The sequence below is a fragment of the Trichechus manatus genome, unplaced genomic scaffold (assembly GCF_000243295.1).
Source record: "Trichechus manatus latirostris isolate Lorelei unplaced genomic scaffold, TriManLat1.0 scaffold00148, whole genome shotgun sequence".
Classification (NCBI taxonomy): Eukaryota; Metazoa; Chordata; class Mammalia; order Sirenia; family Trichechidae; genus Trichechus; species Trichechus manatus.
Window position 1 is genome coordinate 2,763,220 of NW_004444084.1, and position 72,089 is coordinate 2,835,308.

The 72,089-nt window shown below is 38.8% G+C and overlaps 1 protein-coding gene across 1 annotated transcript; it reads right to left on the reverse strand.

Annotated features, from left to right (window-relative positions):
* Positions 1 to 8,398: 8,398 nt before the first annotated feature.
* CFAP300 (cilia and flagella associated protein 300) lies at positions 8,399 to 40,902 on the reverse strand. Its single transcript, XM_004385866.1, has 7 exons — positions 40,793 to 40,902; positions 40,494 to 40,575; positions 29,478 to 29,553; positions 23,034 to 23,200; positions 18,850 to 19,022; positions 9,493 to 9,559; positions 8,399 to 8,751 (listed from the first exon to the last, which is right to left on the reverse strand). The coding sequence occupies exons 1-7, from the start codon at positions 40,900 to 40,902 to the stop codon at positions 8,623 to 8,625; spliced, it is 804 nt and encodes a 267-aa protein (XP_004385923.1). The 3' UTR covers positions 8,399 to 8,622.
* Between the last annotated feature and the right edge of the window lie 31,187 nt (positions 40,903 to 72,089).

Genomic DNA, 72,089 nt, shown 5'->3' on the forward strand with positions numbered 1-72,089 from the left:
AGGCCGGAGTAGTACACCAAAATGAGGGATTTGTTGCCTTCAAAATCCAAAGAGGACCATCAGACATTATGCCTCCTTTTTAGTTGCAGGAAGGGCCAGATACAACTTATCCTTCACTTTAGAAAGAATATTTTGACATGCTCCACACAACTGGACCCCTAGAAATTTCACTGAGGTGGAAGGTGGCTGAATTTTTGTGGGATTAATTTCCCATCCTCTAGCACTCAAATGTTTTACCAGTAAGTCTAGAGTCATTGCCACTTCTTCCTTACTGGTCCAATCAGCATAATGTCATCAATGTAATAACCAGTGTGATGTCTTGTGGAAGGGAAAGGCAATCAAGCTCCCTACGGACTAAATTATGACATAGGGCTGGAGAGATGATATACCTCTGAGGTAGGACAGTGAGTAGGACAGTGAAGGTATATTGCTGGGCTTGCCAGCAGAAGTTAAACTGCTTCTGGTGTTGCATTGAAACTGGGATCGAGAAAAAGGCACTGGCCAGATCAATAGCTGCATACCAGGTATCAGGAAATGTATTAATTTGCTCAAGCAATGAAACCATATCTTTAACATCAGCTGCAATTGAAGTCACCACCTGGTTAAGTTTACAGTAATCCACTGTCATTCTCTTATATCCATCTTTTTTTTGCATAGGCCAAATAGGCGAGTTGAATTGGGATTGGTGGCAATCACCACCCCTGCATCCTTCAAGTCCTTGATGGTGGCAGTAATCTCTGCAATCCCTCCAAGAATGCAATATTTCTTTTGGTTTACTATTTTCCTAGGTATGGACAGTTCTAATGGCTTCCACGTGGCTTTTCCTATTATAATAGCACTTACTCAACTTTTCAGGGATCAACCATGAGGGTTCTGCCACTTGCTGAGTTTATCTATTCCAATTATGCATTCTGGAACTGGGGAAATCACTGCAGGATGGGTTTGGGGACCCACTGGACCCACTGTGAGATGAACCTGAGCTAAGACTTCATTAATAACTTGACCTCTATATGCCCCTACTCTTACTTGTGGGCCACAGTGATGTTTTGGGTCTTCTGAAATTAGTGTCAGTTCAGAGCCAGTATCCAGTAATCCCCAAAAAGTCTGATTATTTCCTTTTCCCCAATGAACGGTCACTCTCATAAAAGGCTGTAGATCTTTGGAGAAGGCTGAGAGAAAAGATTAATAGTATACATTTTTGGCAGTGTAGTGAGGTCCTTCCTCAAGGGGACCTGACCTCTTTGTTCAAGGGGTTGTGGGTCTGTAAACTGGCTCAAGTCTGGGAATTGATTGAGGACTGTGACTCTCTGTTCTGGCAATACAAGTTAGACTGCTGTTCAGTTGACCTAGAATTCTTCTGCTTGTACAGATCAAGTAAATATTTAGTAGATTTCTCATCTATTTCACTCCTAAGGACACCATGACTAAGTAGCCAACTCAGTAAGTCCATATGAGTCAGACATTTCTGATTACTACTTTGAATGCACTGTCCATTACAGTAACCATGCTCACCTTGTCTTTGTGGACTGAGTGCTGTAACTTGGCCCCTACCACCATGGGGTCCAATCAGCCCCATTGTAGTTCGGTGTCTTAATTCAGTTAGGGCAGTTCCCAATGTCAAATTTGACTTACATAAAATAGCAATCACAGCAGTTTTCAAGGATGCTGATTCTCTCTTCACAAATTTGTTCCTCACCATTGTGGTAAAAGGTGTGTCCTTGGGCAGTCCATGTGTGGGTCTGTGGGTCTAACCTGACAAATCCACTCTAATATTCCATGCCCAGAGCCATTTCCTCTGCCTCACCTGCCTGTATCCCACCCATGGTCCAGTGCTGCAAGAGTCTGGGTTTGGGGTCTTTAAAACCATTAGGGGGAAATAATAAACAAAAGGAAAGCTTCTTTTCCTTTAAAAAAAAAAAAAACCCGCATGGGACCATGGACATATACCTGTTGGCGTTGCCCAAATAGATCTTAAGTGGCGTATACCTGTATATATAGAAATTTATCTCAAGGAAATGGCTCATGCAGCTGTAGAGGCTGGCAAGTCCCAAGTCCGTGGGTCAGGCACCAGGCTGGAGGCTTCTCCTGACTCAACGTCATGGATTGAATTATGTTTTCCAAAAATCGTGTGTATCAACTTCGCTGGGCCATGATTCACAGTACTGTGTGGTTGTCCTCCATTTTGTGATTGTAATTTTATGTTAAAGAGGATTAGGGTGGGATTGTTAACACCCTCGCTAAGGTCACATCCCTGATACAATGTAAAGGGAGTTTTCCTGGGGTGTAGCCTGCACCACCTTTTATCTTACAAGAGATAAAAGGAAAGCGAAGCAAGCAGAGAGCTGGGGGACCTCATACCACCAAGAAAGCAGTGCTGGGAGCAGAGCGTGTCCTTTGGACCCGAGCTCCTGCACAGAGAAGCTCCTAGATTGGAGGAAGATTGATGATAAGGACCTTCCTCCAGAGCCGACAGAGAAAGCCTTCCCCTGGAACTTATGCCCTGAATTTGGACTTCTAACCTACTAGACTGTGAGAAAATAAATTTCTCTTTGTTAAAGCCATCCACTTGTGGTATTTCTGTTAGAGCAGCACTAGATGACCAAGACACTCACATAGCTGTAGGGGCTGATGAACCCAAGATTAGCAGGTCAGACAGCAAGCTGCTTACTCATAGGCTGCGGAGGCTGACAAATCCCAAGATCAGCAGGCAACATGGCAGCTGCTGGCAAAAGTTCCAAGAACAGGAGGTCAGATGATAACCAGCTAGATGCAGCATCCAGAGCAAGCAAAAGCCAGTGAGGTTTGCCAGAACATCCATATATATTGGGTGTAGGCCACACACCGAGGAAACTCCCCTTACAACTGATTGGCTGATCACATCACATCATGGAGGTGATTACATTATATCACAAACTGGAGTATAACTATACCATTATATAACTGCCAAACAACTGAGAATCATGGCCAAGCCAAGTCGACACACAACCATAACCATCACATTGCCCTTCCTCATTCTCTGTTCCTTCATAAACTTTACCTAACTGGATTCCCAGATCTTCTTTGTAGAATTTCCTGATCACTCCTTGTAGATGTGATTTCTTCCTCTGAAATCTTTTAGCAATAATGGTCTCTTCCAGTTATATGTTGTCTTGTACTGTTAGTAACATCAACATTTATGACTGTCTTATGCCTCTATGAGTCTGAATTGACTCGATGGCAATGGGTTTATGTCTCCAAGAAGATGTTTCTTGAGAGTAACTGGGTATTTCTTTCTATCTCATATTGCACCTGACACAGTTATGGGTACCATCATATAACAATCTTACATGTAATAATAAAAATACAGAAATAATACGCACATTTTTGTCTGTTTTGTTTGTTGCTGTATATGCAGTGCCTAGAAAATGCCTGGCACACAAAAGGCAATCAATCAATAAACACCTGTGGCAAAAATGAATAGATATTAGTTCTTAATGAATACTTACTGACTGGATGAATGAGAAGCCCTCAGGATAGATAATTCTCCTAAGAATCCTTCAGTCTTCAGTGCCTTCAGACCTAGGTTTTCGCCAAGCTGTAAGGACCAAAGCTAGCTGAGAACGGGCTGGGACAGGAATGACAGGCCTGTGGATCTGAATACAAGGGGAGGGCTCAGGATGAGGGATTTCCCCTTTCTGACCACAACTTCCTACCACAGTTCCCACTTCCCAACCCACAGTACCTCAAATACTCAACACTTAATTCACTCAGTCTGCTGACCCTATTGGGGGCAATATTTGATTTTTTTTAATAAGCATTCCATTGTCACATACTTCATGATGCCCAGAGAGGTTTCCATTGCTATTAACTCAGACCAGTCCATTCTGTGCCTTGACAACTGTAATAAATCTTCGATTTATCTTTGGACTTTCTTCACCCCAATTCATCACTGGCAGACTAGATGTCACAGAATATCACTTTCATGATGTTACCACCCTGGTCACAAGTCTTAATGACTCCTACCAATTACCTACTGAAAAGATATAAATTTCCTAGCTTTGCACCCACAGCCTTCAGTGACCAGGTCCCACTAGTCTGTCTTCCCTGTGTTATTACAAAGAACTCCTGGGAGAGACTCTTCAGTTCTAACTAGTCAGGTGTACTCATGTGCACCCAAACCACCCTGTCCCTATTTTTGCTCATGTGGCCTAAGTGTTCCCACATTCTCCAGCCTTCAGCGTAAGTCCCTCTTTTTAACGCCCAAATTACAGTTCTGTGAACCCCCTCCTTAAGTAACTTTCAGAATTTCTGAAGAATGTCTCTCAATTCCCAGAAAACGTTATTTGTCACCATAGTCTGCTGTCCCAACCAAATCCTCCACCCTCCACCCTCAGTTGATCACAGCTTGCCCTTTCAAAGCTGGCTTCTACAGGCTGTTGCTGTTTTCCAAGGACAATTTTGCCTCAGGCATATTCCCAGGCCTCATATCTGATCCCACACAGTACAGCTAAATGCAGACTATAATAGTCTGCAGAATTTTTCAAAAGGTTTAGGGATAACTGGAGGGATTACTGCACAGAAAACTTCGAATGGGCATCTAGATATGAAGGTTGCTAGTCCACTGGCTGTGCCCCTGCAAAGGAGGGTTCCATACTAATACTCGCTGACCTTTGTACCCACCCTCCCACTCCCTCACTCTCCACACCTGCAGTCACATTTCAAGGACCAGCTTTTCTTTGTCAAAAGGACTCTGTCAGTCAGAGGATGGATATTTATTTAAGTCTTTTAAGTGCCAGGCACTGTGCTAGGCATTGGGAATAAAAGAGTGAACAAAATAGACCGTCTCTGATTTCATGACACAAATTATTACAAATAGTTAAGCAAATAATTCCAAGCGTGCAAAGTGCTGCCACAGAAATCCGTGGAGTCCAAATTCAGGTCCTCTACATTCTCTGAGGCCCCAGGAAGAGAGGAAAAACCAGTTTTCCCACCTCTTGTATTCTATCCAATCAAATTAGTAATAATAATCTACAGAAAAGCAACTCTACCACAAGGAAGGCAGATTTTTACATTATTTTGCAGTTTAGCTCCTCATTTTCCTTATTTCCTAACTAGAGAATGAAAATAGCTAAAATCCATGAGTACTTAAATTATGTGATTAGCTCCATTCTAAGCACAATATATGTATTAATTTCTATAACCTTCACAACAACCTATGAGGGAATCCTACTATTTTCCCTATTTCACAGATGAGGCAACTAAGGCACAGAAAGGTTTAATAATTTGCTCAAGGTCACACAGCAAGTAACAGCAAGAACCAAGAATCCAGGCAATCTGACTCTCTATCACTATGATATTATGCCTCTCCATACAGAGAATTTGCATAATCACAGAAGGGTCATTAAAAAGCTTTTTGCAAAACAATGGAGCAATCTTTCCTCAAAGATATGTTCTATCTTCACCTTTATAGCAGAGATAGCACTGGAAGCAATCAGTATCAGTTCCCCATCTCTGGACTCTATCCCAGGGCCAGGCTCTGAGCGCCCTGACATATCATGCTCCTTTCATGCCCTTGGAATGCTCTCCTCTTCGCTCTCCTCTTCGGCTGTTGAAACTACCAGTTCTTCCATAGCAGCCAGACCAAACCCTAAGCCTAATTCACAGTGATTCTTCTATTTCTGAATTCATGTAACAACCACTGTCTATAGCCACGCTCTTATAGATTACCTTCCCAATTAGGTTATGCTGTTGTTGTTGCTGTTATGTGCCAACACGGTGATTCTGACTCATAGTGACCCCATGTGACAGAGAACTGCCCTATAGGGTTTTCTAGGCTGTAATCTTTACGGGAGCAGATTAGGGAGTGCGTCCTTCCCCAAAGTAAATAGTACAGTGCCTTGAAGCCCTGGTGGCTCAGTATTAAGAGCTATATCTGCTAACCAAAAGGTCAGCAGTTCAAATCCACCAGCTGCTCCTTGGAAACCCTATGGGGCAGTTCTCTGTTCTATAGGCCTACTAGGAGTAGGAATCGACCCCACAGCAATGGGTCTGGATTTTTGGTTTTGGTGTAATTAAAGCATGCTTGCAAGCAGTCACATTCCCAAGACCTGTGTTTCTCAGGCCATTGTACTGTTTTGTTTTCAAGTTGCTTTCCATGGTTTTTGCTTTGGAATTGTGAGGGAATCAATGGTTTCTTTTTGGATAGAACTGGTACTCAAAAAGAATTGATTGACCAACTGATTGATAAAGAGGGAGGTCCCCAGGTCAAATGGACCTGTATGGTGGCAGCAAGACTGATAGCAGAGGGACATTTTTGTCCTTGATTTTATGTTTTTATATGATTTTTAAAAAATCTATGGATATTGCGATCATGTCTGGAAAGTAGTTATTCATTCAATAAACATTTAATGTACTACGGCATTGTGCTAGGTACTAGGAATACAACAGTTATCAAGATAGTAATATCTACCTCAAAGATCTTACAGGCTAAATAAATAAATACAAATGTTGATAGGATTACACTGGATACTAAGCTAGAAGATGTTAAGATTAAAAGAAATAGTCAAACAGAATTGTTGCCTCCATTGTGGGAAGGGAAAGAGACCTAACATTTAATGAGCATATACTAAAATATTATATGGTAGGTGATTTTTATATACATAAAAAATCTTATTTAATCCTTACTGTTGTTCTTTGAAAGGAGCCATGGTGGTGCAGTGGTTAAGTGCTTGGTTGCTAACTGAAAGGTTGGCAGTTCTAACCCAAAAGCTGCTCCACAGAGAAAGAGGTGGCAGTCTGCTTTCATAAAGATTTATAGCCTTGGAAACCCTATGGGGCAGTTCTACTCTGTACTAATTGCTTCAGGGAAAGGATACAATAGGAAAAAAAAAAAAAGATAGAGAAAGAATTAATCCTCAACTTTAATGTTTCAAAGGCCTGGCCCTCAGAGGAGCAGAAAAGGCTCACGGATTTTGAAGAAAATATGAATAAACCCAAAAGACCAAGACCCAACTCCACCTTCATCCCAAGTAAGGTGAGAAAAAGATCCCTTGGGCAGAGAATGGGAGGGAAAGTCAAGGCAGTATCAATATTTTTGGTGGGTCTCAGAGAGAGGGATCCTGTACTCTACTCCAAAGATCGAGCTTCCCAGGAGGCAGCAAAACTGTGCCGTTTCCTGGGTAAGATCTCAGAAAGACAGTACGACACCAGAGAAAAAACAGCTGTGTTTCATATTTTTAGGTCAGAGGATGCAGTGATCTGTGTGATCTGATGATCAAAGATAGGATGGGAGATGGACAGCTCAGCAGATGTTACTGTGGCTAGAAGATATCAAGAATATGAAACCTACTCTAACATTTTGACATCATGTAAGTCCACCCCACTACAACTTCGGGGAAATAGAGGGAGTTACAGGTCCCTAGGTGGCACAAACTATTTGTGCTCAACTATTGATTTAAGGGTTGGCAGTTTGAACCAACTCAATGGCACCATGAAACAAAGAACAGACAATCTACTTCTGTAAAGATTACAGCCAAGAAAACTTATGGAGCAGTTCTACTCTGTAACACAGGGGGTTGCCATGAGTTGGAATGGACTTGATGGCAATGCTTTTGTTTGTGTTTATAGAAGCATAGTAAAAATCACATTTCTTATATACCTGAGTTTATGTAACGAGATCTGTACTCATCTCTCAAATCTGTCTACAAATTTTCTCTCTTGAGCTCTATACCCACACTGCCAGCTGCTTTCCAGACAGATCCACAGGTTCAAATCCAAAATTATCATCCTTATCCCTACAACACAGAAACACGTATTTCAAACTTGCTGCTTCTCAGCATTTCTTGCAGGCTCAGCATTTCATTGTCTTTGGGTACATGTCAATCACTTTTTCCATAAAAAAACTAAGTCATACCTTCACTGTATTAATGCAATGAAGGGACAGTACTATGAGACACTGTTCTTCGCTCTTTTGCCAACTTAGTAATACCAGCAAGGCAGCTCTCTCAGTTTATTCATAGCTCTTGTATTAGCTGCAGGGCTAATTTTAATTTCAATTTTGATTTATCACGTGATTAAAAAGACTTTACAACTACTTTCAGAACTTTTTTTTTTAATTGAGGCTTTTCAGTGGTACAATGTATCCAACGATTACTAGTATACTTTTTCACAGCTTTAGAGATATAAATCTTTATGCAGTGAAGAAATGTAATTAAATGAAACTCAAGTTGAAAAAGTAATGCATAATAATAATCAGTAGTACAGATGTTTAGTTTTCTGCTATGCTACAGTTTCAATTCAGAATTAATTAGCTTCTAAAATAAAATACATGGAAAATTGAGGACTTACTTGAATATTAATGCAATAAATATGAACTAGATTTTTAATGCCTTTTAACTCTGTAAAAACTCTACAACTGGTATTGGTACAGATCATACAAAGGATGGAAGTTGGTTCCTGTATTAGTATTCCAGGTGAACTTAAAAAAAGGCATCTTGGTGTTTGTTTTCTTCTGCTCTAAGTAGGCTCTTTATATTTCACTCAAGTTAAGCTGCAAAGTAAATGTTTATCTGCAAATTAGAATTAAAATTAAAAAATGAGTGAATTAAAAAAAAGAGTAGATATGGATAATCTGAAACAGCATTGTTAAGACATTTCCCCCACACCATAACAGTGGTATAAAACATGAACATGACGCTTGATGGGGTCCACGATAAAGTAAGAAAATGTCTGTTCATGACCCTTTGTGGAAGGGTAGCATATACCAGCAGAATCCTGAAAAAGATAAACCTAAATTATTTAGTATTCAACTACATTGCAATGATAATCAATATACTTGATTATATATTTTCTGCCAAAACATCTTGAGACATACTTAAAACCTTTGATAATAAATTGGTGGTTAACTAATATTATTAAACATTTATTAACAGCATGGTACACCATACTAACAATACATGTCTACAATGCATATATGCATAATTCTTTTCTCTAAGGAAATTATAGTCCAAAGACAAATTCTATCATTTAAAAAAGTATGTTTAAAGTGCTAATGTTGCAAAAATGTCTATTTTGCAATTTTTGTCTATCTTTGCTTTCTTTTGGAACATGCTCCATATGCACCATGAGAGCAGGGACTATACCTCTTTTATTTATCACTGTGTCCTAGCCCAGCACAGTATGACACTAAAATTCAGGTACTGGATTCTGTGATATAAAGACATGTATGGCATTCTTATTTATTTGCCCTATAAGTTATGGTTTCAGAGACTAGAGAACTGTACTCTACTCCATCTCAGTCACAGATTTAGTTCCAAAATAGGTAGGGAATATTTTTGGATACAGACAAGAGAAAGGATGCCAGAAGTCCATACTATTCCCCAAACAAAAGCATACACTATCAACTTTTAAAGGAAAACATCTTTTCTCCTACGCATAACATTCTCCTACTTGCTGACTCCAACACTATTAATAACAAGTAATTAAATTAGTTGCACATATCCCCTCAACACTTACATATGCTGTAACTTTAAAGACAGAAGATGTAATTTGTATTTTCTTGGTTTGAGGATTCTTTCGAACACTAAAAAAGAAAAATGGGTAAAGTTTAAATGTAATGCATTTTAAATACTGATCCTTTTTAGTATTTATTCAGGTGTTCTTATTCGTACAGAATACGGAAATACATAATATCCAATTAAAGTGGCTTGCAAAGAATGGTATCTGAGGTTTCATCCAAGTATGGGGCAAGGTCAACTGAAATGAAATTGGGGGAAACTGAATTTTACAGTTAGAAGGTTTGAGGTCAATTTGAGATTCAGATGATGAACCGATTTTCTCAGGCCACAGAGACAATTAGTGGTAAAACAGGGATTGGTGAAAGTCTAATTGAGGTGTAGACAGCTGTTATGGGTAAAGGAAAGCATATTAAAGAATTAAACAATCTAATTTCTAATGTCAACTCTGATAGTGATTTGTTATTCTACTTCCAAGCCCCAAAAAGCAAATCCATTGCCTTCGAGTTGAATTATGACTCATAGTGATCCTACAGGACAGAGTAGAACTGCCCCATAGGGTTTCCAAGGCTGTAAATCTTTTTGCAAGCAGACTGCCACATCTTTCTCCCATGGAGCAGCTGGTGGGTTCGAACCACTGACCTTTTGTTAAGTAGACAAGTGCTTTAACCACTGCACCACCAGGGCTCCTTTAGGCAAGATTAACCTCACTGAATCTCAATTTTTGCATATGTAAACTGGTTATAATATGATTCCTTTTAATATAAGAATTAAGTGAGATAACGTATATGAAAATAATTTGTTAAATTATATATTGCTAAATTATACTATATTAAGAATAATTTCCCCTTAGTACTTCTCTTTTAGTTACTCTGCCTACAAAAAGAGTAACTGTGGCAATATATAGTAAGGAAGCAACTGAGGTCTGAGAAAATAAGCTACAGATATATATTTATATATTCATTATCTATATATAAATATACATACACATTACATTTATAATGCTTTAATATTTGTAAGATATCTTTACATACATTACTTCCTTTAAAAACCACACAATTCAGTGAGGAGGGCAATATTTTACCAATTTTATAGACAATAAAACTAGACAAGTTATGATTTATTTAAGACAATCCAACTAAAATTGATATTTCTGGGAACTGAATCCAGGTGACTCAGAGTTCAGTTTGCTTGCTGTTTACCCTTTTCCTATACTCTATGAGTACATATATATCATCAGTATTATTTAAATTTTTATTGTGGTGAAATACATATAAGAAAACATTTACCATTTCAACCATTTTTATGTGTACAATTCAGTGACATTAATTACATTCACAAATTACAATTTGTGCAGCAATCATCACTGTTTGCAAATTTTTTCATCACCCTTAACAAAACCTCTGTATCCCTTAAGTAATGCCCCCTATTACCCCCACCCACCTGCCCCTGGTAACCACTAATAAACTTTGGTCTTTATGCATTTGCCTATTCTGGATATTTCATATAAATAGGATCATACAATATTTGTCCTTTTGTGTCTGCTTATTTCAGAGGTATAACTCACGTATGACATATGTAGGTTAAATTTAAAGGAAGATACTTCTCTTTTTCACTTTATCAGGTAAAGTATTGCTTTCCCCCTTCTACTACACATTTAAAAGTAATGGGAAGAGAGTGAAGAAAGAAGATGAATTCTGTGGGAGGTGTGTATGTGTGGGTTTAAGCTTGTATACTTAACAGAGATGGTCAGTCCTAAGCCATTTCAGGTCTTCCAGATTCTTAGGTAGTTTTCATCCTTACTAGAGATATCATTCAGACTTAAACTCAGAAGTCATGCAATTAAACTGATTTCCAAATATTTCTATGACATGGGGAGAGGTAGTATTTTTATATTTCTCTAATGCCTAAGATCCACCACCCATCTGTCAGTTTGTTGTACTGTGGTGGCCTGCATGTTGCTATGATGCTAGAAACTATGCCACTGGTATTTCAAATACTAGCAGGGTCCCCATAATGGACAGGTATCAGTGGAAATTCCAGACTAAGACAATTAGAAGATATCTCTGGTAATCTACTTCTGACATTTAGCCAATGAAAATCCAACAGATCACAACAGAATATTGTCCAATATAGTGCTGAAAGATGAGCCCCTTAAGCTGGAAGGCACTCAAAATACACAGTGGCTGCAAAAATGGTCTTCAGCATACCAATGAGTATGAAGACGGTACACGACCTGGCAAGTTTTCGTTCTGTTGTACATGTGATCGCCATGAGTTAGAGCCAACTGAATGGCAACCAACAACAACGCCTAAGATAAGCTGCTTAAAAGTTGAAGATTACATTTAAAATATTGTGCTTATCCAAGGATGACTATACTCACTACATATAAAACATTTGTATATATCTATATTACTACTCAATCAAAATACAGAACATATCTATGGTTTTATCTTAATTCTAAATCTTGATCTGGGGATAGTTATGTGGGTATAATCACATACATAAATTAACTGAGCTATACACTTATGATTTGTGCACTATTTGTTGTCACTGAGTTGATTCTGTGTGTCAGAGTAGAACTGTGCTCTATAGAGTTTTTAATGGCTACTTTTTTGGAAGTAGGTCACCAAGCCTTTCTTCTGAGACATCTCTGGGTGGATCTGAACCTCCAACCTTTTGGTTAGCAGCTGAGTGCGTTAACTGTTTGCACTACCCAAGGACTCCATGCACTATACTACACATAAATTATCCCTCAATTTTAAAAAAATCTACAAAAAAAAAAAAAAAAACTTGTAGAAGTTTATGCTTATCAAATAAGCTTAGAGAAAAATTTAACATTTGATATTGCATTTAATAATTGTTGCCATTGTTAGGTGCTGTCGAGTCGCTTCCGACTCATAGTGACCTTCTGTGCAACAGAACGAAACACAGCCCAGTCCTGCGCCATCCTCACAACTGTTGGTATGTTTGAACTCATTATTGTACCCACTGTGTCAATTCATCTCGTTGAGGCTCTTCCTCTTTTTTTGCTGACCCTCTACTTTACCAAGCATGATGTTCTTCTCCAGGGACTGGTCCCTTCTGATAACACGTCCAAAGTACGTGAGACGAAGTCTCCCCATCCTCACTTCTAAGGAGCACTCTGGCTGTATCTCTTCCCAGACAGACCTGTTTTTTCTTCTGGCAGTCAATATTCTTCGCCAACACCACAGTTCAAAGGTAATCAGTTCTTCTTTGGTCTTGCTTATTCATTGTCCAGCTTTTGCACGCACATGAGGTGACTGAAAATATCATGACTTGCGTCAGGTGAATCTTAGTCCTCAAAGTGACAACTTTGCTTTTCAACACTTTAAACAGGTCTTTCGCAGCAGATTTGCCCAGTACAATACATCGTTTCATTTCCTGACTGCTACTTCCACGGGCGTTGATTGTGGATCCAAGCAAAATGAAATCCTTGACGTCAATCTTTTCTCTCCATTTATCATGATGTTGCTTACCGGTCCAGTTATGAGAATTTCTGTTTTCTTTATGTTGAAGTATAATCCATTCTGAAGGCTGTAGTCTTTGATCTTCATCAATAAGTGCTACAAGTCCTCTTCACTTTCAGCAAGAAAGGTTGTCATCTGTGTAATGTAGGTTGTTAATGAGTCTTCCACCAATCCTGATGCCACATTCTTCTTCAGATAGTCCAGCTTCTTGGATTATTTGCTCAGCATACAGAATGAATAAGTATGGTGAAAAGATAATACTCTGGCGCACACCTTTCTTGATTTTAAACCATGCAGTATCCCCTTGCTCTGTTTGAATGAATGCCTCATGGTCTATATATTTGTTCTGCATGAGCACAATTAAGTGTTCTGGAATTCCCATTCTTCACAATGTTATCCATAATTTGTTATGATCTACACAGTCGAGTGCCTTTGCATAGTCAATAAAGCAGATAAACATCTTTCTGGTATTCTCTGCTTTCAGCCAAGATCCATCTTACATCAGCAGTTCTACTCTGTCTTATAGGGTCACTATGAGTTGGAATCAAATCAACGGCAACGACTTTGGGTTTTTTTGTTTATATTTCTTAAGAAAAAAAAGAAAAAGTAAAGTGATATTCATTAGTGTCCTAGGCTGTTCCACTAATAACTTCATTATACTAGATCTTTGGCAGTCACTCAGTCTCCAGGTAACTAGGTTTTTAATGATGCAGGAACATAATTTCCATATAATTCTTTTAAACAGTGTGATTATATTAATGATTTAGAAATAAATAATGAATGATTTCTTATCAATACAATTTGTGCTAACTTCTGAGGATCAGTTCAATATCAACTCTAAACATCAGGATACACAGACCATGCTAGGTCACTCTGCTAATTTTGACAAGAATCCCACTGCCTAGGACCATGGTCTCGGGGAACATCCAGCTCAACTGGCGTAACAGTTTATAAAGAAAATGTTCTACTTCAGTGAGTAGTGTCTGGGGTTTTAAAAGCTTGTGAGCAGCCATCTAAGATAATCCACTGGTCTCACCCCATCTGGAGCAAGGAGAATGAAGAAAACTAAAGATACAAGGGAAAGATTGGTCCAAAGGACTAACGGACCACATCCACCACGGCCTCCACCAGACTGAGTCCAGCACAACTAGATGGTGCCCGGCTACCACCACTGACTGCTCTGACAAGGATCACAATACAGGGTCTTGGACAGAGCTGGAGAAAAATGTAGAACAAAATTCTAACTTACAGAAAAAGACCAGACTTACTGGCCTGACACAGACTGGAGAAATTAAGAGTATGGCCCCCAGACACCCTTAGAGCTTGGTGTTATCATTCCTGATGTTCACCCTTCAGCCAAAGATTAGACAGGCCCATAAAACAAAACCAGACTAAAGGGGCACAACAGCCCAGGGGTAAGGATGAGAAGGCAGGAGGGGACAGGAAAGCTGGTAATGGGGAACCCAAGGTTGAGAAGGGGAGAGTGCTGACATGTCATGGGGTTGGCAACCAATGTCACAAAACAATATGTGTATTAATTGTTTAATGAGAAACTAGTTTGCTCTGTAAACCTTCATCTAAAGTACAATAAAAAAAAAATTAAAAAACCCCCAACAATCCCACTGCTTAATTAGCATCTTGAAAGACATAATCTAAGCCTCTCAGTTGAAATCATACAATTTCACATCTGGAGTATATATGTAGTGTGGGGAACCTTTCCAAAAACTTTGCCAAGAGCATTGGTTTAATGCCTAAAGTAGAAAAGACACAGGCACCATAACTATGGAATTATTTCTGCATATATATATTTTTTTACTCACAGAGTGTAAAGCGTTTTTTAAATTTTCTTATTGTGCTTTAGGTGAAAGTTTACAGCTCAATTTCTCATTCAAAAATTTACACACATATTGTTTTGTGACATTGGTTGCAATCCCCACAATGTGACGGCACACTTCCCCTTTCCACCCCGGGTTCCCTGTGTCCCTTCCTGCCTTCTCATCTTGCTTTTGGACTGAAGCTGCCCATTTGGTCTTGTACATCTGATTGAACTAAGAAGCATGTTACTCATGTGTATGATTTTGTTTTGTAGTCCTGTCTAATCTTTGTCTGAAGAGTCGGCTTTGGGAATGGTTTCAGCTCCGGGTTAACAGTGTCCAGCAGGGACACAGTTTCGGGACTTCCTCCAATCTCTGACAGACCATTAAGTTTGGTCTTTTTATGTGAATCTGAATTCTGTTCTACATTTTTCTCCGGCTCTGACCAGGTCTCTCTGATGTGTTCCCTGTCAGGGCTGTCATGGGTGGTAGCCGGGCACCATCTAGTTCTTCTGGTCTCACACTGTTGGAGTCTCTGGTTCATTTGGTCCTTTGGTCCTTTGGGCTAGTATTTTCCTTGTGTCTTTGGTTTTCTTGACTCTCCTTTGCTCCGAGTGGGACAGAACCAATACATGTATCTTAGATGCCCACTCGCAAGCTTTTAAGACCTCAGATGCTACCCACCAAAGTGGTATGTAGAACATTTTCTTTATAAACTATGTTATGCCAATTGACCTAGATGTCCCCTGAAACTATGGTCCCAGGCCCCAGCCCCAGCTACTCTGTCCCTCAAAGTGTTTAGATGTGTCTAGAAAAGTTATTTGCTTTTGCTTTGGTCCAGTTGTGCAGACTTCCCCTGTATTGTGTGTTGTCCTTCCTTTCACCAAAGTTGACCCTTGTCTACTATCTAGTTCATGATCTCCCGTTCCCCTCCCTCCCCATCCTCATAACCATCAAAGAATGCTTTTTTCTGTGTTTAAACCTTTTCTTGAGTTCTTATAATACAGGTCTCATACAATATTTGTCCTTTTGTGACTGACTTATTTCACTCAGCATAAAGCCGTCCAGATTCATCCATGTTGTGAGATGTTTTGAAGATTCATCATTGTTCTTTACCATTTCATATGCATATACCTTTTTGAAATGTAATAATTCGTCATTTGCTCTCTAAAAAAATGGTTCTAAAGTATTGCCTACTTGATTTAAAGGAACCATAATTGAAAAGAAAGCATTTTCTAAAACATTTAAAATATGTATTTCTTAGGGCTTATTGTATTGGGTTGCTATGAGTCGGAATCGACTTGATGGCAACTTTTTTTTTTTAATTGTTCTGGGTGAGGAAGAAAATATTCGTAAGAACGTGGTTAGCCTTTTGCTTCAGCCAGAGACTACTAAAATCACACTCTGTAGTATGTTCTCAACATTTTCAAACATTAGAAATGGATGTCTTTGTTAGAATGGATTAGTCATTATGTCAGATGCTGTAAAGCAGTTACTGCAGGTATAATTAGAAAGATAGCAAATTTTTTTTAAAGCATGCAAAAACATAAAAAATTCAAGCAAAGGAACAGGAAAAAATAAACTTCTTGGGTAAGCTGGCTTGTACAAATGATTTGACTAGTTATGCGGCTCAGAATTCTGAGTAGCTTACTGAAGATACTTCAAGTTTCACCTAAGCTTACACTACTTATATATTCCATGACAACTTCTATATTGATCCACTCTCTATTTTTACCACTAAATGCTATGGTCTTAACCACGTAACACAGCATCTGACCCATATCAGCATGAGTTGACTAAAACTAGAAAAACCACACGTAGTGCATGTGGTAAGTAAATGAACATAGTTTTTGCAGTACTCTCAGGTCATTTAATTCGTTCAATTGTTTTGTGTTGGCACCTAAACCATCTTGTTGTCTTGTGCCGTTGATTTTGACCCATGGCGACCTCATATGACAGACTAGAACTGCCCCATAGGGTTTTCTAGGCTGTAATCTTTACAGGAGCAGATCACCAGGCCTTTCTCCCATAAAACATTTGAAATAAGTAAATATTTAATATAATTTTCTTCTGAAGTTGCTTTGGGAAGACAATTTCATCTTCCCCTCATTCAGCAAAGAAATTCTTAAGCTTGCTTAAGCTTAGATCATCTAGAGAAATATTTAATGTTCCTCAAGAAAAGTACTGCTACAATTGGGTCGGTCTCCTTCCCAGTCTCCCCTAGAATGACAAACTTGTGATGCACTGCCCTAAACAAGGAACAGGCTGCCCTCCTCTTTGCGAGCCTCCATGGATCCCATTCCATCAAGACTTTCCTGATTGCTAATACCCACACTGACAACTTCCTGTTTTGATCTTCTGTGTATTTATATTATAGCCTAAAGATCTGTAAACATTTGCCTATAAAAAAACTGAATATTTGATTATTTAAAAGATTTTACTTTTCAAAATTTTACTTATACAAGATCTTAAATAATTACTATTGTTTAATATGTTAGTTTGTTCTAATTTTCTTATCCGTTAGTTTGTTTCAAATTTTCTGTCTGATGCTCTTCATGTAGTCTCTTTAGAGCTTGGCAGAGTTCTGTGCGCAATATTAATACTTGCTAATTGCCTGATGGGGTAGTTCTATTTGTCCTCTAAGGTCGCTATGGGTTGGAATTGACCCAACAGCAAACAGCTTTGTTTGGTTGCCTGATTAAGTGATTCCATGGAGACAATTCCTATTCTTTCTGTATGATGGCATGCGTTTTGGCCACTCAATCTATAAGTGGTCATTACTCTTGGAATTATACTTTTTCTTAGCACCCCAAAATTGTAGAAGAGAATCACAGGTGAGAAGACAGGGAAGGAAATATTGCGAAAAACAGCAATTTCTTTAATGTCTAGGTCCTAAAGTTATTTCACATATCTCTAACAGACTCACCTACTCCATCTCTTCTTTCCCCTCCAGAATTCCACAGATTCATGTGGCTGATGGGGCCCAGCACACTGTGGTAGTGTTGGGGGTGTGTGTGTGTGTGTGTGTGTGTGTGTGTGTGTGTGTGTGTGTGTGTGTGTGTGTGTGTGTGTGTGTCAGGGGTACACTGAGGAGTGCTACAGCAGGCTAGTAAGTTTTCATGAGATCTAAATGATATTTGATGTAGGTATTTTTATGTTCTTTCTAAAATTCTGTTTCTAACATATCTCTTCCAATATTCTGTATGCATTGACACAGTAACTTTTCATTAAAATTAGAGATTATAGAAATATTCTTGATTTTGAAACCATGTCAGAAATTAACTAATAATAACTGAATCATGCAATTTGTCATGTAGATATGTGACACATGCCTGAAGCAGATATGAGAATTGAAAGACTGAGTATAAGTAAAACAACAATCAAGAGTCAGATGAGAAACTAATTCTGTTGCTTTTCTATTAAAGTAAAATAATATACCTAAACATTGGGATGCTTTGTTCTCATTTGTTTATTTTCCCTTTGTCTACAAAGATAATCAACTACCTTCATCACTGAAAAACAAAACCAATATTCACTTCAGTTAAAATAAAAGTATAAAAAAGAGATTTGCAAGTCTTTATCCCTATTTAATCTTTAAGAAGGAAAAAGAAACTCCAATAGAATATTTAAAACAAACTATGTAACTTTGGGATCATTTTTATTTTTTATTACATATATTATTATTTTTTACCATCAGTCAAGCAAATTCAAACATCCTGAGAGATTTCTTGTGTTTCCTTGAGATTTAAACGGAGGCCTGTAAGATGGCAATTATGAATAAGGATGGAGTGGGCAACAGATCTGAACGAGGAAATACGGAGAAGAGGTAGATGAAGAATAAAGGGACTGAAGACTAAGAGATGGTGAGGGAAATCTAGAAACTCCCTAGCCTGAAAGAAAAAGAGGCGGCTATGGAGAGCACCAGAGCGGTGCTATTTTTATACACTTTGGTTGCTACCATGACTGGAAACAGATAGTTTAATCTCACCATGGTTAAACAAATAATTCACTCAATTCACCAGAGATTTACATATTGTGATCTAGCAATATTACCTCACCAGATCCTTATAGATAAGTTTTGTTGTCTCCAGATATGGATTAACCACATCTTCATACTGACAAAGGGCTCCACCAAGACAAAGATGTTTGAAAAGACAAAACAGGAACTCTTCTCTGTCTCGTTGGCTGAATACCTCGTATTTTTCTGAGTCTTCCATTAGTAAAACCTATGTAGAAATGATAAACCCATCTTAATGTAACATAATTTGAGGCTCTAATTTATATGTTTTCAAAACAGTTTCAATTATATATTTAAAATAATCTTAGAGCTATTTTGAGAAACAATCCTGAGGCAATTAGAGTGATCTGGGAGATCTACATTTATTTCCACTACATTTTATCATTAGGTACTGACATTCAGTGAAAGGAATAAAGCAAAATTTAAAATACAGCTGCTAAATCAATCTTTCTTCACTTTCTCTCTGTTCTAGTTTATATTTTTCATTGTTTCGGTGCTACTGCATTTTTAGTATTAAGCCACTTCAGGTCTTACTTGGAAATTAATGGGAATATAAATAAATGGGGAAACTTCATCAGATAACATCTCCCTCCTTTGCTTCTATCCAGAGGCTAAACACAAATGGTCATTTTCTAACCCCTCTCACCTTACAGTGTTTGGATCACTCCTTTCCTTTCTCCCACAGTTACTCCATTTTGAACCATTCAGGTAATTGGAGCCTCATACCCACTTCTCTTCCTGCTCTTCTCTAATAACATCATTTTACACTGAGTGGTGCAAGTGGTTAATGAGCTTGGCTGTTAACCACCCACAGGAACCTCGGAAGAAAGTCCTGGGGATCTATTTCTGAAAAATCAGGCACTGAAAAATCCCGTGGAGCACACTTCTACTGACACACATGGAGCTGCCATGAGTCGGAGTCGACTTGATGGCAACTGGTTTTTTTTCTTTTTTTACACACCATCTATTTCAATTGATTCTTGCTCTTTTGAGACCTTGATACCTCTTTTTAGGAAACAGTGTGACTCTGTCTGATGGGGAGAATCTTCTTATAGTACTAGGCATTACAGGCAGTTGGTTAATTTGTTGATTATCGGACATGGATACATTGATTAATGTAAGTTAGTGTATTTCTTTTATTGAATTGTTTATACTCCACCAACTTCTAAAAAAAGAATGCAAAAGTTAACAATAAAAATATAGATATGATAGGACCAAAATAATTAATAAAAGACAAAACTATAACCAAGAAATGAAGTGGGAAGAGAAAATAAACACACATAAGGAACTCTAGATGGAAAAAGGCTATAGAAATTGTGAATGACACTTAGGAACCCTACCATACAGGAAAAGGAGGGAAATACGATGAGTTATACAACAATCACTGTCTAGTAGTAAGGAAGTACATGTAATTAGGAAAATTGTTAAGGCTAAACATTTTACTTCAATCTCTAAAGAAAACTTATGACAAAGTTATTGTATAAGACATTAAAAAAAAATTCTATAATGTCGTATATGGACAGTTTACTTACAAAGACTTAATGAAAGCCAGTCATAGTGAAGGTTAGGTAAGATGAAGGGAGGTGCTCTCTGGAGGTGATACATGTAGGTAACTTTTGCACATTTTTCTCCCTTTCCTCCTTCCTTCTCCCCTCTCCTATCTCTCTGTCTCTGTCTCTATTTGTAATGAAATGACTTCCCACTGAAGCCCAAGTTTGCAGCTTCCTGGAGATCTGGCTTAATACAAGGATGAATAAAGTCTCGAGAAATAGTTAACACATTCCTTACATGAGCACTATCATATATTGAATTGATTGAGCTGTGCATATTTAAAAGTAAAAATAATTTAAAAAAACCTTGTTGGAATGACTTTTAAAACAATAACATGCTATCACTGTTCTCCCTCTCTATTCACATACAGATCTGTTTTGGTTGTTTTGCCCTCAAATAGTAGGTATGTAATAGTTAACCAGTCAAATTTCTGAGCCACAGCAATCAGGAAGAAGGTTATTATCAGGACTTACATTACACAGTGTGCCAATAGCATCTGTGTTGCTGCACAATGGGGGGCCTTTTTTATTCAGGCTAAAGCTGGAAGTTTTTGTTGTTGTTGTTTCCAGCCAGAAAGCAAGTTAAAACCCTCCTTGTTGCCACAGGGCGGCAAAGAACACAAAAGCAAAACATACAGGCAACTAGCAGAAAAACAGAGTCAGAGCACTTCATGAATAGAGGTGCTATTCATAGGGAGAAATAAGACAGACAGCAAGCAGTTTTGTAGAGAATTCTGTCGGAAAGCTAATCCTCCTTTAAAAAAGTCAGTTGATGAAGATCTCTCTGTCTGCAGGAATGAGGATGAATTCTCCGAAATTAGAGGTAAAGGTCTTTAGACAAAGAGGCAGATCGGTGAGGAAAAGAGAGAACTGAGATTAGCAGGGAAATACAGACTAGATTACACACTTCCTGAATAATTTCCAATCCTAGCTAAGGAGCAGAAATTAATATCAGATCTTCACTGTGTAGTGTTTACATTGCCTTGTGTTATATATAAATATGCTTCTTTTAACTGAAGAGCAAACTATATACGGTTCTCTCATTCAATTGTGAGTTTGGTTATTCTCAATTAGTTAATCTTATTTGGTTCTTAAACTAAGTTAAAGAGTCCTTTTGGGTATTGCCCAAGTGTAGACCAATGTACAGACTGGAGAGATGTCTTCCTATCTCCTGCAGACAAGACTCCTGTGAGCAGAGTGGTGGATCAGCTCCTTCTTTAGTTCATTCCTGTCTGGATTTATAGTACATTAGAATCTCCCCTCTCTCTTAATGTAGAATTAATAATATGAGTAGTTATTAACATTATTTAAAGTTTACTAGGTGCCAGGCATTGCACTAAGCACTTTAAATGCATAATCTCATATAGTTCTTATATTATTCCTGTTTTATAGATGAAGAAACTAAGGTTAGAGAGATTATCACAGCTATTAAGAATCTGGATTTGAATCTATGTCTATTTGATGTGAAAACCCTAATTTTTAACCACTTTGTAATACTCCCTGAACAATTATAATATTTCATTTTAACAGCACTGCATACTTCTATTTTTTTATTTTTATTTTTTATTGTACTTCATTCAGGTGAAGGCTTACAGAACAAATAGTTTCTCATGAAACAACAGTACACATACTGTTTTACATTTCATACTTTTAAAATAATACATTTAAATGTTTTCTCAACTCATTTTCTCAAGGATTCCAGGAAGGAGGTAAAATAGGCATTTTATAACCAGGTTGTATAGATAAGATCCTGAGGCTCAACAGATTGAATGATTTGCCTAAGGCCATTATTATCTTGTACATAATAAATCAGGAAACAGGTAAATAATCCATGTCTTCTGATTCCTAGTTCAGTGCACTTCTCAATTAAAACATTTAACTGAGCTAATCAAATGGTTTTGTTCATCTCAGCAAAGAGATAAAAAGATTTATTTACTCTAAGGATTTTTTAATATGATATGTTAAGGGCCCTATAGTGAAGAAAATAGCCATTTATTAAGTAGAGCAGGGTTTCTCTACCTCAGCACTATCGACATTTTTTTTTAATTTTTAATGATTTGTGAATATTTCTATGAAAAGTATTACAAAGAGCAAATATTAACCCAAGCCTATGTATGCATTTAACAAGTCATTTTTTTTAAAAGGAACAAAATGACAGTCAGGCCACCATGAGCTCCTGAAGACCACTATTTTTTTTTCCCTTTAGAATTATTAAATCATAAATGTACAATAGCTTCTTAACTCTACACACGCACTTAAATTTTTTTTTTTTAATTGTGCTTTAGGTGAAAGTTTACAGCCCAAGTTCGTTTCTCATACAAAAATTTATACACACATTATTATGTGACACTAACTATAGACATTTTGGGCCAAATAACTCTTTGTTGTGGGGGGCTGTCCTATGCATTGTATAATGTTTAGCAGCATCCCTGACCTCTACATACCCCTCCCTGAGTTGTGACAACCAAAAATGTCTCCTAGGGGGCAAAATCAACCCAGTTGACAACCACTGAAATCCACAAATAGTTGAGAGTAAAAGTGTTCCCAATGGCAAAAAAGTGTTACACTGACAAGAGATATTTTGTGCATTTTAGTCAGGCAAAAGGTTTTGACATTTTGCGTTTCCTGAAATAAAACTCTACTGTGAAATACTAAAATTCTGTACTTACTTTTCTTAACTCATCAGAAATGAGAAAGGGATCACAAAAAGAATCTAAACACTTAACAATATGTCCATTGTCTCGTACAATATCTTCATTGTATAACCGATTAAAAAATGACATTGAAAGCTGTGTGCAAGGAACATTTATAGCTTCAATTTTTTTCACTTCAGTTCCTGAAAAAAAGATATTTTATAAACATAGATAGAAAAATTAATTTAGTATTCTCAATTATTTCCAAAATATCACTATGTAGAGATTCTACAAAGAAATCAAATAGGACATGCTTTGATATATTTAAAAGAAACATTAGAGATTTTATTAAATTCTTAAAGCTTGTTCATTTTTATTAATCATTAAAAGTTTATAACAAAATCTAATTCAGGACTAGATCAAGGGATATGTGAATTAGAGAATGCTTAAAAATGAAATACATTTTTTCAGTAGTAGGGGATTCTTAGAAGTTTTACTGTATATATTAAAATTATAACACAGGAATTACTTTATATGACTGAATTTGTATCATGCTTAATGCTTTATAATTCCCTATTATAAAAATTATATTAATAAATGTTAAGTAATGAGTGTTTCTATAGTTTCTGAGGGTGTCTTGAAAATATTTTCTCTCCATTCAAAAATTTCCCCGTGATCTCATTTAGGGGCTCTGGTGGCACAGTAGTTAAGCGCTCGGCTGCTAACCAAAAGGTGGGCATGTTCGAATCTACCCCTGGAAACCCTATGGGGCAGTTATACTCTGTCTTGTAAGATTGCTGAGTTGGAAATGATTCAACAGCAATGAGTTTTGTTTGTTTTATCTCATTTACAGTGTTTATTACAAAAAGGTTTTCTAAGTCAAGGTAAATCACAAACCAGGCCCTAATCAAATTATCACGAGTTCCAAATTAGAATTTCCCCTGGTGTCCCTTTTCTGGATCCCCACACCTATTTTCTAAATGTGCCTTTCAGAAATGGATTTTGTTACTAGAGGTTCTATTAAATTACAGAAAGACAAAGTTAAAAGCAAATATTTTTATCACCCCAATAGGTCACTCAATTTCTCACTTATGCATATATAACATGCATACACAATCGCATGCAAGCGCTTGTTCAGATATAAAGGGGTTGTATTCTTTTGTTCAAAGTTATAGGTAGACTGCAGAACCAGGTGTGGTGGCCCTTGGTGTGTCCTCTCCCTGGATATATCTGTTGAATCTGTGACCTGAGAAGTAGATTGTATTCAAGAAGAGTAAGTAATACTGGCAATTGTTTGTGCTTCCTCTCTCTGGCTGTCCACTTGGAGTCCTGCCTGGACCTGTTGCTCTATGTTCTAATTCTGAGCTGGGTTAGTTTGGAGGCAAGAAGGATGACTCAAGCCAGAAAACTGTGCATGCTTCAGTAATTTCAAAAACTATGCTACTTAAAGAGGCAAAATCCTCTGTTGGGCTAGATAAAATCAAAACCAAGTCATCCTAAATGAGAGAGTAGCTCTGAGCAATGTTGGAAGACCAGAGAACAAGAGCAGTAGAGGGTCTGTCAGTCTCAGAAGATGGGTTAGTGGTCCCAGGATGAGGAATTGATATTGGGCAACATGTCATTTTAATAAATCTAATCTAGCTCTGATTTGGAGCGTGGTAGGAAGGTTTAGATGATGAGAAAAGGTAATTAAATTCAAACCAATGAATCTGAGGCATTTATACAGCATTCTTCCAAGAAACAAGTCTTTTTCAAGGACAAAAATACTTTTAAATTCTATTAGTAAGTTTTCTTACCTATTATTGCTGTTAGTTAAAACATATGGTTGTTAGTCTTAACTATCAGTATGAATAAATAATACAGCCACAGGGCAGAACACGACAGCAAAGGTTTTTTTCTCTTTCCATTTTTTTGATATTTAATACTGTTTTCTCCTTTCTGAAAAGACTTGTATTAATTCAGAAATCTACTTTTCTCTACAATTGTGGTTAATTCTTATAAGATGTTAATATAAATATTCATGACTTCAGCCTGTTGGGAAATTTATTTAAAGGGCCTTACGTAAAGTTCAATTATTGTTATCTCAATTATAGTGATCAATTATCCACGAGGAAAAGGAAGTAAAAACTAAAGCATGAAGGCTCTAGATTTTATATATTTTGAATCATATTTTAAATTTGCTCTAACTGGGTTAAATTAATTAGGGCATTTCTTGATTTGACTACAGACTAGACCAATTTTTATGACAGGTTTGTAGTAATACATTTATTTCTGAATAAACCTACATTAAAAAAAAACACAGTAATAAAACAAAAAGTGAATGCATTGGTTTTAAATTATCAATATTAAATGTAATCATTATTCATTATTATTATTTGATATTATATTTGTGCTGTTCTGAGGAATGTAAAATAATAATGCTATTTTCAATTCTGCTTTTATCAGTGGGTGCTCAATTCATTAAAAAAAAACCAAAACCAAATCCGTTGCCGTCAAGCTGATTCTGACTCAGAGTGACCCTATAAAGGTTTATCTAAATGTAAAAATTACCCTGCTATTTGTAATGTTTCTAGGCTTGGGAGAACCCTAGGCATTTTAAGGGACAGACAGATTTCAAGACTGAACTTCCTCTTGTTCTCATTAAACACAGATACGGGCTCCCAGTGGGGGTTCAGAAATATTTTTCTAAAGAAGTATTTTAGACCTAGTCATGTTAAAAGTAGAAAGATGGACTAAATTATCTTTTAGGGTTTTGTCAAGTTACAATTCTAGTATTATTAAATTTTCATATGTATTTGATAGTTACTACTAATAAAAAACAATACTAACTTCTTACTCAAATTAAACTATGGATCTTTACCATAGGAATGATGAGGATAATCTTGCCCAACTCAATAAATCCAAGCTGATAGAAGTTTAATTTTAATATAAAAATAATACAAGCTATTCTGGACATTACTAAAGTATCCCACTCTCCAATGTTTAGATATCCTTAAACAGACTAGGACATAAAAGGAGATTAACCAATGAAAGGGCATAAAAAGCAGTTACTGTACCAAGTCTTATAAAATCTGTATACTTTTATTAATTACGAGGGATAATTTATCTAATTCAAGAAAAACATGTTTGAGCCTCTACTACAAGGTAAGCATTATGAAACTATTAAGTTGAATGAATTATATAATGGGAGAAGATAAGCATTCTTATAAACAACCACAGTGATTGAATGCAACAAATCCAGTAACAGTATAAAAAAGTGAAATTAGGAGACTTGAAGGGAGAAAACAATTCTGACTTAGAAATAAGAAAGGTTGGACATATGTAGTGGCACTGAATACGGGCTTGAGAAAACGGTAGGATTTCAAAAGGCAGCAGTGTAAAGAAAAGCCTTTACAGGTAGAAGGAATAGCTCTAGCAAAGGCAGAGAAGCACCTAGGCAAGGAAAGTGCCAGGAGCCCTACAGGCTTTCTGAACTTAGGCTAATACCTAAAAATGAAGACACAGGTATTTGCAAATTCATTAACTAGAGTCCTACTGATGTTTATTATGAAGGATAATCACAAAGTTACTATTGGAGGACATGTTAGATAGCTGTCAATGAATTCAATATTTCATTGCTTCTCAAAGTGTCATTCCTATGGGATTCATCAAAGGTCACTGTAAAAAATACAGTGTACCATCTTGGACTTCAACCTCATCCTGGAGTTAATGAATCAGAATTTCTAGGCAATGAACATTTTGACAAGAGATTCCTAGGCAAATTAAAAAGAAGGGGGGAAAAAAAAAAAGCAAGAACCTTTGTTTCTTGAAGCCTGAATTCTTAATATGAACCTCTACTTCAACATTTCAGTGGAAGAAAACCCACTGCTAGTTATCCATTAATGCCTGCGATTTTATGATTCTCTTCCTTTTTTTACAGCGAGTCACAAATTAATGATAATACACGCAAAAATCCTATTACAGAAATATAGGAATTTGGTTAAATTATGCCTTCAGCATTTATAATGTGTGCCATTACAATTACACACAGGAAGTTAAGAATGCATATGTCTATTTTTCGTTTGGTGTCTAAGTTGGTGCTTTTCTGGCAATCCCTGTCAACATGTAAGTGGCAGGGGCAGGATGGTGTAGTTGTCAAGGTCTTGAATTCTGAAGCCTGGATTTGAACCTTGGCTCCAGCTAGCCAGCTGCGAGAAACCATACAAATTATTTAACCTATATCTCTGACTCCTCATGTGTAAAATAGGGATATACAGAGTATAACAATACCTCTCTCAGGATTGAGAATTAAAGGATGTAATGTGCCTCTAGTTTTTTTGGTTTAATGTGTGTAATGGCCTTAGTTGAGCACACAGGAAGCACCCATTATATGTTTAACAAAAAAGAGCTTAGTGTGTCTAAAGGAAGGGAGTTATGGCAGCTGGCTAAGAGGATGAAGCAGTGCTAACAACTGGCAATCTAGGCAGTGCAGCTAGTGGTGAAAGAGGTTCATGATCATTCTCTTTAGAATTGGTTCACTTGCTAGAAGAGTGTCTTTTCTCCCACTAAAAAAAAAAATTTTATTGTGCTTTAGGTGAAAGTTTATAGCTCAAGTTAGTTTCTCAATTCAAAGATTTATACACATACTGTTTTGTGACATTGGTTACAATCCTTACAATGTGACAGCACTCTCCCCATTTCTACCCTGGGTTTCCTGTGACTATTCATCCAGTTCCTACCCTTTCCTCAATTCTCATCTTGCTTTTGGACAGGAGTTGCCCATTTGGTCTCCTATATTTAGCTGAACTAAAAGCATGTTCCTCACATGTGGTATTGTTTTGTAGGCCTGTCTAATCTTTGTCTGACAACTGGGCTTCAGGAGTGGTTTTAAAAAGCTGTTTCTTTTGCTTATAAAGGTCCCCAGTGGAAAATTAGAGATAAGGTAGCCAATGAGAAAAAGCAGAGGTAAACAGGAGATAAAAACAAGCTAAGGGAAGAGGACAAGAGATCCACCAGAAACTTCTGCTTCTGAAATGAACTACTACCTCCTCTGCCCTATTTTTCAGAGTACTTCTAATAGATCCTGTCAGGCACATGTGGAATTTTAGAACCTCTCTTTTTTCAATGCCTTCTTCAAAAACAAGAAAAAAAGTCAATTGTTATTTCGTGATGTATATACTGATATGGGAGAAGGTTGGACACTTATTTTGGTAAACCATTTTTTTTTTTTTTTAAAGAATTGACAAGTTGCTGTAAACATGTTTTATAAATACTGCAAATGTGACTCTGATTTTCTTTTTGAAATTTTTATTTGAATTGGTAAATATATTTGTTTAGATACTCAGTCTAACTTTGTAAGTAGTCTGAAGATCATGCTTTATCAGCTTTTTGCTCTATAAATTTTTCAGTCGTCTTTAACCAAAAGCAATAAAATCTTATCTACTAATTCTAAAATCACTGTTTGTAATCTTGTTTTTGACTAATATATTAAGAAAAGTTATTTTTGTGTAAGGCTGTTGAATTCCATGAAAGAACAATGTAAGAATTTACAAAAAAAAAAAATAATAACAGTAAATAAAATTTAAAAATAAAAACAAAATCCCTATCTAGTATTTAAAATCAATTTGTTTTCTTGAGTACAAACCCACATTACCAAACAGATTCTCCTTCTAAATGGAATGATGCTTTTACTTGTTCTATTGTTAAGAGGCCTCAACCTAAAGTTTAAAACATAATGTTCATGTTTTTGTTTACAAAATATTTTTCTATTAACTCTGATTTCTTACTTGATCTGAAAGTTAAGAAATTTAAATGAACTTTAAGCATTTAAATGGTTGAGTATTTTTCTTTAAAAGTTTCTAGCTGTTTCAATATATTATGAAAATATTATTTATACAAAGTTCTTCTTTTGAGAATTTAAGATTATCTCCTTCATGATTTTATAATTATTTTTAAAAACTGTTCCATGGCAACTGTTTCCTCTGTCAGAAATCCATGCCCTGTTGCAACTGAGATTTAGCTCAATTGTTGCCATTGAGTTGATTCCAACTAATAGTGACCCTACAGAACGGAGCAGAACTGCCCCACTAGGCTTCCAAGGAGTGGCTGGTGGATTTGAACTGCTGACCTTTTGGCTGGCAGCCAAGCTCTTTATTACTGTGCCACCAGGGCTCCAAGCATCCTCATATCAGTGGAATCTTTCCTGATCCCTTCCCTCTGGGTAGAACTGATTACCCACCCCCTCCTTGTTCCCACTTCTATGGTAGCACCTGTGATACATTACTGCACATATTTTTTCACATATTATGAGTTCCTTGGGTACAGGCTTTCTCTTTTTCACCTTAATGTTCCTGACATCAAGCAGAGTATACAGAAGTTGCACAGTATTTTCTAAATGAATAAAAAGAAAAGAAAAATTGCTCTTGTGTGCTAAGCCAGGATAGTTGCAGTGAATTCCCAGAAGGACAGTCACCTGAAAAAATGAAAGTAAGCTTTATTTACCTAATGTAATCCATTGTCCAGATGGATCTGGAAGTAATTTCAAACTGGGAATAACATTTGGGTCTTTGAAAAAAGCCTAAAATAAAAATTTGAGGGGAACAAGTTACTTTGTTATAAATAATAACAAAAATTAACTTCTAAAATAACTATGGTAAAATCTCATTTAATTCAAGCTAGAAAGGAAGAACAATTTTAAATGGGTATAATGTCTAAATAATAAACGTTTTACAAAGAAATGAAGTTTTATTACCTTCAAGTTGGAACAGTACGAACAACATTGTGTGCGAGTACAGACACCTTTGGGGCTTAATAGAAAAGATAATGATTTATAGTGAAACACAGGAGGTTATATAATGATTGAAAATTGTTTTCCTTCAATCCTGTTTTGCCAATTGTCTAGTAACCCCCCTTTACTAGATCTAAATCTAAAAGTAATCATCAATTTAATTCTGCCCAAGGGGCACATAGAAAAGTGACAGAATTGACTTCCTAAGGGGAGTGGGGGGATGCACCATATATGCCCAAACATAAAAAGATAGTATTTCCAAAAAATTAGTCCATAGAAGGGAAAAAAAAGGACATTGTCATATAACCTTACAAAGTCTTTCAAATTAAAGGGTGCTCATTTAACACAAACTGGAATTAACCTCAATTAATACTGGTTCTGGAGGCTATTTAAAGGCCATCTGAAACAATCACTAAAAAAGAGAGGGAAAGAAACTTAATTTATATTTACTAATTATTTACAATTATATGTTTTGGATGTCATTGTAAGTGGAAGTAGTCTAACTGGCAATGCATGGAACTGATCTAGAGCTAATGAAAATAAGTCTTTGTAAAGGCCCATCAAATAAAGCAATGCAATAAGTGGTTATATTATTGTATGTTATTTATATTACAATTATATACCTAAAGAATGAATTTTTAAAAAACTGACCTAATGAATGCAAGTGGTATTTTTGGTTTGTTACAGAATTCTTAGTGAGCCATGAGGAAGGATTTTCTGTATTTCAGGCAACTTAGATGAAAGGAAAGCTAATGTGACTTGGAAAAATATCAGATGACTCAAAAACTGGATATACTGAAAATATCAATGTCAAAAATGTACATGACTTTGAATAAACTTTTAAAAATGTTTCATAAAACGTGAAGGTGGAAAACTTCAAAATTTTTATATAGTATCTAATTTTAAATATGTCTATTATGTCATACATATGAAAAAAAGGTAGATATTTGACTATATGATCTATCTGGCAGAACGCTGGTTTCCTACCCAATATCAATTCTCTTTCTTAATTAATGAATCCTGATGTTATTTGGCAGAGCAGTGTGCTCAGCTAAGTGTGCATTTCCTAATCTTTCTGGTATGCACTACATGCCCAAGTTCTGGTCATAAGATGTAAGCAAAAGTGTTGTGCAGGACTTCAGGAAAACTCTCTAAATTAGGGACCATCCTTGCAGATTATGTGGGAGACGTCTTTCATTCCTACTCCTATGGGAGTCCTCAAGCCTCATCATTTCCAACCCCTGTAAGGATGCTGACACTCTATTGAGCCCAGGGCTATAATGATACCCAAAATTAGATCTTATCTTCAACTATCCACCTGATATTGCCACTATGACGCTCCTCAAATTCATCATTCCTAAAACTGAACTCATTTCCATTGATTACTCTTCTGCATTTTCTCTGTATTTAATGGCATTATCAGCTACTCCAGTCAACCAAGCCAGAACTTGAGAGTCATCGTACATGTTCCCCTCTCCCTTACTCTGAACATCTTATCAGTCCTTGAATACTGCCTTTCTCCTAAACATCTTTCCAGGCCATCCCAGTGCTACTGTCTTAATTCAGGAGGACATCACTGTATTTGTCTGCAGGGCAATAGTTTTCAATTTGGTCTTCTGCTTCCAGACTCAGTCTTAACAATCCACCCTCCACACTACTGCCAAGTTTCATTGTCTTAAAATCTTTTAAATTTTATTGTTTTAAAATCTTTAAGTGATTCTTTGTTAGCTAGATGAAGCTCAAGCTTCTTTGAATAGCACAAAAGGTCTTCTAGAACATCATACCACCATCATCTCCCCACTTTGTCTACCTGTTCATCTCTCAGGCCCTAGGCTCAAGTGACTCTTCTTTTGTAAACTCTCCCCTCATTGCCTCAATCAAAAATGATTACCTTCTCTTTTGTGCCACCAAGTATCTTTGCATATGGTATGTATTCTATCACTTCTCACTCTGCAGTGCAATTTCTGGTCTGTTTCCCTCTCTATAACTGGGTCATATTCACCTCTACAGACCCAGGAACTAAAGAAATACCTGCTGAGTTAATGTTCCCTTTCTTCTTTCTATCCATTTACCACTTTGCAAACTAACTTTTGAAACACAGTTTGTTTTTAAATTGAAAGGGAAAATTCAAAATCTGGAATTCTAGTTTAAGCAGTATCCTTTGTTCAGTTATAAGCGTTTGTAGTAGAAACTGCATGGAATTTAGTCAAAATGCCTGGGCTTGCACTTGGTTCTGCTATTTGCTGGGTGTTACTGGACAAATTACTTAACCTTTGGAGCTTCAGTTTCCTCAGCTATAAAACTTGCCAGATTGTTGTGAAGATTATAGTGATAAATGTATAGAAACTGCTGAAAGCTCTATCTGGCACACTGCAGTGACTACTGCTATAAAACAAGTACTTTGCAATGGAGCATACAAGTGTTAATAACAATAAACCAGTTGCCATTGAGTCAATTCTGACTCATGGTGATTGCATGTATGTCAGAAAATAATTGTGCTACATAGGATTTGTAATGGCTAAATTTGCAAAAGTAGATTGCCAGGCCTTTCTTTTGAGGTGCATCAGAGTGGACACAAATCTCCAACCTTTGGTTAGCATCCAAGTGCATTAACCATCTGCCCTATAAGGGACCCTAATAATAACAACAGCTAGCATTTATTATGACTCAGGTACTTGGCTAAATATTTAACATATACTATTTGATTTAATCTTTATGTCAATCTCATCAAGAATTCAGCATTATTTTCATATCCAAGTATACTTATTAAACAGTTCTAATGTGCCAAGCGGGACCCTGGTGGCCCAGCGGTTAAGAGCTCAGTTGCTAACCAAAGGTCGGTAATACAATAAAATTCAAAGGATGGAAAAAAATATATCAATCAAACAAAAACTGAAAAAGAGCAGGAGTGGTAATATTAATCTCTGACAAAATAGACTTTAAAGCAAAATCCATCACAAAGGATAAGGAAGGACACTATATAATGATTAAAGGGTCAATACACCAGGGGGACATAACCATAATAAATATATACACACCCAACGACAGAACTCCAAATACATAAAACAAACTCTAACAGCATTGAAAAGAGAAACAGATAGCTCCACAATAGCAGTAGGAGACATCAACACACCACTGTCAGTGAAGGTCAGAACATCTAGAAACAAGCTCAGTAAAGACGTGTAAGATCTAAATGTCATGATCAACCAACTTGATCTCATAGACATATACAAAACACTTCACCCAACAGCAGCCAAGTATACTTTCTTTTCCAACACACATGGAACATTCTCCACAATAGACCACGTATTAGGCCACAAAGCAAGCCTTAAGAGAATCCAAAACGTTAAAATATTACAAACCATCTTTTCTGACCGTGAAGCCATAAAACTAGAAATTAATAACAGAAAAAGCAAGGGAAAAAAACCAAATACGTGGAAATTGAACAATGCCTTGCTCAAAAACTAATGGGTTTTGAAGAAATCAAAGATGGAATAAAGAAATTCATAGAATCAAATGAGAATGAAAACACTTCTTACCAGAACCTTTGGGACACAGCAAAAGTAGTGCTCAGAGGTCAGCTTATAGCAATAAACGCACACATCCAAAAAGAAGGAAAGGTCAAAACCAAAACATCAGCCTACAACTCGAACAAATAGAAAGAGAGCAGCAAAAGAAGCCCTCGGGCACCAGAAGAAAGGAAACAATAAAAATCAGAGCAGAAATAAATGAAATAGAGAACAGAAAAACAATTGAAACAGTCAACAACACCAGAAGCTGGTTCTTTGAAAAGATCAACAAAATTGATAAGCCACTGGCCAAACTGACAAAAGAAAACACCCAAATAAGAACTCAGATGGGCGGTATCACAACAGACCCAACTGAAATTAAAAAGAATCATAACAGAATACTATGAAAAACTGTACTCCAACAAATTTGAAAACCTAGAGGAAACGGATAAATTTCCAGAAACATACTACCTACCTAAACTAACACAAACTGAGGTAGAAAAACTAAATAAACCTGTAACAAAAGAAGAGATTGAAGAGGTACTAAAAAAACTTCCAACAAAAAAAAAAGCCCTGGCCCTCAAGGCTTATTGGAGAATTCTACCAGACTTTCAGAGAAGAGTTAACACCACTACCACTAAAGGTATTTCAGAGCATAGAAAAGGTTGGAATACTCCCAAACTCATTCTATGAAGCCAGCATAACCATGATACCAAAACCACGTAAGGACACCACAAGAAAAGAAAATTACAGACCAATACCCCTCATGAACATAGATGTAAAAATCCTCAACAAAATTCTAGCCAATAGAATTCGACAACATATCAAAAAAATAATTCATCATGATCAAGTGGGATTTATACCAGGTATGCAGGGATGGTTCCATACTTGAAAAACAATCAATGTAATCCATGGCATAAATAAAAGAATCACAGGATCTTATCAATCAATGCAGAAAATGCATTTGATAAAATCCAACACCCATTCATGATAAAAACTCTCAGTAAAATAGGAACAAAAGAGAAATTCCTCAACATAATAAAGGGCATTTATACAAAGCCAACAGCCAACATCATCCTTAAGGCAGAGAGTCTGAAAGCATTCCCCTTGAGAACAGGAAACAGACAAGGATGCCCTTTATCACCACTCTTATTCAACATTGTGCTGGAGGTCCTAGCCAGAACAATAAGGCAAGAAAAAGAAATAAAGGACATTCAAACTGGTAAGGACAAAGTAAAAGTATCTCTATTTGCAGATGATATGATCTTATACACAGAAAACCTCAAAGAATCCACAAGAAAACTACTGGAACTAATAGAAGACTTCAGCAAAGTATAGGGATACAGGATAAACATACAAAAATCAGTTGGATTCCTCTACACCAACAAAGAGAACTTCGAAGAGGAAATCACCGAATCAATACCATTTACAACAGCCCCCAAGAAGATAAAATACTTAGGAATAAACCTAACCAGAGATGTGAAAGACCGATACAAAGAAAACTACAAGACACTGTTGCAAGAAATCAAAACAGAGCTACACAAGTGGAAAAACATACCTTGCTCATGCATAGGAAGACTCAACATTGTGAAAATGTCAATTCTACCCAAAGCGATCCACAGATATAATGCAATCTTGATCCAAATTCCAATGACATTTTTTAACAAGATGGAGAAACAAATCACCAGCTTCATATGGAAAGGGAAGAGGCCCCAGATAAGTATTACTAAAGAAGAAAAACAAAGTGCGAGGCCTCACACTACCTGATTTTAGACCTATTATACCCCCACGGTAGTCAAAACAGCCTGGTACTGGTACAAGAACAGATACATAGACCAATGGAACAGAACTGAGAATCCAGATGTAAATTCATCCACCTATGAGCAGCTGATATTTGACAAAGACCCAAAGTCCGTTAAATGGGGAAAAGACAGTCTCTTTAACAAATGATGCTTGCATAACTGGATATCCCCCTGAAAAAAAATGAAACAAGACCCATACCTCACACCATGTACAAAAACTAGCTGAAAATGGATCAAAGACCTAAATACAAAATCTAAAACAATAATGCTCATGGAAGAAAAAATAGGGACAATGCCAGGAGCACTAATACATGGCATAACAGATTACAAAACATTACTGACAATGCACAAACACCAGAAGAGAAACTAGACAACTGGGAGCTCCTAAAAATCGAACACTATGCTCATCAAAAGACTTCAGCAAAAAAGTAAAAAGATAACCTACAGACTTGGAAAAAATTTTTGGCTACAACATATCTGATAAGGGTCTACTCTCTAAAATGTATAAGATATCGCAACACCTCAACAACAAAAAGACAAATAACCCAATTAAAAAATGGTGAAGGATATGAACAGGCACTTCACCAAAGAAGACATTCAGGCAGCTAACAGATACTTGAGGAAATGCTCACGATTATGAGCCATTAGAGAAATGCAAATCAAAACTACAATGAGATACTATCTCATCCCAACAAGGCTGGCACTAATCCAAAAAACACAATAAATGTTGGAGAGATTGTGGAGAGACTGGAACACTTATGTAATGATGGTAGGAACGTAAAATGGTACAACCACTTTGGAAATCGATTTGGCGCTTCCTCAAAAAGCTAATAATAGAAGTTCCATAGGATCCAGCAACCCCACACATTGGAATATATCCTAGAGAAATACGAGCTATCATACGAATAGATATATGCACACCCATGTTCACTGCAGCACTGTTCACAACAGCAAAAAGACAGAAACAACCTAGGTGCCCATCAACAGATAAACAAATTACAGTACAGAAACACAATGGAATTCTACGCACCGATAAAGAACAATGATGAACTCGTGAAACATCTCACAACGTGGATGAATCTGGAGGGCACTATGCTGACTGAAATTAGTCAGTTGCAAAGGGACAAATATTGTATGGGACCACTATTATAAGAACTCAAGAAAAGGTTTAAACACAGAAGAAAACATTCTTTGATGGTTACGAGGGTGGGAAGGGAGGGAGGGGGGAATTCACTAACTAGATAGCAGACAAGAATCATCCTGGGTGAAGGGAAGGACAACACACACTACAGGGGAAGTCAGCACAACTGGACAAAACCAAAGCTAAGAAGTTTCCTCAATACAACCAAACACTTGGAAGGACAGAGTAGCAGGGGCGGGGGCCTGGGGACCATGCTTTCAGGGGACATCTAGGTCAACTGGCATGACAAAGTTTATTAAGAAAATGTTCTGCATCCCACTTTGGTGAGTGGCATCTGGGGTCTTAAAAGCCAGCGAGCGGCCATCTTAAGATGCATCAATTGGTCCTAACCCACCTGGAGCAAAGGATAATAAGGAATACCAAAAACACATGGAAAGTATTAGCCCAAGAGACAGAAAGGGCCACATAAACCAGAGACTTTATCAGCCTGAGACCAGAAGAACTAGATGTGCCCGGCTACCACCAATGGCTGCCCTGACAAGGAACTCAAGAGAGTTCCTGACGGACGATGAGAAAGTAGGACGCAGAACTCAAATTTTAGTAGAAAGACCAGACTTAATGGTTTGAGACTGGAGGGGCTCTGGAAGACATGGCCCTCGGGCTTTCTGTTAGCCCAAAACTAAAAACATTCCGAAGGTCAATTCTTCAAACATTAGACTGGACTATGGGACATAAAATGATACTCATGAAGAGTGTGCTTCTTAGCTCAAGTAGATACATGAGACTAAATGGGCAGCTCCTGTCTGGAGGCAAGATAAGAAGGCAGAGAGGGTCAGGAGCTGGTTGAATGGACACGGGAGATCAGGGGTGGAAAAGAGGAGTGTGCTGTCACAGTACAGGGAGAGCAACTAGGGTCACATAACAATGTATGCATAAATTTTTATATGAGCAACTAACTTGAATTGTAAACTTTCACTTAAAGCACAACAATTAAAAAAAAATTTTAAAAAAGAAAATGTTCTGCATCCCACTTTGGTGAGTGCCGTATGGGTCTTAAAAGCTTGCTAGCAGCCATCTAAGATACATTTATTGGTCCCAACCCACTTGGAGTAAAGGAGAATGATGAACACCAAAGACACAAGGAAAATATTAGCCCAAGAGACAAAATAGCCACAGACTCCATCAGCCTAAGACTAGAAGAACTAGATGGTGCCCGGCTACCACCAATGACTGCCCTGACAGGGAATACAACATAGAGTCTCTGAGCAGGATAAAAGTTTGAAGCAGAACTCAAATTCATGTAAAAAGACTAAACAGTCTGAGACTGGAGGAACCCCCGAAGCCATGGCCCCTGGACACTCTGTTAACCCAGAACTAAAACCATTTCCGAAGCCCACTCTTCAAAGATTAGACTGGACTATGAAACGTAATACTCGAGAAGAGTGTGCTTCTTAGTTCAGGCAGATACCCAAAACCAAATGGGCAGCTCCTGTCTGGAGGCAGGATGAGAAGGCAGGAAGGGACAGGAGCTGGTTAGATGGACATGGGAAACCCAGGGTGGAAAGGGGGAATGCTGTCACATTATAGGGATTGCAACTAGTGTCACATAACAATATGTGTATAAATTTTTATATGAGAAATTAACTTGAACTGTAAATTTTCACCTAAAGCACAATTAAAAAACAAACAAACAAAAGATCGGCGGTTTGAATCCACCAGTTGCTTCCTGGAAACCCTATGGGGCAGTTCTACCCTGTTCTATAGGGTGGCTATGAGTTGCAATTGACACGATGGCAACAGATTTGGTTTGGTTTTGGTTTATGTGCGAAGCACTGTGACCATCTGTCGAGAGGAAAACAGAGGATAAGGAAGGTTTAGTAACTTGTTTAATATTGTATAGCTTGTAAGCTGCAGAGTTGGAATTTGAACCCAGGACAAACCAGGGGAGGATTCAGGTTTTGCAGGGCCTTTAGCTTATACAATTTTAGGAGCCTTCTCTAAGAATACAAAAATCTTATTTTTTAAAAATTTCAAAAACGTATGACCATGTGAACATACTGCTAGGGCGGCCTCTCGGAAAGGGGCTTCCACAAGCGAGGGGCTTCCGCAAGTGAGGAGCTCACACTAGTGAGGGGCCCTGAAGTTTCATTAGCTTCAAGGTAAATCTTGTTCTGAGCTATGCTGTTAGCCACAATGCTTTATTTCCTTCCAAGTTAGTTATGTGAATAAATATAACGATTGTATGAGTACATTTCTTTGAATTAAAAAACGTGAATAAGACTATCCATTTGACAGAAAAAAAAGTTATAAACACGAAGAGCTTGAAAATTAGTTAGAAAAAAATTGCCTGGTATTATGGAAATTTGGTGTGCTTTATGGATGAGCCTTGAGTCTGTTAAAGGTGACATTCAAAATTAATTCTACACCCTCCACCATGAAGTTTTTCCTGACCATGAACTTTTCCTGACACTAACACCCCACCGTTGGGTGATCTTTTTTCCTGTACCTAGGACACCTTGTAAATCCTCATTAAAGCAATGTATTGCATAGGATTATTTACATTTTTAGTTTCCCAAACTGTACATGCCTTGCAAACTTGGTCTCTCCATTTTTTAATACCTTAGCATGGACACAGTTAAGTATTCAACAAATATTTATTGCATAAATGACAAACAACTTTACAGGATACTAAGATACAGTAAACTAAGATTCTAAACTTTAAAAATTAATTATTGAGAGCTAGCACTGGTATAAATGAAAAATAATAAAAAGTAATATTATAGCAGTATTATACAACCTTAAAAACCTAAACCAGTTGCCTTCGAGTCGACTCCAACTCATAGCAACCCTACAGAACGCAGGAGAGCTACCCCATAGGGTTTCCAAGGTTGTAAATCTCTATGGAAGCGGATTGTCACATCTTTCCCCCACAGAGCGGCTGGTGGGTTCAAATGCTGGTGGGTTCGAACTGCTGTTTCAGTTAGAAGTTGAGTGCTTAACCACTGCACCACCAAAGCTATCATACAATCTTAAAAAAAAAAAAAAACTGCTGTTGAGTCAATTCCGACTCATAGCGAACCTATAGGACAGAGGGTCACTACGAGTTGGAATCGACTCAATGGCAACAGGTTATAGGGTTTCCAAGGAGCAGCTAGTGGACTCAAACTGCCTACTTTTGGTTAGCAATGCTTAACCACTGTACCACCAGGGCTTGGGAACCCTATGGGGCAGTTCCACTCTGTCCTACAGGATCGCTGTAAGTTGGAATTGACTCGAGGGCAACAGGTTTTATATAGTCTTATGGGAAGGAAAAGAGATATTTAACCTGTATATCCTCATAGTAAATATTAATTAGGTTAAGAAAAATCTGACAATCCTATCTAATATTCTGCCTTCTATGTTCCCTCTTATTTTCTTCGCTGCACTTATATGAATTAATTAATTTTTTTATTGACAGTCTTGCCCCCAGGCTTGTAAGATCCTTGAAAGCAAGGTCCTTGTCTATATTGTTGATCCTTGTATCCCCAGCACTTGGCAGAATGCCTAGCACATGGTAGGCCCTCAGGAAGTGTTTGTGAATAAGTGAAAAAACTATGCCAACTATAATGTTTCAAGGACATGAATGGGAAAGAAGGAAGACAATTTCACAAACCATAACAATATTTTCTATTTGATTGAAGAGAAAATAAAAAAAGGAAATGAATGGTGGGACTTAAAATGTGACTGAATTTTAACACACCAAAACTTATATCTCCAAATGAACTTTTCCTCTTTCAATGTAGTCACCTCTAGTACCTATAAAGACAGTCCAACAACTCTCCTATTGCTTAAAACATATTTTTGGAATTTTCCATTTGAACTGCTGTTAGAGCCTGAGGCTCAATTCCCAAAGTGTGGACTTGACTTTGAGAAACAACCAAAACTAATTTGGAGTTAGCCTGGTAAATAAAGTCAGTGATAAAGCTGGGTAACAGTATTTTAAAAATGAGGTCTGCCTATTAAAAAAGAGGGAGACTGATTTTCGATATCAGCCCAGAATTGGAAAGTTTTCTAGGGCAGAAGAATGAAGGTAGTGAAAGAATGTGTTAATTGAAAAACAAATTTACGGTGGCGGGAAATGTAAAACTTAAAAAAAAAAAAAAAACTTGCATATTTTATTATTCCCAAACTCCAAGAAAAATCGTCCCTAAGACATAGCGTGTTCATAAGAATCTATGCAAAGTGGGGGAATGTTAAAAATCAGCAGAGACCCAAAGAACTTTGCAACCCTATACCAACCATAACGAAATCATCCTTCCGATAGGCCTGAAAGGTCTGGTCAAATCCGAACGCCTGTGCCTTGATTCTACCCAGCATGGACCTGGGGCAGAAGAGGAAAGAAAACTCAGCGGGGTCCGGCCCCCTCTCAGGGCGCACGTTCACCACGGAATCCACCCCCACCCCCCACTACAGCAGCTTCGGGATTTCAATCTCGAGGGCCGAGTGGCCGACGGGGCCGCCTCGACGCCCGGCCCGCGCCGGGCCTCGCGCCTCCACAGCAGCGAAGGCCAAGGAGCTCTTCTCTCCTCGCCCCTCACCACTGGCGGAGCCGGCTGGTGGTCTCTTGGGATGTGAGGGATTGGAAGGTTTTCTGAGGTAGAAATCTGAAGTAATAACTCCCCAAGTGCCCCGGCTCGCCGGCCGCCATCGTGGTCTTCGCTCCGCGGAAGCCCAGGCCGTTTCCAGGGAGACGCAGCTGCCGTCGGGTCAGCGTGCAGCGCCGAGGGCGGGGCGGGGGCGGGGCGGAGACGGGGCGGGGCGGGACGGCTACGTGTCTGCTAGGTCCAGAGGTACCCGCCTCTCCGCAGGGTCGCGGAGTGGGCAGTGAGGAACATTAGCTCCAGCTTTCCAGGAAGAAGTACTACAGCCTTCTATCCCCGGTTTAGCCAGATATGGAGATTCGAGGTTCTGGTCTGAGAAAAATTGCCAATCAATACTCGTTGAAATTAACTTAGTAATAATTACTCAGCATGGGTTAATTACCTAGACTTAAAGCACTGTAATCTTACTTAGATCTAAATTTGATGACTCAGACGTTTCTGAAGAAAAAAGTTATTCCGAATTAATCAGGCTTATCTATTTTGGAAGACAAATGTTTATGTGACTACTTTGGAAACTATTCTACCATATGGCTCATTAAAAAAAAATATTGTGGTAAAATATATATAGCAGAACTGCCATTTATTCATTTTTAAGTATGCAATTCAGTGACGGTAATTACATTCACCATGTTATGCAACCATTACCGCTATTTCCAAAAGGTTTCATCACTCCAAACAGAAACTCAGTACCCCTTTTAGGCATTTAACTCCCTAGCCTACCCTCCCCCCAGCTCCTGGTAACCAACCACTAACAAACTTTCGTCTCTATGTATTTCTTATTCTGTTCTGTTCTGTTCTATTCTATGGTCTTCGAGTTGCAATTTTGAAGGATTCTATGGGCAAAATATTGAACAAGGTAAGAAGCATCAAAAGAAGATGGAAGGAATACACAGAATCACTGTACCAAAAACAATTGATCAATGTTCAGCCATTTCAAGAGGTAGCATATGATCAAGAACCAATGGTATTGAAGGAAGAAGTCCAAGCTGCGCTGGCATTGGAGAAAAACAAGGCTCCAGGAATTGACGGAATACCAATTGATATGTTTCAACAAAGAGGTGCAGCAGTGCTGGAGGTGCCCACTCGTCTATGCCAAGAAATTTGGAAGAGAGCTACCTGACCAACCGACTGGAAGAGATCCATATTTGTGCCCATGGCAAAGAAAGGTGATCCTGCAGAATATAGAAATTATCAAACAATGTCATTAATACCACACACAATGAAATTTTGCTGAAGATAATTCAAAAATGATTGCAGCAGTACTTCAACAGGGAACTTCCAGAAATTCAAGCCAGATTCAGAAGAGGATGTGGAATGAGGGATATCATTGCTGGTTTCAGATGGATCTTGTCTGAAAGCAGAGAATACCAGAAAGATGTTTACCTGTGTTTTACTGACTATACAAAGGCATTTGTGTGGATCATAACAAATTATGGATAACATTGCAAAGAATGGGAATTCTAGAACACGTCATTGTGCTCACGCAGACCTGTACATACAACAGAAGGCAGTCGTTCGAACAGAACAAGGGAATACTGTGTGGTTTAAAATCAGGAAAGGTGTGTGTCAGGATTGTATCCTTTCACCATACCTATTCAACCTGTATGCTGAGCAAATAATCTGAGAAGCTGGACTGTATGAAGAAGAATGTGGCAAAAGGATTGGAGGAAGACTCATTAACAACCTGTGATATACAGATGACACAATCTTGCTTGCTGAAAGTGAAGAAGACTTGAAGCACTTAACTGATGAAGATCAAAGACTACATCCTTCAGTATGGATTCCCCTACCCATTGCCATTGAGTTGATTCCTACTCATACCGACCCTATAGGACAGAGTGGAACTGCCCCATAGAGTTTCCAAGGAGCGCCTGGTGGATTTGAACTGCCGACCTTTTGGTTAGCAGCTATAGCACTTAACCACTACACCACCAGGGTTTCCTCAGGATGGATTATACTTCAACATAAAGACAAAAATCCTCACAACTGGACCAATAAGCAACATCGTGATAAATGGAGAAAAGATTGAAATCGTCAAGGATTTCATTTTACTTGGATTCATGATCAATACCCATGGAAGCAGCAGTCAAGAAATCAAATGATGTATTGCATTGAGCAAATCTGCTGCAAAAAATCTCTTTAAAGTGTTGAAAAGCAAAGATGTCACTTTGAGGACTAAGTGCACCTGACCCAAGTCATATTTTCAATCGCCTCATATGCATGCAACAGCTGAACAATGAGTAAGAAAGACCGAAGAAGAACTGATGCATTTGAATTATGGTGTTGGCAAAGAATATTGACTATACCATGGACTACCAGAAGAAGAAACAAATCTGTCTTGGAAGAAGTCCAGCCAGCACACTCCTTAAAAGGGAGGATGGTGAGACTTTGTCTGACATACTTTGGACATGTTATCAGGAAGGACCAGTCCTTGGAAAAGGACATCATGCTTGGTAAAGTAGAGGGTCAGTGAAAAAGAGGAAGACCCTCAACGAGATGCATTGACCCAGTGGCTGCAGCAGTGGGCTCAAACATATCAACAATTATGAGGATGGCACAGGACCAGGCAGTGTTTTGTTCTTTTGTACATAGGGTTACTATGAGTTGGAATCGACTCGACGGCACCTGACAACAACAGTCCCAGTATCCCAATGCAAAGTGCAGAAGGATGGATATGAAGCTAAGAGACAATAGATGAATAACTGGCGCATAGACCATACCACCGGACTTACTGTTAGGTGTAATATTACATTTACTTACTGTTTAAGCCAGTTTTGGGGAGTTTTGTTTACTTGTAGCCAAAAGCATCCTGGTATATCTGTGACAAGCTTTGGTTTTTATATGATAATTTAGAATTCACATGTATTTGACCTAAAGTAAGTTATGATAAAAAATGGCAAAGAGAGAAGTAGTTTTAATATTAACTTGTCTCATACCAAATCACCAAAATAGCACTTATTTTCTTTCTGGGGTTCTACTTGGTATAAATTTTCTATGATTCTAATGATTTGAAAAAGATTTACTGAACATACTTAGAAGTCAAGGACTATGCTAGGTAGACTCTAGTGATTTTATTTTTCCTGATAAACAATTATAGCATTTTGACTTTGTTAGAGGAATGAAGTAGTGACTGTGACCACAACCAGTTGAAACTTGGAAAACATTGTTCATCAGTAAGTTGTTTTGTATAGATCAGTGTCTATTCAAGATCAGTCCATGACAAAATTTTCACTTCGTCTGTGGCCAAGCAAGAAAAATAAGGGGGGGTGTACTTTTTTTTAAAAAAAGAAATCTATATTAAGAGCCTACTTTATTTTTAAAGTTTAGGCTTTATTTTTTTTTGTAATTAAAATTTCCTTAAAAAAAATTTGGTGAAAATATAGACAACAAAACATATACCCATTCAGCAATTTCTGCATGTGCAAATCAATGCCATTGGTCACCTTCTTCATATTGTGTCAGTATTCTCACTGTCTCTACCCGTATTGTTTCAATACCTTAACTTATTACTGTCTGTGCCCCTTAAAGGTCTCATCTGTATTTTAGAGTTACTGTTATTTATTTGATCTCATATAGATAATTCTTTAAAAGAGTGTAGTATTCAAGGTTGACATTTATTAATTGAACTAAACTGTTGTTTAGTTTAAAGATGAATTCATGAGATAGCTTTGGTTCGAGGTTTAAAGATTATTTCAGGATGATATATTCTGGGCTTCCCCCAGTCTCAATGGATCCAGTAAGTCTGGTTTCCTTAAGAGTTTGATGTTCTGTTCCACATTTTTCCTCCTTTCCATCAAGATCCATCTGTTGGGTCCTTGATCAAAATGTTCAGTAATGGTAGCTGGGCACCAACCATTTCTTCTGGTCTTATGACAAAGGAAGGCAATTCTACTGCAGACTGTTCCCTTCTCCATTTCCTGGGTCTCCTTCTTTTTCTACTGCTCCAGGCAAACAGGACCAATTGTTGTATCTTACGTGGTCACACACAAGCTTTTGAGACCCCAGGTACTACTCACTGAACCAGGAGGTAGAAGAGAAACTAAAAACATTAGGCCAATTGAGTGGATAGACCCACAAAGCCATAACCTTAAATCTTTGAACCAAGAAATCTAATCCCATGAGATATTTAGTTGTAGCTAGGTTTATCAACAAGGGCAGCCTTTTTATTTTGCCTGCTGCTGTTGTAAAATTATAAATAAAACTATATTTGTCATTTTGCCTTGTTTCTCTGGTGCACAGCTTAGTTATATCAAAAATATCCTTTTATAATTATTCTTACTTTGCAAAAAATTTGCAACCTTATGTGTATAGGTTGTCATAGCACAGCCTTGCTACTCAAAATGTGGTTCAAGGACCAGCAGCATAAACATTGTCTGGGAGCTTGTAGAAATGCAGAATTGCTAGCTCCCCCCAGAACTACTGAATCATAATTTGCATTTTAACAAGATTCTTTACATGATTTGCATACACGTAATAAAGTGAGAAGCTCTGATCTCGACAATATCCATCCACTGCACACACCAGCTCTCCCCAACCTCTTATCTGCTCTTCTTATCAAGACATTCTACTCCTCCATCCACCCAGTTGTTCAGTTCAGAAGCCTGGGAATTATCTTGGTCTCACCTTGTCCCACTCCTCCTCTACCCTCCTCCCATATCAAATTCATCAATGTTGTTATTGTGTGCTGTCCAGTTGATTTTGACTCATAGCAACCCCATGTGACAGAGTAGAACTGCCCCGTAGGATTTTCTAGGCTTCTAAATCTTTACGGGAGCAGATCGTCAGGTCTTTTTCCCACAGAGCCACTGTCTGGGTTCAAACCGCCAATCTTGCCATTGCTCCACCAGGGCTAAGCCTTATGATCTCCTAAATGTATATAAAATCTGTCTACTTCTCTCCAAGTTCCACTGTTGCCACTTTCATCCAAGCTGCCATCATCTTTTTGCCTGGATGACAGTAAGTAAAACTTCCTAACTTCCTAAGCAGGTGTCCCTGCTTTCACTCTTGCCCTCCTGACATTCATCTGTACTGAGCAGCCAGTTTGAGCTTTAACAGATGATAAATCAGATTATGATTCTACACTGTGGAGAATCCTTCAGTGACTTTCCACTGCACTTAAAGTAAAATCCAAAATTCTTATGGCCTACGTTGCCCTCCTTTCCAGCCTTATTTCTTATCACTTTTACCTGGCTCTCCACTCAAGGTTCGCTGGTCTGGAAAGAGCCAAGCTTTTTTCTTGCTCAGTGCCTTGGCAAGGGCACATCCTCTGCCTTGAATACCTCCCTCCTCCTCCTCACTCTTAACTACTTCCTATCCATCCTTCAGGTTTTAGATTACAAGTCACTTCCCTAGAGAAACTTTCCTAACTGCTCAATCAATATTAGTTTTTCTGGTTATTCTCTCTTAACACTGTACCTGTCCTTCACAACACTTTGGACAATTTACAGTTATTTATCAATTTGTGTGTTTATTTATTTAATGTTTGTCTCCCTCACTAGCTAGTAAAATGCAAGAAGTCAGAGAATGATTATTTTGTTTAACATTGTATTCTTAGTGGCTAAGGATTCCTAACAATTTATTGAGTAAATGAATCAACGATTCCATTTTATTGATGTACAGTACATTATATATTTATGTATGGAAAATACACATGATATGACTAAGTTAACCAGTTGTATTTTTATCTTAAGTATTTAAGTTTATCTACCACATGAACACTTGCTGCCTGAATGTATTTAAAACAATTTGAGCTCTTAAGGGTGAAGAAGCCTAATTTAAAGATAACATTTTATAAGTTTAATTTGCAAGTAGTATTATACTGTGTGGTTAAAGCATAGATTTGAGAGTCAAGCAGATCTGCTTTTCACTCAACTCTGTCACTTAACTACTACTAATTGTGTGATTGGGATAACTACTCCGTGTCACACAACAACAACATTTTCTCTAAGGCTCAGTTTTCCTCAACTGAGTTGTTTTAAGATTTAATTGAGGAAATATATGTAGGCGCTTAACACAGTGCCTACGCCATGGTTTGTGCTGAATAAATGAGCGTTATTACTTGCTTATTATTTATTAGCTTTGGCTCCGCTTAGCATAGCAGCGGCTTGTGGTTCGTATCATATATCTGCTGGCAGTTAAAAAGCCTGGTGGGAAAGGAAAGGGTTAAACTCAGCTGCCTTTTATTTCTGGAAGATGTCTTGGGGGTGGTTTGGGTGGTGATGGGGGGTTGGGTAGTGGTGGAAGGTGGAGTTATGGCTGCAGGAAGATATAAACATGTAGGGGCTGGAATGTATCTCTCTGTTCTGTGACAGGACTCCTGCCTTTGACATTAATTTAAAGCTTTTTAGGGCTGTCAAGTAAAGCAACTCCTTTGCCTTCCTAATGGCTAGGTACAACTCCTGTTAGTCTTTGTTTGGTTTCTATAAAAATGCTTTTTATTGCAAAAGCCTGTTTTTTGTTTACACTTGTTTAAAGAAAGTTTATGTAATGTTCTAAAGCAAGGTACCCCACTTTCCTGCTCAAATCAATCTGCCACACCTCCAGCACAGCGGGCAGAGTGGGGTTCAGTTGTAACTGTTGTTGCCTGTGATGGAGGAAAGTGCTGAAGAGGCATCGGGAAATTGATGTGAAGAAACAAAGCTCTAAGGAGGGAGAGGTGGTTCTTGATTGTTATTTACATGTGTTTCATCATGGATAAACCTATACTTAATATAAGAACTGACTATTCGACAAGGCTTGAAGGAAGGGAACATTGAGCTGTTCCACACTTGTTTTGTATTAAGATGGAATTCTGGCCAAAGTTCCTCCACACTAACTGTGATCTGCACTTCACAACACAGACATAGCCTCACGCCTTTATCTGCTTTTCCTCATCTTCTAATATGCCAGGGCTCACTGTGTTGTTTCTCAATTGAAAATAGGAACAACTTCATAAGGCTCAGTCAGTGACCGTTGCTTGGTGCCGCTTCCAAGAGTAGTATTTATCTAGCTTGTCAAGCAGGCAGGTACAGCCACTCTTTCAGGCCACAAGGGAGCCTTTTTCATTTGTGTGTTGTAATGTCAGAGAGCTACCCAGAGTCTCCTAACCAAGTGAGTCTCTTTGAAGATTCCAGGTAACACAGTCTTGAGGTTTTCTTTCATTTTTATTGTTTTTCAGAAAGGGATTGTGATGGTTAAGATTGTGTGTCAGCTTGGCTGGGCCATGATTCTCCGTGTTTTAATGTAATCACTCCCATGATTGAATATACTGTGAGTAGCCAGTCAGATGAAAGGGAGTCTCCTTGGGGGGGTGGCCGGCATCTGTATATAAGCAGACGTTCTGGCTTTTTGCTCTCTCTGGATCCTGCGGCTGCTTCCTGTCATCTCATCTCCTGTTCTTGGGACTCGAGCTGTCAGCTTATCCGCCGAACCTGGGATTCGTTGATCTGCACAGCCTGTGAGTGGGAGCCCTGCTCTCCGACCTTCCGATCTTGGGCTTGCCAGCTTCTGCAGCTGTGTGACTTGGGAGAGGCCTCTACCCTGGTCCATGGACTTGGGATGTTCTAGCCTCTACAATCACGTGAGCTGTTTCCTTGATATAATCTCTCTCTATATATATATTTATACACTTTACTGGTTTTGCTTCTCTAGAGAACCCAGCCTAAGACAGGGATGATAAATGAATAATTTTTTTATAAGGATCAGCACAAAGCTGGTTCTTATGGAGCAGATGTTAAAGATGTCCCAAATGTCCAACTGTTCTAAACTGCTGTGCCATGCCATCATCTCTAACATCAACTAGTCCTCCTACCCTCAGTACTCTTCCATCTTTGGATTCCATAATTCACTGCACTGTCTCACAGAACTCAAACTATATCAAGGAAATGGCTCACACAGTTGTGGAGGCTGGCAAGTCCCAAATCTGTGGGTCAGGCTTAGGCTTTTCCTGACCCAGGTAGCTGCAGGAGCTGACAAACCCAAACCGGCAGGTCAGACCACAGGCTGCTGGCTCACAAGGCTGCAGAAGCTGGCAAATCAGGTCAGATGATAGGCCGCCAGCCCACGGGGCTGCAGAACCCATTGAATCCCAGAATTGGCAGGTCAGATGGCAGGTCAGATGATCACAAACCAGATGCGGAATCCAAAGTGAGAGAGAGAGAGCCCCTCCAGAGCCCCTACGTTTATACATTGAATGCAGACCACATCCCAGGGAAAGTGTAACTTGCGTAAGGGTGGGACTTGAGTCACGCCCTCCTGCAAGGCTGTTACTCAGGATATACCCCACACTAATCCTGCTTCGTTAACAAATAAACCCATTGCGATTGAGTCGACTCTGGCTTATAGCAACTCTATAGCACAGAGTAGACCTGACCCATAAGGTTTCCAAGGAGAAGGTGGTGGATTCGAACTGTCAACCCTTTGGTTAGCAGCTGAGCTCTTAACTACTACACCACCAGAGTTCCCATTAACATATAGAGGTTAGGATTTACAACACATAAAATGCAGGATAATTAAGATAATTATATCAGATTACAAAATAGAAGACTGCCATATAATTCTGGGAATCCTGGCCTAGCCAAGTTGACACATAACCCCAACCATCACAGGTCCCATATACCTTATTTGCATAGTCCCACTCAGTTATTGTGTGTGAGTCACAAAGACCATGTCTAGAAGGGCCATATTAAGTAAATCATTGCACCACAGATAGACTATTGTTGATGCTTTCAGGGATTGTTAAGATTTGTGATAAATAAACAGCTCCTCTGAAGGCACAATGATTTTTGCTGAACCAGTTCATCACGTTTTTTAGACACACTATTTATTTATTTATTATTGTACTTCAGGTGAAGGTTTACAGAACAAACAGTTTCTCAAGAAACAGTAGTACACATATTGTTTCACGACATTGGTCAGCAACCCCACGACATGTCAACCCTCTCCCTTCTCGACCGTTTTTTTTCCTTTTTGGTGAAAATACACATAGCCAAAGACACACCACCTCAAAAATTTCCACATGCACAGTTCAGTGACATTGACGACGCCCTTCCAATTGTGCTGCTATTCTCACTTTAGACGAAAGTTGACAGAACAAAATAGTTTCTCATTAAACAGTTAGTACACATGTTGCCCTATGACAATGGTTAACAACCTCACAACACATCAACACTATCCTTACTCAACCTTGGGTTCCCTATCACCGGCTTTCCTGTCCCCTTCTGCCTTCTAGTCCTTGTCCCTGGACTGCTGTGCCCCATCAGTCCCATTTGGTTTTATGGGGCTGTCCACTCCCCAGCTGAACAGTGAACCTCGGAGATGACTTCACCACTGAGCTAAAAGGGTGTCTGGGGGCCATACTCTCGGGGTTTCTCCAGTCTCCTTTAGGCCAGTAAATCTGGTCTTTTTTTTGTGAGTTAGAATTTTGTTCTACATCCTTCTCCAGCTCTGTCCAGAACCCTCTGTTGTGATCCTGGTCAGAGCAGTCAGTGGTGGTAGCAGGGCACCATCTAGCTGTATTGGACTCAGTCTGGTGGAGGCCTTGGTAGCTGTGGTCCATTAGTCCTTTGGACTAATCTTTCCCTTGTATCCTGTTCTCTTCACACTCCTTTGCTCCCGAAGGGATGAGACCAGTGGTGTATCATTGATGGCTGCTCACAGGCTTTTAAGACCCCAGACACTACTCACCAAGGTAGAATGTAGAACATTGTCTTTATAAATTGTGTTATGCCAATTAAGTTATATGTTCCCTGAGACCGTGGTCCCTACAGCCCTCCGCCCAGCAATTCAGTCCCTCAGGGAGCTTAGATGTGTCCATGGAGCTTCCATGACCTTTCCCTGCACAAATTGTACTGGCCTCCCCAGTTTCATGCACTGTTAGACACACTTTAATAGTTACCAATGAAGATAATTAGATGAGGGTCCTAGAGATGTGCAAATGCATACATCTGTCTTTTATGGATATAAGATCACACCATTTTTATGTCCATATATTTCTTTGCTTTGAAAGAAAATGTTTGAAAATGATTTGGTTTGAATAAGATTGCAAAGGCATAATGGAGCTGTACAAGTGGCATTTTGATTTTTTTTCCCTCACTCACTACTCCCCTCCCCCTCCCCTCTCCCCACCATGCACATAGAGCAATATCTGCAGACTCCTAAGTGTCTCCAGGTTCCTATGTTCCAAATGAATAAGCATACTTTCTCTCGTTTCTCTCATTCAGCCAGTCAACTGAGATAGTGGGTTGTGAGGATTAGTGAGTTAATACATGTAATGCGCTTAGTCCAGTGTCTAGCACGTAGTTAACACTCAAGTGTTGGCCATTGTTATTATTTATTGGGTGCCTACTATCAGCAAGGGGGGCATTATGTGCTCGAAGGTAAATTAATTACAGAGCAGCCTTCTAAAAGCTTGTAATATAGAACAGAAGACAGGACATGTACCTTGCAGCCACAGTGATTGTTTATAAAACAGTCTGATTACAGCCTTTGGTACTGAGATCCTCAAATCCTTACCAGGCCAGCAGTGGTCTGGCCTCTGCCTACCTCTTCAGCCACATCTTAAACCACTCTCTCTTTGCTCTCTATACTCTAGTTGTATTCGGTCCTTTCATCTCCTAGAATATAAACTCCATGAGAGAAGGAATTTTGTTCTGTTATGTTTAGTGACGGAGCACCAGCACCTAGGATGATGTCTAGTACATAGGAGGGGCTCAATATATATTGAATAAATATCAGCAGCACTTGCTGCTCTTTCTTACTTGAACACATCCTACTCCTTATCCCCACCACCTCCCTTCACTAAATTGTTACTGTTAGTTGCCATCAAGCCAGTTCTGACTCATGGACCCCACACGGGCATTGTAGAACTGCTCCATAGGGTTTTCAAGAAGTAGATTGCCAGACCAGTCTTCTGAGATGCCTCTGGGTGGGTTCGAACCTCCAAGCTTTTGTCTAGTAGTGAAGTGCTTAACCATTTACTCTCTACTTATTCTTTTGGTCTGAGTTTAAAATATCACTTTTTTTAGAGAGTAATTCCCTGACCCCCTCATTTGAATTAAATTCTCATCCTATGTGCTTTTCTACTACTATGAACTCCCTAATATCCAGTTATCTATCTGAAGTATGGAAAGGATCATCTCTGTTTTGTTCATTTTATATCTCTAGGTCTTAGTTCATTGCCTGGATCATTGTAAGTGCTCAATTTATTCAAGTGAAAAATAGCTTTAATGGAAGGCAGGAAAAATAAGTGCCAGAAGAAGAATATAGATAAAATACTTAAAATTTAGAGGAGAAAAACATTCATAATGACAAGAATCAGAAAATGTTTAATGGAGGATGTAGTATTTGTGCTGGGTTTAAAGGATAGGCAGGATTTGGAGGTGGCAAGTAATGTCATCTTAAGACAAAGCGAATGGTCTGAGTAAATGCATAGATGTGGTGTAGTAGATGCTGTGGTGTGCTGCCCAGAGCCACCTTCAAAACTGAGACACTCATTCCCTGAGCTGCTGAAACTGTGGTCTGTGGATGTCTCACAGTTGAGTCCCTCTCCAGGAATTGCCCATGACCAAAGGGAAGTCCCTCACCTAAGTTTACATTCCCTCCCTGGGACAGCCCACATACAATGACTAGGCAATATAGCCCTCTTATTTCAATATGAAATGGCATCTCCCAGCTTTAGAGCTTCCTCTAATATTGACTGGACTTTCTTTGTAACTGCTTCACAGTTCAACATATGCCTCTATCCAGTCTTACTTTCTGGATTCCTTTATAGGAAGGCATGCCTCAATAAAGTTCTTGTACAACAGATGTCTGTCTTAAAGTCTATTTCTTGTGGAACCTAATCTATGACAAGAAGATACTCTGAGACTTGTACAGAGGACCAATTGGTCTAGAGAAAAACAAATCTGTTGCTGTTGAATTGATTCCAACCCATGGCAACCTCATGTGTTACAGAGTAGAACTGCTCCATAGAATTTTCTTAGCTATGATCTTTACAGAAGCAGATCACCAGGTCTTTCTTCTATGGTGCCAATAGGTGGGTTCAAACTGCTAACCTTTAGGTTAATAGTTGAGTAGAAATCATTTGCTCCACCATGGCATTCATACATATTTTTTAAAGCTTAGAATGTCTTCAGTATCAATTCTTATCTGGAATCATCAACAAGTATATGAAGTAAAAGGAGAGTTCCTCTGTTTTGAAGTGAGGGTAAATGCTACAGCCCTTGCCTGTTTGCTTCCCTTGCCCCAAGTTGTTTACTTCTTCATGGTAAACTGAGTCCTGTTAGCCCAAAAAAAGCCTGCAGGCACCAAACTCAAATGTGTATACATCCAACTGTTTTAAAAATATCCCAAATAAGCACGTTTAGCCACTTAGAGCCTTCTGCTTTACATGCTAGAAACTGCACCCAACATCTGGTAGCTGTGGATAAGATATAATCCTGTAGTTATAGGGACCGGAACGTGCTTCTGCCTTTGGAGCTCTCTGACCCAGAGACTTCCCACCTTGCTGCAGGAGTTCCTTGCCTAAAGGGGTATATAAGCTCCCCCTTGTCTTCTCCTTTTCCCTGGGGCTTTTCATGCCCTCTTCCCCTCTGGGGGTTCCCTGTGCTACTTGCCTCTGGAGAATCTCCTGCTGTGGGGGACCCCCTCTGCATGCAGCTATCAATGCATCTGCCCCAATAAACATCTTGGGCAACGCTGTCTGGTGGGCCTATCTCTATCCTTGATCAGCCCTGAATTCCTTCAAACTCACTACAACCACTCTCTGAAACTTCAGACTTGTAACTCCAAATGCCTGCTTGACATTTTGTAAGGATATCTAACAAGCACCCAAATTCAACATGGCCAAAACAGGCCACTTCTCACTCCTACTTTTTTTCATCATTTGTAGTCTTTCCCATCCTAGTAAACAGCACCTCCATCTCCTTTGTTATTTGAGCCAAAATATAAGAATTATCCTAGCTTCCCCCTCTTCCTTATCCTCACAGCTAATCATACCCCTGAACATATCCTACCCTACGACATATTCCAGCTCTACCCCTAAACATATTCCAAACCTGTCCATGTCTATTCGTCTCTCCCACTCCAATACAAGACTCCATTATTTCTCACATGGACTATAAATAGTCTCCTAACTGATCTCTCAGATTCTGCTTTTGCTTCATTATAATCCATTCTACTTCTAGCAGCTGCATGATCTTGTTGAAAGATCTTGTCACTCCTCCGCTTAAAACTCTTCAATGGTGGATAGTGGAGATTATGGCACAACATGATGAACATAATTAATGTCACTAAATTGTATGTGTAAAAATGTTGAAATGGCAAATGTTTTGTTACATATATATTTAACACAACAATAATACTTAAAAAAAAAAAACTCCCAATGAATCATAGATCTAAATGTTAAAAAAAAGACATGATTTGAATAGACACTTCACCAAAGATGATAAACAGAAGGCAAAATGCATATGAAAAATGCTCAATATCATTAGTAATAAGAGAAATGCTAGTTACAACCACAATAGGTCTTGTCACTCCTTTGTTTAAAACCTTCCAGTGGATATTAGACCTAAAGGTACAAAACAAAAAAGAAAGAAAGAAAAGGGGTCAAAGAATGATTTGGATAGATACTTCACCAAATATGATAAACAGATGGCAAATAAGCATATGAAAACTGCTCAACATCATTAGTCATTAGGGAAATACCAATTAAAACCATAATGAGATCTTGTCACTCCTCTGCTTAAAACCAGTCCAAGCTTTCATCATTTCTCACCTGAACTGTAAATAGTCTCCTAACTGATCTTTCTGCTTCCACTTTTGCTTTATTATAATCCATTCTCCTCATAACAGCTGCATGATCTTGTTAAAAGAGCTTGTCACTCCTCTGGTTAAATTCCTTTAATGGGTCATAGACCTGCATTGTAAGTGTAAAGCCAGTTCAGTGGAGAAAGGATAGCCTTTTCAACAAATGGTGTTGAAACAATTGGATATCCATATACCAGGGGAAAAAAAATTTTTTTTGAATCATACCTTGCAGCATATACAGAAACTAACTCAAAATGGATCATAGACCTAAATGTAAAACCTAAAATGCTGAAACTCCTGAAAGAAAACATGAAAGAAATCTTTGGTATCCCGAGTTAGGCAACAGTTTCTTAGCACACAGAGAACATGAACCATAAAAAAAAAAAAAAAAGAAAAAAAAAAGACAAATTAGATTTCATCAAAATGAAAAACTTGTACTCTTCAAAAGACATCTCACAAATGCTTATTATTTGAATGTTCTTAGCAGCATTAGTCATAATAGCTCCAAACCGGAAACAACACAAATGTCCATCCAATGGTGAACGGATAAATGAATTGTGGTACATTTGTGCAATGGAATACTACTCAGCAAGGGGACATATAGGCAACAGCGTGGGTGAATCTCCATGCTTAAGTTAAAGACCAGTTACCAGTTGCCCTCAAGTCAACTCTGACTCATGGCAACCCCATGTGTGTCAGAGTAGAACTGTGTTCCATAGGGTTTTCAATGGCTGTTTTTTCAGAAGTAGATCACCAGGCCTGTCTTCTGATGCATTCCCAGGTAGACTTGAACCTCCAACCTTCTGGTTAGGAGCCAAGTGTGCCAACAGTTTGCACCACCCAGGGACTCCAAGTGAAAGAGGCCAGACACAAAGAAACTACATACTGCATACTGGACCGGCTTAATGGGTATGTAACTGTGCAGTCGCACGAGACCTCAAACTCAGAGGGGCCCTATGCTTGGCTTAATCCTCTGCTGTCGCTGTCTTGAAATTCTTAATTTTTTAACAAGTGGCCCTACATTTTTATTGTGCTAGACTCTGCAGATCATGTAGCTGGTCCTGACTGCATAATTTCATTGAGATTATGTTCTAGAAAAGTCACAGTTATAGTGACAGCAGATCAGTGCTTGATAGGGGCCAGATTTGGGGGAAGGGAATTGACTGCTAAGAGTCAGGAAGAACCTTTCTGGAGTGATGGAAATGTTTTGCATCATGATTGTGGTGTTGATTACACAACTGTATAAACTTATTAAAATTAACCAAGTTGTAGACTTAAAATTGGGGAATTTTATTGTGTATAAATTTTATAGCTTAATAAAGCTGATATGTACGTGTATATATATATCATATTTTATATAAAATAACCTCTAATGGCTTCTCTTTCCATTTGGAATAGAACTCCAAACTACTCTCTGCTCTGTTCAGGGATCCAGGCCTTCCTAACCTCTGTGGCCTCATCTTCCTTACTCACTATACTTAGTCGTCCTGGGCTTCTCACTGCCCTGTAAATGAGCTGAGCTTGTTTCTGCCTTAGGCCTTTGAACTAGCTATTGCATATACCTGAAATGCTCTTACACTAATCTTTCCATGGCAAGTTCTTTCTTGTTCTGTCAATATCATTATCTGTAGACCACCATAAATTATCATATAACTTACCCTTTAACCCAGTTTCCCATCTCACATGGTCCTTGAATCTTGAATAAAGATCACTTATCAGGTGATATTTTCAGATTTTGCCTGATAGGTGGAAGAGATGCCCTAAATTGGGGTAATTTCAGAACAGAGTTGGTGGCCAGGGCCTGAGCTGTATATTCCCTATTCAAGTGCAAAGTTGAGCTTCTCCATACCTGTTGCTGCTAGGTGCTGGCAAATCGATTTTCAACTCAGAGCGACCCCATCTGACAAAGCAGAATTGCCCCATAGGGTTTTCTAGGCTGTCATCTTTATGGGAGCAGATCACCAGGTTTTTCTCCCTTGGAGCTGCTGGGTGGGTTTAAACCAGTAACCTTTTGGTTAGCAGCCAAATGCTTAACCACTGTGCCACCAGGGCTCCTCTCCATCCTTACACAGTTGCAAACTTGTACAGAGATTTCATCAGACACTCTACCTCCCCAATGTTCTTTTTTGTGCCACCATTACCGAGACATTGGTTTAATGAATATCCCAGGTCATTACCTGTTCTTACTTACTTTGATCTCCAATCTAGATGCATTCCCCAGAGCTTAGGTCTACAGGAAGCATCACTACTCATCTGGTCCAGAGAAAGCAATTAACAGAAGACACATTTTAGACAGTTTGAAATTAATTTTTAAGGTGGTGTTCATACATGCTCTAGACCTAAACCAAAAAAACCAAACTCACTGCCATTGAGTCAATTCTGACTCAGCGCTAGACCTAGGCTTGCCCTAATCCTGGATCTGGGCTGAAACACTCTCATTTCATAGTACCATGCTTTCTCCATATGACCACCTCAGTAGCTGGCCAGTAGTAGTATACCTGGAGGATTTATAGGCTGCTAAAGTGTATTGACAGGTACCAGGATGATGATTATGATGATAGTATAATAATAAAAGAAGAGCTAATGTTTTTGAGCGTTTACTGTTTTACCAGGCATTGTTCTAAACATTTTCCATGGATTAACATTTAATCCTCTCAAAAACACTGTTACGGATTACTAATAGTACAAAGCATTCACTTACTGTTAGTGGGCAACGACAAAGACACTGTTCATCTCTCCTTCTAACATATCTGCATTATCTTTCCACAAAACGACAATGACAATAATTAGAGATTGAGTCTTTCGTTTTTGCAGAATCACCAACCTTCTGATGTTCTCACTATAATTACTCTCTTCCATGGTGTCTTAGTTATCCAGTGCTGCTATAAGAGAAATACCACAAGTGGGTGGCTTCAATGAATAGAAGTTTATTTTCTCACAGAAAATAAATCTATTTTCTTGGCTAGAAGTCCGAATTCAGGGCACCATTTCCAGGGGAAGGCTTTCTCTTTCTGTCGGCTCTGGAGGAAGGTCCTTGTCTCTTTTCAGCTTCTGCCCGGCTCCCTGGCCATCTTCCCCTCCGTTTGTGCTTGCTTCTCTTTGCCTAATCTGCTCTTTTTATAGCTGACAAGTGATTGGTTTAAGACACACTCTACACTGATGTGGTCTCATTAACATAACAAAGAAAGTCCTTTTCCCAAATGGGATTACATCCACAGGTATAGGAGTTTATGATTTACAACACATGTATTTGAGGATAGAGTTTTGTTGTTAACACATAGTGATCTATTCCATCTTCCACCACTTCCTTGCTTCACCTGGTCAGCTAATACCCTGTCCTCTACCTCACATTCTCATAGCTAACTGGTTTTGTCAATTTGAGATGGAAAATTTAGTACAGAGTTGAAAAACATTAGATTGCTTTTGACACCAAAGTCAGTCCAAGTACTTAGTGTATTTTGAAGAGGGCTTGGAGGTTGAAATAGATGTCATATGAATATGCATTCATCTCAAGAATAGCCTGGAACTTATTACAGTTTTCCATTGGGTTAACCAAGGAAATACTGATCCACTCTACCTTGGAGAGGATTGTGTCTATTTTGACTCAGGACCTTTAAACTTGTCTGATCTGTCTATGCTCCACACTCTGGCCAGTTTATACAAGCAAAACAATAAAACAACAACCAGCCCAGACCTCTCCTTGTGACCCATGGATCAATTATCATGTTTCCCCAATTTTTGCATTCTTCCTGGCTCCTTACACTGGTTTTAATATATGTTTCTAGACCATTTAATTTGGGGTTCACTTTGGCTTCTTGGAGTTTGTTTTTCTCTTCTTTTGATTTCTGGCAGCCCTTGTGGTCTGTGAGCAATCCATTACTAGGACTTTGTAGGGAGGGGAGGATTCAGAAAACTGGAAAGTTAACTACTTTCGAGAGGGAGATGAATTCACTTTTGGCTTTATTAAGTTTAAGATAAAGTTTTGAATGCCTTAACTCCTTCAAGGTCTACCCTGTACACTAGTCTCACCAAAAACGATTTCTGTGGCAAACATTTAGCATTTAAAAATTTATATTCCTGAACTGCTTTTGCTTTATCCACTTGCAGCTTTCCTTTCTTGATTATGTTTGTTGATAATTTTCAACTATTTTCTACTTTGTTGCATGGGTATACGTTCTATGACTTCATCCAAGTTATTGATGAAAATATTGAATGAGATAGGACCAGGTACAAAGCCCTGTGGCATGATACTAAAGACCTTTCAGATCTAGGGTTATATGTAACTGTACTCTCTTATGGCCTGTATTTATCTATTTTGCCCACAAGAACATTATGATACTTTGCCTATTGAATTCCTGAAAATAAGAAACCAGTCCAAAGCAATTCCCCTGTCTACGTTAGTAGGCTGTCTTCTATGGAAAGCTGAGGTTTTTTTTTTGCTGCTGTAATTTTTTATTTTTGTTTTTTTTTATTGTACTTCAGGTGAAGGTTTACAGAACAAATAGTTTCTCATGAAACAGTAGTACACATATTGTTTTATGACATTGGTTAACAACCCCATGACACGTCAACCCTCTCCCTCCTCGACCTCTTTTTTTTTTTTGGTGAAAATATACATAGCCAAAGATACCCCATTTCAAAAATTTCTACATGCACAGTTCAGTGACATCGACTATACTCTTCCAATTGTGCTACTATTCTCACTTTAGATGAAGGTTTACAGAACAAAATAGTTTCTCATTAAACAGTTAGTACACGTTGCCCTATGATAATGGTTGACCACCTCACAACACATCAACACTATTCTTACTCAACCTTGGGTTCCCTATCACCAGCTTTCCTGTCCCCCCTGCCTTCTAATCCTTGTTCCTGGACTGCTGTGCCCCATCGGTCCCATTTGGTTTTATGGGGCTGTCCACTCCCTGGCTGAACGGTGAACCTCGGAAGTGACTTCACCACAGAGCTAAAAGGGTGTCTGGGGGCCATACTCTTGGGGTTTCTTTAGGCCAGTAAATCTGGTCTTTTTTTTGTGTGTTAGAATTTTGTTCTACAGCTTTCTCCAGCTCTGTCCAGAACTCTCTGTTGTGATCCTGGTCAGAGCAGTTGGTGGTGGTAGCCAGGCACCTTCTAGCTGTACTGGACTCAGTCTGGTGGAGGCCTTGGTAGCTGTGGTCCATTAGTCCTTTGGACTAATCAGAAAGCTGAGGTTTTTTGAAAGTGTCTGTTTTGAGGAACGAAGGAGGGGCAGACAGGTTTTCCTTTCCCACTCCAGCAAGAGCAGCTCTACTCTTACGGGTTTTGTGAATTGAAGTGTCGGTAATATTTCACTTGCAAACAGAATTCATTGGCTTTAAAATATTTGAAAACCTTTTTCAAGATAATGACCATTGCTAAAAATAGAGATTAAACACCACTTATGGTACCAATTCCTTCTGTGTCTGAATCAGCCCATCAGTCATTGCAGTCCTGTTATCTGTCTATATTTTATAGTCTAGACATGTGTCCAGACTTTTGTGAGCAACTTGTGACACTAATCATAGTTAAAATATGGTTCCAAAGGAAAATCACTCTGAACTGCATAGTAGTTAAGAGTGTGGGTTCTTTTTTTTTTAATAATTTATTTTATTTGTGTTGTTGTTGAGAATATACACAACAGAACATACACCAATTCAACAATATCTACATGTACAATTCAGTGACATTGATGACATTCTTCAAGTTGTGCAACCATTCTCACCTTCCTTTTATGAGTTGTTCCTCTCTCATTAACATAAACTCACTGCCCCCTAAGGTTCCTGTCTAATCTTTTAGCTGCTGTTGTCCATCTGATCCCGTAAAGATAGTTCTTAAAAGAGTACAATGCTCAAAGCAGACTTTCTTTACTAGTTAAGCTGAACTGTTATTTGGTTTTAAGAAGACTTCAGGGGATATTTGTGGTTTAAGGTTTAAAGATTATCTCAGGGCAATTGTTTCAGGGGTTTATAAGATAGTGAGTTCATATTGCCTAGTTTACGATTCTAGCTTGTCTAACCTTCTAGCTGTGTGGTTTTGGGCAAGTTTCTTAATCTCTCTGTGCTGTAATGTTCTGCAAAAAAAGAGAAAACAATTCTGCCTACATTATAAAGCTTTGAGAGCATTAAATAAGATGATAATGTACTGTGTCTAGTAGAGTATGTGGTAAGTGCTCAGTCAATCATGGTTATTGTTATCACTGTGACTTACTCAAAAGCTGCCCATGACTGCACACTAGCAGGCCATAAACTACTGCTTACTTCTGAAAAATCATCTAACTAGTTACTGTTGAGTAGACAGTGACTCATGATGACCTCATGTGTGTCAGAGTAGAACTGTGCTCCATACAGTTTCCAATGGCTCATATTTCAGAACTAAATCGCCAGGCCTTTCTTCTAAGGTACCTTCTGGGTGGACTGGAACCTCCAAACTTTTTTTTTTTAATTTATTATGCTTTAGATGAAAGTTTACTGCTAAACCAACCTTTCAGTTAGCAACTGAGCACACTAACCATTTGCACCATCCAGAGACTCTGAAAAAATTATCTAGAGTATCTTAATTTATGAGGGTTTGACATAAAGTGGATATTTCGGTAAAAGCCAAAGATGTAGCTGGAGATTTTTTTGCCTTTCCTTTTATGGGGCACATAACTCTGTTGTTGGTTTGTATATGTTAAATCCACTGTCCCTTACATTATTTTTTTGTCTACTTTAATCAAAGAAAAGGCATATCAAAATGTTTCATTAATAGAAATTTTAAAATTTTACCTTAAAATTAAATGTATTCTGGAAGTTGTGGAACATAAAAATGATCATTCTTTTTGAAAGTGAGAAAGTCTCAAAATAGTGTACCTGAACAGAAACATATAAAATTATTTTAAGATTATTTAGAAAGAGTGTGGACATAATATGTAGGTTGTAATATTGCTATGAAGGAGGGCTGGTATTGCAACAATTAAATGCTTGCTGCTAACTGAAAGGTTGATGGTTCGAACCCACCAGCTGCCCCTCTGGAGAAAGACCTAGAGATCTGCTCCTATAAAACCCTATTGGGCAGTTCTACTCTGTCACTTGGGGGTTGCTATGAATAAAAATGGACTCAGTGGCACCTAATAACAATATTGCTGTAGAGTTTAGCCTTCTGACTCGTAACAGTAAAAAATAGACTTAGGAGACAGATCAGCTTTGAAGGCTTACCTACAATCCTGCTTTCAAATGCCTGAAACACAGTGCTTGAATGTTCTACTGCTTAAGATGATGCTTTGTTGTTGTTGTTTTGTTTTAGTTTTTATTTTCTTTAAAATGTCTAAAGTGTTCGTGTTTTTTTTGGTGTTTATTTAGGTACCTAGCGAAGAGGACTTGAAGCACTTACTGATGAAGATCAAAGATCAAAAACTACAGCTTTCAGTATGGATTACACCTCAAAATGAAGAAAACAAAAATCCTCAGAACCAGACCAGTAAGTAACATCATGATAAACAGAGAAAAGACTGAAGTTGTCAACAATTTCATTTTACTTGGATCTACAATCAAGGCCCATGGCAGCAGTGGTCAAGAAATCCAATGATGTATTGCATTGGGCAAATCTGCAAAAGAGCTCTTTAAAGTGTTAAAAAGCAAAGATGTTACTTTGAGGACTAAAGTGAGCCTGACCCAAGCCATGGTATTTTCAATCACCTCATATGCATGCAAAAGCTGGACATTGAATAAGGAATACTGAAGAAGAATTGATGCACTTGAATTACAGTGTTCGTGAAAACTGTTGAATATACCATGGACTGCCAGAAGAACAAACAAATCTGTCTTGAAGAAGTCGAGCCAGGATGCTCATTGCAAAGAGAATGGTGAAACTTCATCTCACGTATTTGTACGTGGTATAAGGAAGGACCAATCCCTGGAGAAGGACATCATGCTTGGTAAAGTAGAGGGTCAGCAAAACAGAGGAAGACCCTCAATAAAATGGATTGACACAGGGGCTGCAACAATGGGCTCAAACATAGCAACGATTGTGAGGATGATGCAGGACCGGGCAGTGTTTCGTTCTATTGTACATAGGGTTGCTGTGAGCCGGAACCAACTCCAGGGCACCTAACAACGACAACATGTGAAAGAAGCATCCCTGATGGTGCAGTGGTTAGTGTGCTTGACTGCTAACCAAAAGGTTGGTGGTTTGAACCCACCAGCCTCTCTGTGAGAGACAGATGTAGCATTCTGCTTCCATAAAGATTTATAGCCTTGGAAACTCTAGGGCAGTTCTACTCTGTCCTACCGGGTCACTGTGAGTCAGAATCGACTCGATGGCAATGGATTATGCTGAAAGATGAAGTTACACGAACTATTTTAAAGTTTCATGAACTATTTAAGAATGACAGAATTTATCAATGAAAGCCCTCAATCCTGTAGGATAAATACCCTGGTGGATGTTTCCTGGAGGAAATTACCTTTTGTTTTCATCTGATTTATAAAATCAACTCAAAAAAATGATTAAAGAGCTCATCTTATCAATTAAATCTCATGTCTCAGTTAGTTTGTTTGTCATGGAAATAAACTGGAAAGTGATGAGATAGCTTTGTGGAAGAGGCTGATTTCGTTCTTCCCAGTTTAAACGGATACTTTTTGGCTTATAATTCATGTGGATTTAAGATCCTCTTGGCTTCCTAGCCATGCACACCTCCCAAGTCTTTTCTTGTAATGCTCTGATGGCATCTCTGGATCTTTGACGATATTTTTGCCTTCCCAAATGATTTGACAAAACGCCATTAGAAAACTGACTTCAGGTAGTGCATACATGTGGAAAACAGTGTTTATTTAGAAAAAAATTATATTTATTCAGAATACAATGGAATATTTTGCATTAGGGTAGATCAGCTAGAATCTCCTGGAAATAGGTATCTGCTTGCTAAACCTGTAGCTTTAATAGTTTTTTTAATCCCATTTATTCTTTCTTTTTTCTCAAGCCAAGAAGAAACTAGCTCTACTTCTCTATGTTGATAAAATAGATTTTGTGATAGCTTTTATTCTAATCCTTAGCTTTTAAAAATATTTTTTAAAAAACAATCTTGAGCTAGTTGAGCATTTTTGGTGGTAATTGGTATGCAGAATAAAGTATTACACATACAGAGATGGCACATCAAAAGGAACATGACCCTTACGCTTACTGTGTTAGAATTTGAGACGTGAACTTCAGTGTGTGAGCCCCTGAATGGAGAACGCTATAACTTTATCACTCACTTACTTAACCATGAAATCCATTTGGTTGAATTGTGGTTTCTTCCTTTTCTTTTGTTCCCTTCTCTTTTAATCTTACTATTTTCATCTGTGATATACTTCTTTCTGCTGTTTCTTTTGTATTCTTTAATGTGTTTTTTGGTTTTATTTTATTTTGTTTTAATATTAGCCTTATTAAGATATGCCGTATTTTTATGCAAATAACCTTGCACCTTCTGTGTTTGTTTGCTGGCCACTCTGTCTCTTTGAGAGGTATTTCCATAAGTGCGCTATGCTAATTTTTTTTTACAGCAACATGTGGAAAAGGATTGGCATAGTGGCCCTTGTGAGGGTGCTTAGCAGGGGGAGGGCGTGGCCAGCTAACAAATGCAAAGGGTACACGTTATTTGCGTAAAAATATGGTAATTCACATATAATAAAATTCACCCTTAAAAGTGTACAATACAGTGGTTTCAGTATATTCACAGTTATGCAGCCATCACCAGTATCCAATTTGAGAATATTTTCATCTTCCCAAATGAACTCCATAGCAATTAGCAATTGCTCCCTGTTTCCCTCTTAGTCAGCTTCTGACAAGTGCTAATATATTTTTTGTTTCTGTGGATTTGCCTATTCTGGGCATTTCATAGAAATGCAATCATGCAATATGTGACTTTTTATATCTGGTTTCCTTCACTCAGGATAATATCTTCAAGATTTATCCATGTTGTAGCATGTATCAGAACTTCATTTCTTTTTATTGCTGAATAATATTCCATCATATGGTTTGGTGCGATGGATCAATTTTATATGGCCTTTCTCGCCATGGTCTTGTAACTCCCACCAAATGACTGGGTGGAACTATGCAAATGAGGTGCTGTGGCCTTGCTTATAATATGACTAAGGTGCATGACACACTTGCGGAGGTGGGACCATGCAAATAAGGTGTATGGAACCCTAGGGAGGGGATTGGTCAGTTTTGCCATCCTGCTAGGCTTAAAATGAGCCTTCCCAGAGGCAGAAAGGGGGACCTGACTACCACCAAGAAGAAGAAACGGGTGTCATGCATCCTTTGGACATGGGATCCCTGTGCCGAAAGCCTTTTTGACCCAGGAGACACTGAGAGAGAGCTGTAACACTGGAGATGGCAAGACTGCAAGAAGCAGCAGCAGAGAAATGGCAGCATCAGAGGCAGCAGAACCAGGAGATCAGCAGGAGACAGTGCATTGAGCTTCCTGACCCATGAAGTGAGAAAGCTGAGTGTCTTTAGGCAGAAGGCTTGTGGTGGAGTGGGGTGCCTCTGGACATGTGGTAGAGTTAGGCTCACTGACCCATGGAATGAGAGAACTAAGTGCCTTTGGGCTGAGGCTTAGTGGCAGAGTGGGGTGCATCTGGGCACTTATTGGTAAAGCCAAACAGCATTGTAACACTTGCCCGAGTAGGGCAGAGGCTGGGCTGAGGGCCAGAGAGAAGCCTGCCTGTGGGCATGGCTAAGAAGAGGCTAACCTGATCAAAGAACTGTATCCTGAGTTTTCCCTGATCCTGAATTGTTACCTGTTACTTCCCCAATAAACTCCATAACTGTGAGTATTGTCTGTGAGTTCTGTGTGGCCATAGCAGCCAATTCTCGAACCCAGCAGAGAAGTAGAGACTGCCATGGAAAAGACAGATGGTGTCAGAATTGGTGAAAATTTTGGAGGGTGGAGGCACATCTGACTGCTGCCTTATAGGAATCATCCTTGGGCTGATGCTGATGGTAATTCTCCTCCTCCCTTATGAAATTAGAGAAGGTCAGTTGCCTCCCTGATGCCATTTTCATAGTTGGCATCAGAAGTGAGACACATTACAATGGCTCCAGACTCACAGAAGCATAGGACTTTGTAAGAGAAAGAATGAAGGGGTGTGGGAAGTAAAACTTTTGATTCTTAGATGGTTACTTTGGTGGTTGTTATCTGTAATAGCTGAAAGGAAAGTAAGAGATGTTATGCTGCAGCTATGACAAGAAAAGCAGAAATTTGCATGACTTGGGGGCAAAAGCCAGGCAATTAAATAAGATGATTGATAGCGGGCCAGGGTCTTCTGATTCCACCCAGAGGCCCAAGGCCATATGCATATGAATGAGAAGATAGTCAAAGTGTGGAGAAGATGAAACTGGAATGTTTTAAAAAGAGTTATGTGTTTATTTGAATGTACAATGGATATTGAGTGTTTTCCTGCCTAGTGTTGTAAAACAGACCTAAATGTATGAGAGAAATGAATATTGGGTATTATAGATAACAGAGAGCGTGTAACTCCGTCTTCACCAATACTTGATTGGATATACTAAAAGGGGAACTAAGATTTGCCTGGAAGAAACAAAAGTTGTTGGTTTGAAAGCACTAGCCCTGTGTATAGAGTATTGGGGGCTTAGGTAAAAAACCTGAGCCCCGCCCAGGAAATTTGCATTTTACAAGACCTGCAGACCTACCCAGAACTGCTGGGAGAGGAGGAAATTTGCATTTGAAGGAAAGACCTGCAGGAAAAAAAATGACTGTTTTGCTTTTTGAATTTTGAGCAAGCAGTTTCCTGTTGGATGCATCGAGGCAGGAAAAGTCATTGCCCTTCAGAAGAACCCCCTTCTAGGGCTGGAAGTTAAAGGGAGCCAGAGAGTAGACAGCCTGATGTGCTCGCTTCTGGTGACCACATGGGTCCACTTGATGAATGGAAGTATGGGAGGTACAGCAATGAAGAAACAGCCTTAGTTTGTACATGTTCCATTGGCACCCATTGACCCAACCCATGGAGGCTATGATGAGAGAGAGAGGGCTGGCTGGTCTGAAGTGCAGGGTGTTGCATGGACTCAGCCTACAGTGATGCCCATTGACCTAGCCCCACAGGACCTAGGAACGAGAGAGAATGGGCTGGCTGATTTGAAGGTCAAGGAGGTGTGTGGACTCCTGAGCCTGCAACTGGTGCCCATTGACCTAGCTTGGATGGCTAGGGATGAGCTAACCAGAACCCGACCAAATGAAAAGAAAGATGTTTGATACTGTGAGCTGATGTAGATTGCTGAAATCTGATGGCTTGCTCTGGACTGGACTTTCCTTATGGATGCAGATGTTCAAAGTTCCAACTGGAACAAAAGATTCTTCAAGGAACATGCTTGTCTCCTCAGAGTACTGGTTTGATAAAAAAACAAACCAAACTTGTTGCCAACAAGTTGATTCCAACTCATAGTGACCCTACAGGACAGAGCAGAGCTGCCCCATAGGGTTTCCAAGGAGCAGCTGGTGGATTCAAACTGCCAACTTTTTGGTTAGCAGCTGTAGCTCTTAACCACTGAGCCACCACTGGTTTGATAGGGATGGGAAATTTAAACACTGGCTGTCTAAAATGGAGGGAGATACCCCCGGACACCGTTTTAACTCAGTACTGAAGTTTACCCTTCATCCAAAGATTAGATGGGTCCATAAAACAAAACGAGACTAAATGGGCACACCAGCCCAGTAGCAAGGATGAGAAGGCAGGAGGGGACAGGAAAGCTGGTAATGGGGAACTCAAAGTCAAGAAGGGGAGAGTGTTGACAAGTCATGGGATTGGCAAACAATGTCACAAAACAATATGTGTATTAATTGTTTAATGAGAAATTAATTTGCTCTGTAAACGTTTATCTAAAGTAGAATTAAAAAAATTAAAGAAAATTGAGGGGGAGACAAAGGCATGGGAATTCCAGAACACTTAACTGTGCTCATGTGGAACCTGTACATAGATCAAGAGGCAGTTATTTGAACAGAACAAGGGGATACTGTGTGGTTTAAAATCAGGAAAAGTGTGCAACAGGGTTGTATCCTTTCACCATACTTACTCAATCTGTATGCTGAGCAAATAATCCAAGAAGCTGGACTATATGAAGAAGAATGTGGCATCAGGATTGGAGGAAGACTTAATAACAATCTGTGATGCGCAGATGTCACAACATTGCTTGCTGAAAGTGAAGAGGACTTGAAGCACTTACTGATGACGATCAAAGACGACAGCCTTCAATATGGATTACACGTCAACATAAAGAAAACAAAAATTCTCACAACTGGACCAATAAACAACATCGTGATAAACAGAGAAAAGACTGAAGTTGTCAAGGATGTTATTTTACTTGGATCCACAATCAATGCTGATAGAAGCAACATCAAGAAATCAAATGACATATTGCATTGGGCAAACCTGCTGCAAAAGACCTCGTTAAAGTGTTAAAAAAAAAGATGTCACTTTGACAATTAAGATGCACCTGACCCAGGCCACGTTATTTTCAACTGCCTTATATGCTTGTGAAAGCTGGTCAATGAATAAGGAATACTGAACAAGAATTGCTGCATTTGAAGTATGGTGTTGGTGAAAAATATTGAATATACCATGGACTGCCAGGAGAGCGAACAAATCTGTCTTGGAAGGAGCACAACCAGAGTGCTACTCGAAAGACAGCGTAGTACATGTACTTCGGACATGTAATCAGGAAGGACCAGTGCCTGGAGAAGGGCATCATGCTTGGTAAAGTAGAGGGTCATTGAAAAAGAGAATCTCGAGGTGGATTGCCACCGTGGCTGCAACAATGGGCTCAAGCATAACCATGATGGTGAGTATGGCGCAGGACCGGGCAGTGTTTCGTTTTGTTGTACATAATGTCACTACGAGTGGGAACGCCTTGACAGCACCTAACAATAACAAGTGCTCTTCCTGAGGGTAAGCTGCCCCACCAATAGTCATGGGTCACTTTCTCAGAAACAGAAGAGAAGACTAAGACAAAATGGAGTCCAAGCCATATCTTGTGTCAGCCATTTTAGTTAGGCCAAGTCCCTCAGTTTTAGGGTGCCCTTACACACGTTATGAATCTGTTTTCTTTCTACTTCAATCTTTTGTTTTGGCTATCATTAAAAATTACTATTATTTTTTTAGTTTTCTACGTAATTTATTCTTTCTCTGCGAGAGTACAAATATCAAATATCCCCTTAATAACATCCAAACACAGTAGATTTTCTATCAATTTTATATTCTTGTGGCCATCCTGTCTGCAGTTCAGTTTTGACTGGTTGTGTTCTAGTCTTGCTGCCTAAAATCTTCTTTTACCATCATCCTGGGATGTATATATATATATATATGTATTCCCCACCCCCCAAAGTGTTGGCTCCTGAGTTAGTCTGGGTTCTCCAAGAACCAGATGTCAACATGGGGTTAAATGTACAAAGGTTTTATTAAAATCCCTGTGAGCAAAATGGGGAGGGAGGTGGGAGAAGCTGATGTAGACCGTAAGACCAGTTTAACCCTGAATGGAAGGAAGGAAGAATGCTGGGTAGAAGTGTCCTTGATCTTTGTGAAGTCTAAAGGAAGTTAAGCAAGTCCTTACGTAGACTCTTAGGTGAATCCTGTGTCTCCCTGGAATGGGCCTTCCTTAGTAACTCTGGGGTGCTCAGTTCTTCACTGAGTATGTGGGAAGTGTGAGCTGGGATGGATTTCAGAGGACAGCAGCTGGAGCCCGTGGTTAATTATGCTCCTATAGTTGGAGGGCTGGGAAGTGCATTCTAATGGCCACCACGGCCTCCTTGTATACTTTTTAAAATATCTTTCAGTAATATTTATATTTTTTTCCAGAAAGAGCTTGCCCATCTTTTTAAAGATCATCACTGGTACTTTTATTTCTTGCCATTATTGTGAATGGTATTTTTTTCTTTTAAAAAGTTACATTTTCGATTTCTTGCTAGTGTAGAGTCATGCCTTTCAGAATAGCCCTACCTTGAGGCAAAAGGGCCTGGCTTCTATACCCCACCTGAACCAGGCATTGGACGAAAGGGTGCCCTTAGGGAGAGGGTGTGTGAGGAGTGTCTTTGGCTGAGGACAATGCCTGGAGAGTGACTCAACCGATGGTTGTCAGCCGCCAACATTCCCAGCAGCTAGGGGAGACTCTTCAGTCCTGAAGGGGAAAATCTGGACAGCACATCACAGTAACCACTAAAATGCCCTTTAACAGGTTAACGAAGTTCTCTTTTATTCTTAGATTTCTTAAATATTTCTGCTTTGGTAAAAGAAGAGAAGTTGCCCACTGTATGGTGTAGAGGATTGGATCTGGGGTCTAACTGCTTCTTAAACAGACTTTCAACTAATCCTGTTTCAGCCTTATCTTCAGTTTCCAAAACTATCTGTTGTCTCTCAAAGCTGAGCCTTTCTGTGGTTCTGCAAGAGGGACTGGCTTGCTTTTAGGCGTTCCCTACTGTCAACATGGGTTTTGGCTTTCTTTGGTCATCTAAGTCAGTTACCATTGACCACCTGCTTTCTAACCTCCAAAGTTTTGGTATTGTCTTTTTTCCTATTTCCTTTGTCCTCATACTCCCTGCTTTTTATCCCTTAATTGTTGTCTAGAAGTTCTCTGAATTCTTTTTTTTGGACATTTTACTTTGGTTTAGGTGATAGTTTACAGAGCAAATTAGTTTCCCATTCAACAATTTATGCACAGCTTGTTTTGTGACATTGGTTGCTCTCCCCTGAATGTGTCAGCACTCTCCCCACTTCTTCCCTAAGGTCCCTGTTTCCATTTGCCCAGCTTTCCTGCTCCTTCCTGCCTTCTGGACTTTGCTTTTGGTCTCCTATGCTTGGTTGTTCTGGGGAGCACATTCCTCACTGGTGTTATTGTTCACTTTATAGGCCTGTCTAACTGTTTGACTGAAAAGTGATTTCCAGGAGTGGTTTCAGTTTTAAGTTTGAAGGGTGTTTCAGGGCCGTAGTCTAGGTTCCACCAGTCTTTATCAGACCAGTAAGTCTCGTCTTTTTAATGAATTTGAATTTTGTTCTACATTTTTCTCCCACTCCATCCAGGACCTTCTATTGTGATCCCTATCTGAGCGGTTGGTAGTGGTAGCCAGGCACCATCTAATTTTTCTGGTCTCGGGCTGGTGGAAGCTGTGGTTCATGTGGTCCATTAGTCCTTTGGACTAATTGTTTCATTGAGTCTTTGATTTTCTTCACTCCTTTTTGCTCTAGACGGGAAGAGACCAATAGTTGTATCCTAGATGGCTGCTTACAAGCTTTCAAGACCTTGTTGCTACTCACTGAAGCAGGATGTAGAACATTGCTTTATGGACTATGTTACGCCAGTTGACAGAGATGTCCCCTGAGACTATGGTCCTAAGCTCTGAAGCTCAATGACTCAGTCCCTCAAGGTGTTTGGCTATGGCTAAGAAGTTTTCATAACTTTGCCCCCTGGGTGCTCTACTATATAAATACATGGATATATTTGTAGCACATACAAATACATATGTAGATATATCCTCTGCCAAACCTCTGTATGCTTGTGGGTGTATTCCCATATGCCCTCCCACACCTGTTCAGCTTACATTATCTACCTATGTATCCACTCATAAATTACTGTTTATTACTATTGTTGCAGTCATGTGTACGTAACAGTATTTACTGTTGTTGCCTTTTACTCTCAGTGTTTTCCTTTGTTCATGTTGTGCTGACTTCCCCAATATTGTGTATTGTCTTTCCCTTCACCAAAGTTAATATATGTCTACTATCTAGTTAGTGATTTCCCCTTCTCCCCCTCTCATCCCTGGTAACCATCAAAGAATGTTTCTTTCTGTGTGTAAATCTTTTCTTGAACTTTTATAATAGCGGTCTCATATCGTATTTGTCCTTTTATGGTTAACTTATTTCACTCAGCATAATATCCTCCAGATTCATTCTTGTTGCGAGATGTTTCATGGATTCATCGTTACTGTTTTATGTTGCATAGTATTCCATTTTATGTATGTACCAGTTTGTTTATCCATTCATTCGTTAATGTGCACTGAGGTTGTTTCTATCTTTTTGCTATTGAGAATAATGCTGCAATGAACATGGGTGTGCATGTGTCTATTCGTGTCACGGCTCTTATTTCTCCAGGATATACACCTAGGAGTGGGATTGCTGGATCATGTGGTATTTCCACTTCTAGCTTTATAAGGAAGCTCCATAGCATTTTCCACAGTGGTTGTACCATTTTACATTTCCACCAGCAGTGTATGAGAGTTCCAACCTTACCAGCTGTTTTCTGGTTTTTTTTTTTTTTTATCTGTGCCATTATTGTTGGGGTGACTTTGACATACGCTGTTTCTGTTGCCTGAAATTGCCCTTCTTCCTACATCTTTGCTGTCTAACCCATTGTTCGTGTCTCAGTTTAGTAGTTACAGTTTAGAAGCTTGCCCTTACAGCCAATTCTGTGTTAG

What these genes read in the sequence shown, in the direction of transcription:
- CFAP300 (XM_004385866.1), bottom strand. Translation starts at nt 40,902, where the DNA reads ATGGCGGCCGGCGAGCCGGGGCACTTGGGGAGTTATTACTTCAGATTT. An exon ending in TGGACAATGGATTACATTAG is followed by an intron (nt 23,201 to 29,477) that starts GTAAATAAAGCT and finishes TCTTTTTTTCAG; the next exon opens with GAACTGAAGTGAAAAAAATT. An exon ending in ATCTATAAGGATCTGGTGAG is followed by an intron (nt 9,560 to 18,849) that starts GTAATATTGCTA and finishes TTTCTTTTTTAG; the next exon opens with TGTTCGAAAGAATCCTCAAA.